This window comes from Neofelis nebulosa, chromosome X (assembly GCF_028018385.1).
Source record: "Neofelis nebulosa isolate mNeoNeb1 chromosome X, mNeoNeb1.pri, whole genome shotgun sequence".
Taxonomy (NCBI): Eukaryota; Metazoa; Chordata; class Mammalia; order Carnivora; family Felidae; genus Neofelis; species Neofelis nebulosa.
Window position 1 is genome coordinate 19,681,213 of NC_080800.1, and position 72,089 is coordinate 19,753,301.

A 72,089-nucleotide genomic window follows, 5' to 3' on the forward strand; every position below is an offset into this window, starting at 1 on the left:
ATAACATTATTAACACGTAGATATCTAGAACATTAGATAACAAAGATGCTCAAAAAAATCAAGATACTAATTCTAGGCTAAAGGTATTCTAAAACTAGAGACCAACTAGATATCAACTATGCCTTTTTTGAGACCCCCACACCATTACTGTGACCTCTTCTCTGGCGTTTCCCTTATTCAGGTTCATATTTTTTTAAGTTTATTTTGAAAGAGAGAGGGAGAGAGCACGAGTGGAAGAGAGGCAGAGAGAGAGGGAGAGAGAGAGGGAGAGAGAGGGAATCCCAAGCAGGCTCTGCATTGTCAGCGTGAAGCCCGACGTGGGCTTGAACCCACGAATCATGAGATCATGACCTGAGGCGAAATGAAAAGTCAGATGCTTAACCGACTGAGCCACCCAGGTGCCCCATCAGGTTCATTTTAATGCTCAGTATACTTATACAAACCTATTCAACTAAAAATTCCTTGAGAGCAGGGAATCCTTTGTTCCATTTCTCCTAGTTGTTGACTAAAGTAGGAACTTAGTGATAATTCAAATATAATTACTTAATCGACTTAAATTAATCAATGTTGGTGTGCCAGTCAGAGAAAGCTTATTAGATATGTGAGCTAGGATTTTCAGAGAACACTGAAGGATAGAAGGATTTTGGAAGGTAAAGAGAAGGTAAGGCCATGCTTTCTGTTAGAAGAAAAAAGCAAAGCACAGACTTGGACCTGGGTGAACACAGACACCCAAAATGGTGTGTTCCAAAATGTCCCTCCCTGAACCGATGCATGAAATATCCCTCACTTAGCCATTGAGTCCTAGGTTTATTCAGGAAAATGATTCTGCAGGACTTTTTTCCTTATGTCATTAAAGATCACTTTTTTTAATGTTTTGTTTTTGAGAGAGAGATAGAGTGTGAGCAGTGGAGGGGCAGAGAGAGAGGGAGACACAGAATCTGAAGCAGGTTCCAGGCTGGGAGCCCGACAAAGGGCTCAAACTCACAAACTGCGAGATTGTGACCTGACCTGAAGTCAGACACTTAACCAACTGAGCCACACAGGCACCCAGATAGATCACTTTTTTAAAAGGCTCAGGATGATATTGAAATCATAGTGAGTTGGAAAATCCTGAAAAATACAGATATCCAACTAGCACACTTTTTTTTTAAATTTTTTTTTTTCCAACGTTTTTTATTTATTTTTGGGACAGAGAGAGACAGAGCATGAACGGGGGAGGTGCAGAGAGAGGGAGACACAGAATCGGAAACAGGCTCCAGGCTCCGAGCCATCAGCCCAGAGCCTGACGCGGGGCTCGAACTCACAGACCGCGAGATCGTGACCTGGCTGAAGTCGGACGCTTAACCGACTGCGCCACCCAGGCGCCCCGAACTAGCACACTTTTTAATGGGGATCATCTACTATTAGGACTTGCCACACGTGTTCTCTCTTCAACTGCAAGTTTAAACTATCTTCAGACGACTGTCTTTGGGGAAAATATCAGGGAGTACAGTGTTGCTATGTATAAAACAGCTTCTTGGTCCAAACAGGGCTGAGTCCCAGCAGATATTTCATGGAGACATCCCCATTGCAGGGAACACTGATGTTTGCCAGGGGGGCTTCCCCACTCTAAAGGAAAACCCTTGTCATCCTTTGGTCTGCCACGCATGTGTTTCCATTCTCCAAGAAATCTTACCTAGATCTTTTAGGATGACAGAAACGTCGACCACTGACAAAAATATCAGTGTTACCGAGATTGGAATAGTATAAAGTAATGATAAGCACACTGTCCTAAGTGCCACCCTAAATTGCAGCTGCCCAAATATTCTTTGCATGATCTCACTATGCATGGTGATCTCGTAGTTGATATTGCACTGTTTAGATTTAATATTATATGCATGGAAATATTGTGTTTCTCAGGCAAAAACCGGTGGTGTGATGATTGAAAGCTAATGCTTGACACACTTGCTACACAAGAGTAGCCCCTCGTTGCTAACCTTATCAAGCCAAATAAGCTTTGGTTTTGGGTCCACACTCCCTCCACGCCATGATTAATCCCTCTGGCATCTGTGAGCAAGACTGAGCCGAGGCTTACTCCAAACGTAACAGATGATAGGAATCCCCTCCCAAGTGACAAAGCTTCATGTATTTTATCAAGAAATTTAATCCCTGTGAAGGAATGCCCTTGTCCCTTCCAATTCAACAATAGTTGCCGAGTCATCTGTTAGGAGCAGTCTACTTAAAATGTAGTGGTGAATACTTGACCCTAAGAAAATAGAGAAGTAGGTGGGAGATTTATGCAAAGGATGTTCATCTCAGTATTACTTAGGACAGTAAAAAAATTTTTTAAAGCCCCAAATTTCCAACAACAGAGTATAAGTTAAAGAAATTAAGTTTTAGCCATTTGATGGACTTCTATGCAGCCATTAAAATGTCCTATGGCGATATTAATCAACATGAGAAAATGGTTACAATTTAATGGAAAAAAAATGTTTACCAAACAGAATGTTTATTATAACTTACAATTTTAGAAAAAAAAAGTGTATAAGCATTTTATATACATTGCCTAAGCCCTCCTGCCAAAGACCACCAAGAACACACCAGCAGTTGAATAAATTGGGTTTATTTTTCACTTCAGTGAGGAGAACATGTACCATGGGGAACTGAGGAGCATCTCAATAAGGATTTGGGCTTGTGTTAAGTAATATGGGGAAAGATTTAAGGCAATGGGGCTTGCTGTGGAATGGATGCTGTCAGGAAGCAGGGGTAGTTTTATGACTGGGTGTTTTAATAAATCTTTATCTAGGAGAGAAGACCAGACCAAAACTAAAGCTCCAATTTCTTTAAAAATAAAAAAACATGATACTCCTATTATCCAGGATAGGGGCACAGTTGATCATTTTGGGGATCTGGACAAGGTTCATGCTTCACCTATGTTCAGACATGATTATGGGGTGGTCCTAATTTTGTCTGGATCCATCACAGCTACAGAATGACCTTACCTGACATTAGTGTTTTAGAGAATGGTTTTTATTCAGAAGAAGAACACTGGAACTTAGTTGTGAGTAACAGGGCAGCTCCTAGCGACACCAAGTCCCAAATGGTAATACCAGGCCAACTTCTGGATGGCAGGGACTGATGTTCATTTTCACACATACACATATTCAAGAACGACCAGAATCATGAAAAATATCATTAACTAGGTGTTTGTGATATACCAGGCACTGTTTTAAGTGCCTTGCATCTTTTGGCCAATTTATTCCTTACAGCGACTCTATGAGGTAGGTATTATTAATCATTCCCATTTTCCAGAACAGGAAAGTATGGCATAAGGAGGTGATGTTACTCACCCAACGTATCATAGTAAGTAGTGGGGCATGGATTCAACTTAGTGGCTATGGAACCAACGGCCTGAATGTCTGTATTGTATTGTCTATGTGTACAATAAATTATCAACAGAGGCTACCCCTGAAAGGTGGTGGGCGCAACAGGGATAGGGGTGTCGTTTTGTTTCCTTCTTTTTCTAGTTCTTATTTTCTAAATTTTCTACAATTAATATGTATTAATTCTTCATCAGAAAAAGGAATAATTTATGAACGTACTGATGGAAACTCTATTCCCAAGGTCATTGCCCCAAATGCAAACCTAGGTCTTTGGTGGTGGCAAGGCTCCTGTGAACATCTGAATCAAAAGAAGAAAAATCAAATCGGGAGGAGGCAAAGCCTCCCCCCCCCACCCCGTCCTTGCTCCAACTCAATTTAGATAATACTAACTGAATTTCCTGCAGTAAAAAGTGGCAGCAAGATTCGCTCTCAGGCCATTGGGGGTTTCTGAATTAAATCGGGGACTGTGGAAGTTGCCCCCACATATACACAAAGACGATTAGGAACAGAGCAGAAAGGACTAGAAGCAAATGCCAGGGTCTCAAAGGAAGGGCCCTTTCCGAGTGGGAGGACAACACTCCCACCGCCGCCAACTGAGCAACGCTGGGTTTCTGCCCGCTCAAAGATTCAGCCCAGGCGTTGAGAAAGGGGGCACCTGCTCCTCGGCCTTCGTGGGGGCTAACATTAAAAGGCCAAATTCCAGGGACGAGGGCGAGCCAAGGTTAGGAGGGAACCATTTGGAGGGACAAAGACTTCAGAATGAAAAGAGCTTCGCCAAAATGTTAAAGGCTCCCAAGGAGACCTGTCGGCTGGTTTCCCTTCTCCCGATTCTGTCGCTGCGCTGGCATCAGGGCACATGAAACATCTCTGTTCGCTCCCCGCGCCAAAGACCGACTTTAGGCCTCCTGAGAGGTGCCCACCCACCAGCTGCCGCCAGCTCAGCGGCAAAGAACTGGGCTCACAGTATTTCCCATTGCCACCGCACGCGCACCCCCCGCCCTTTCCGCCTTTCCTTCTGCCCCGGCTGAGAGCCACGCAGGGCATCCACCCTGCCATTTAGCACCTCGGCGGCGCAGTGGTGGGTGGTTTCCCGAAGCGAGTGCCCTCGCAGCCACTTGCGCTTGCCTTGCCAGTTGCAGGGGCACAAGTCAAAGAGGCTTTTCCCTCCTCGATCATCGTGAATCAGCAAAGCGCTGCAGAGCAGCGGCGTCTCCTCGAGCAGGAATTACGATGTTGGGGGAAGGGCACAAGTGGAGTGTTGCAAGGGAATTTCTAGCCCCCTCCCAACGTGTCCCTCCCAGGGACCGCGGTACTGGAGTGGGGATGGGGGAGGTGTTGGCTGGAAGCCTTTGGTTGAACCTAGGCGCCCGGGGGAGCCTTCGGAAAAAGAGATCGGTGTGGGGAATGAGCGAGGGTGGGCCGAGAAAGTGGACCAGAGTATAGATGGGTAGAAGGACCTAGGGAGCAGTCAGAGCTGAGCGGGTGCGCCCCAGGGGTGGGCACCGCAGCAGTTGCAGGTGTTGCTGAGGGAATGTAGGAAGGAGGGTCTGGTGTGGGGGAAGGGAGGAGAGAAACCAAAAAAGGAGGGTTTCCCAGCCCAAGACTTTCTGATTCTAACATGCAAGTTCCCAAGTTCAGTTTGAGAAGTGGAGGGCCGCTTAGCATTGGGGAGTCTGGAATAGGAATATTAGGGGAACACCTCCCTGAATCGCGTTCTCCCACCCATTTCTCTCTCCCTGTCCTCTTCTCCGCTCTTCCTCCTCCTCCTCCCCGTACTTCTCTTTCTCTCCCTATTCCGCCTTTCTTCAGCTTCAGTATGCAAGTCCATGCTCAGTAGTGCGGGCTACACTCCAGGGACCGCGCCTCCAGTCGCCACCGCCTCTCCTTTGACCCTTGGCATTAGGAGGCCAAGCGGCAGCGACTGGAGGCGTGGAATGGGAAAACCCAACACTCGAAGCGCAAAACCTTGGGACCCCTCCACCGCGCACCGGTCCCCACCCCCTTGGCCGGACTGAGCGCCTCAGTAGCCCAGGCTCTGAGATCCGGCTCGGTTTGAGTTGCAATGCATGGACCCCGGGGCTTAGAGCGCACAACGAAACGCGCTAAATTGTACCTGTGCGTGGCCGTTCCCGCCGCCGCCGCAGGTCTATCCCGGGCCCGAAGCCGGCGCCCGCCTTCTCGGGAAATTCTCTGGAGGGGGAGTGCGAGGGGAACCACAGTGGCTGCCTGCTAGCTCAAGGCTGGCGCGCACACGCACACGCCCAACTTTGCCGAGACGTCGGCGCCCCCCGGGCTCCCCCGCGCCCCCTGCGGCTCGGCATGCTCGGAGACCAGTATCTCTCCAGGTCTGAGATAAGGTGTCCCCCACTCCCACACTTGCGCCTTTGAGAATGAGAGGGCGGGGTGTTGGAGAGAAGGGGAGTAACGCTACAGACTCCCGGTTCACGAACACTCTACGCCCGCCCGCAGGGGCGCCCGCTCCAGCCCCGCCGCACCAGGTCCCCCAGACCCGCCTGTGACGACAGAGGGAGGAGGAGGAGGCAAGGCGGAGAGCCCGGAGTCCGGGAGCTCCACCGACTGATCATCAGTACCAGCACTTTTATTACTGGGGGACGGGTGGGCGCGCAGGTTGAGGGGCGCGCAGCAGAACTACCCAACCCCAATACACTCTGGAGCGACGCTGAGGGCGAGAAGAACGATCCTCTACAGACGCCTTTTGGGTGGCCGTGCCCCAGACGCACACTCGGACCCCGCGGTCCCGCGGCAGCTGCAGTGTTGGGGATAATTTAAATGGCTCTTACTTGAGAGGAGGCGTGATTTCCACGTTCGAGCGTCTTCGCTCCCCACCCCCTCTCCGCACCAGCCAGTGCGCGCCACCACCTGAGCCTGGCGAGAGCCGGGGCGCACGCAGTCTTCAGCCTCCTCCTTTCCGCCTCTGGGGGTACTTGGCTCTGAGCGGGTCCACCCGACGCCCCCCCGGGAGAACTCTTTACTTTTTGTTTGGAAAATCAGGGCCATTTCTTTATTCATCTCTGGGTCTCCCCGAAGGAGGACAGGGGAGGGGAGGGCGTGCGCGGCGGCCGGGCCGGGGGAGGGGAGCGCGTGGAGGGGAGGGGACTGGGTGTAGCCTGGAATTCTCCGTCCTCGTGTTCCTAGGCTGGCGCGCAGAGTCTCCCCGAGATAGCGCCGCCGCCGCTCCCCGCGCCACCCCGTCGTTGGCCTTGGGGGTCGGGTGAGTGGGGTCATGACGCGCCGCGGGGGCTGCTCCGGGCCCCTCCCGCGCTGAGCCGGGACGCGGCCCCGCCGCGCGGAGCCCCTCGGGCTGGGAGGCGGCGGGGGGTGGGGAGGGCGCACGGGGTAGGGCGGGGTGGGGGCGGCGCGGAGGCCGCCAGGCTGGGGGGCTCTCTGGGCCGGCGCGGCCGCGGGCAGGAGGGCGTGTCTCCGGCCCGAGGGGACCCTCCCGAGGCGCGGCGCGGGACTCCCCGATGGTGGTGCCGCGGCTCCGGGAGAGCTCCGGGTCTCGCCTCCGCCGCCGCCGCCGCCGCCGCCGCCGTCGCCGCCGCGGGCGCCACCACCGCCGCCGCCGCCGCCGCCGCCGCCCGAGCCCGCGCCGAGCGTGCGCCTCGCCCTCCTCCCGCGCCCGCTCTGCTCTAGGATGCTGCGGCAGGTTCTGCACAGGGGCTTGAGGACGTGTTTCTCCCGGCTCGGCCACTTCATTGCCAGTCACCCGGTCTTCTTCGCCTCGGCGCCCGTGCTCATCTCCATCCTGCTCGGCGCCAGCTTCAGCCGCTACCAGGTCGAGGAGAGCGTGGAGCACCTGCTGGCGCCCCAGCACAGCCTCGCCAAGATCGAGCGCAACCTCGTCAACAGCCTCTTCCCGGTCAACCGCTCCAAACACCGACTCTACTCGGACCTGCAGACCCCCGGGCGCTACGGCCGGGTCATCGTCACCTCCTTCCAGAAAGCCAACATGCTGGACCAGCATCACACTGACCTGATCTTAAAGGTGAGAGAGGGGCGGGCGCGGGCAGCCTCCCGCCCGTGCCGCTGGCGCGGCTGGGCTGGCTCTGCGCGGGGGTCCGGGCTGAGAGCGCCGCCTCTACCATCCCAGGCGGCTGCCGCAGGGGCTCCCCTGCACCGCGTGCCCCTCGGAGGCCGCCCGGAGCCTCCTAGCCTCCTGGGCGGGGAGCGTCCGGGTCCGGGTCCGGGCCCGGCCCTGCCCTCGCCACTGTCGCCGCCACCCCGGCAGCTGCTGCAACAGTTGGGGCGGCGGCAGCCACGGTGCTGTGGTCGGTGCGCTTGTTTTGGTTGCAGTGGTCTTGGGGGTGGGGAGGCTTGGGGGTAACGGCCAGGAAGGAACAGAACAAGAGGAGACATTCTGGAAAGTCCTGCTACTTGAAAACAAAGTATTATGCTTGGAGGCGATTCAGAGTCCCCTCTCCCATTCTTTTCTCCCTTCCTCTGGCCTTCGGAATGGTGTGGGAAAGGCTGCTTGCAGGGGCCGGGAGGGGGCAAAGGAATGTGAGGCGGGATGCTGATGAAAATGCCTCGTACCCACCCAGAAGGAAGTATGCTCCCTGGCGAGGACATGGGGCTGCCCTTCCGCCCTCTTCCCCAGAGCGAGGTGGCCATCCCTGTCTTCTGGGGTAGGAAATGATGTCTGTAATTCGCAGTTATTTCGTCTTTCACAGTAGCTCCCCTCTTTCGAAAAGCAGGAACTTCTTTGGGAAAATAGAGATTCGATTAATCCACTTTTATTTGGGTGCATTTGGGCCTGAGGATGAGGGGCAGAGGCAGAAGGGGGAGGACAGAAGCCAGGCTGTGTGGCTCTAAGAAGAGCACAGGAAACTCAGCGGCTGGGTAGAGGGTGACACTGGTGGAAACAGGTTGTGCCGTCAGCCCGAGGTGGGAATTTGATGTGAAAAGTGAGGTTAATGGTGGTAACTTTCAGGAAGTTCCTAAGAAAAGCAGAGGAGTGAGGACTAGAGATGGAAAAGTGGAGACCTTCCCAGAGAAAAGCAAAAAAGAGGTGAGAAGGTTCCATACAAGCCCCTGGTGGGGATTATGGGGCTTGTTTACTTAAGATGCCCCTCTGCAGAGGGCCAGCAGGAACCGGTCGCAGCCAGAGCCCTGGGGCAGAGGCAGGAAAGGTGCTGGTTTTGTGAGGGGCTCGGGTCCAGATTTGGGATTATCGGCCGGTTAGATTTCTAATCTATTTATGCCAAGGGGAGTCAACCAGTGAACCTGGGGAACTCTCTCTTTTCCTCTATAGGTAACCCTTTATCCCTGGAGACCAGCTAATTTTTCTATGTTATTTTCCTTCCTCCATCTGTTGATGTGTTATCAATCAGCAATTAGTAACGAGGGGAATGCGACTAGGGACTCAATGGAATCAGGACCTTCCCACGTTGGGTGGCTTGTGACATTTTTAATGGCACACACATCATCACAGAACCTTAGTAACAGTAGTCCGGAAATATTTGCTTTTCTTATGATCATGCTTCCAACATTGAAGTGTTTTTTGTGTGTGTGCCAGTACTTCAGTGAACATAATATGACACACAGAACAATACTGCTCCAAATGCTTGCCCAAGAAAACGCGTAATAGTTTCATTGCAGGTTTAAAGAAACTATAACTTAGCCAGTCCCGACAGTTGGAAAGCTGCCCCATGTTTTGATATATGATCTAGTAAAAGATGTTTCTCTCTGTATCCCCCCCCCAGATGATGTTTCCACTGGCTTCCCCCCCTCCCAACAAACCGTCACGCCACTGTGACGGGCAGTCACCAGTTACATTCACTCTCAAGGTTAATGAGACACCAACAGGCACATCAGATCTCTTTTCAACAGGATTGTTTCTCTCCTATTTGATTTTGATCTGTTCAGGACAGAAAACTGTATTGTCTGACAAAGTTGGGACTGGAGAGAGAGGGAGGCTGTCTTTGCCTCCGTGGCTAAAGGGCAACTTTAAAGGACAGTGGTCTTATCAGTGAATTGTTTTCAGATTCAAGATGGTTTTTTTAATGTGCTAGGTGTCTGGGGAAAATCAAAACCAAGTCAAATAGTGGTCAGAAGCCATTTCTAGCTGATGGCTGTCTGGTCAAATGAATTCACATAGTTTATAAAAACTCAAACCTAGGAAACTGAGGGAATTGCCTTCAATTGTATATATCCTTTTTTTTCTTTCTACATCCAACTCCTATAGCGGGTAGGTATGGAGCTGGGCACAGAAAAATGGACCTCCAGTAGTCATGGAAATAGTGTGGGAATGAGCACTTATCATTATTTTTTTTTCTTTCCATTAGAGACATGATGAAGATTTGTCCTTTACAAAAGGTGTTAAGAGTGAAAGTGTCACTGTTTCTGCCCATACTAGTGTTATCCTGATACTTTGCTGCTGGCATCAAGGACGGCCCTGACAGCTCACACTGCACACAACGCCATCCGGCTCCTGCCCATTGAATGGCATCACATTTGAAATGAAGTGGACAAAGCATAAGCAGGGCTTTATAAAGGCTTTCGCAGGCCCCATTATGAAACCGGAGGACGTATGTTGCAGGGCTGTGTCACTTACTCCTCATAGTACTCTGCGGTTGTACCCATGTAACGAAGGAGAGCCTTCTTCTCAGGCTATTAGTCCAGCTACTTTTGACCAAAAATAGAAGAGGGATGATGACAAAAAGTGAAAACCAGGTTGATTTTTTTTTTAAATATACTTCAGAGTATCACCAAAAAAAAAAAAAAAAACCCACATTTGAAAATCCAGCCTATCTCATTTGGAGGAGCTTTCTCAAATTTGTGCAAGTGACATGGTTGCCATACTCCGGGTCTGCAGCGTAGATTTCGACCCCAAACTATGACAAGGGTGACCATCCCTAGCAGTGGTTTCCTCTGAAGTCTCTGGGGCCAAGATGTAGTTTGGGGTGTAGGTGGGTGGGGCCTGATGGTGCTGGTAAAGGATCAACCATTAATTTCTGAATGTCTTTAAATGTCTTCGTTTCACTAGAAGATTAAATTTAGCTCATTATTATATTTTAACAGAAAATTCATGATGTTCATCTCAGAGCAAATTTCAGAGGAGTGCCTCATGAGCTTTCATAAATATGTTTCTTCTTGATCGCTGAAAATGAAGTGTAAAGTCTTGTTGGTAATTGACCTGGGGTGTGACCAAGACAGTGCTTGATTTATTCCAGAATCATCCATGTAGAAGGAAGAACCTGTTTAACCCAGTGCTTATAATAGTGACATGACCTTTATAGCACTCTATAACTTATAAATGTATATGTATCAACATATATAACTTATAATGTATATGTATAAACATATAAATACAGTAAACACCTTAGGGTATAAGTGCTATGATCCCATTTTACAGATGAGAAATCGCCATAGAAATTAACTCACTTATCCATGGAAGAAGACAAGGACAGAATCAGGGCAGGACAGGGCTTTGACTCCCAGACCAGTACTCCTCACTATAATGTACTGCCTTGCATATGATAAACTACTTGAATGATTTAAATGTACATTTTTAAAACCCAAATGAACTATACTTGACTAAAGTCTCACGCCCATCTCATAGTGTTGTCGTAACAGTAGTAACTGGATAATAAGGACATTTTCTTAACTGATTCTGTCTGGTGTCAGTGAAAATCCACATATAGAAACTCTAAATGCCCAAAGTAAAGCATAAGATACTTGGAATTAGCAATGCACAAAGACAGAAATCTAAAATGTTTTACTGGAAAAATCCCTGGATGATTGGATGAAGCTATTTCCTATGTGCGCACCGTTCAACTGTCCAGGTGGATTCAAATCCAATGCCTCACACAGTTCCTGGCACATAGTAAACCCTCAAGAAACAACTTGTCAAATGCACTTGCCCTAGTTTACTCAGACACTTATGTGATGGGTAAAGAAAATTCCATAGAAACTACTTTGACATGCATTTTCACAATGACATTTTTAAAATGTTTACGGCTCTACAAGCAGTTTCTAGTCCTTTCTTTTTCCAGGATTCTTCCTTCCTGGATAACCTCTGTAGTCCTATTAAAACGTATTTCAGTTTGGGAATTGTGTGGGGGCATTTCCTTTGTACACCGTCCTCTTCGAAGGACCCTTACAGGATAGTTTATTCCAAACCAATGGAAGGACACATCCTCACCATGCAGACATTCTTCCACTTATTGGGGAATCTCACTTTGTTCAAATGTTGACTTTCTATTTCATTTAAACTTCTCACGTTTGAATACATTAAATAGAACTAGGTTGCAAAACAAGATTCAGAGAATTTAATTTGGGATTAATTACTTCAGGCTTCCCAAGAAGGGCAGCATAACTGCTAGGTTAGGGTCATGAACACATTGTAGCAGTATCCAGACCCCAGTGTTTCCAAATACTGCCTCAGCACTTGCAATCATTGTGGGAACTGCCATCATCACTCTCTGTATATAGGCTAAGGATCGGCAAATTCCAACCTAGCTTTGAGGTCAGAAGGAGTTTTTATGTTTTTAAAAGATTGTAACAGAACAAGATAAAAACAAAGAATATGAGGCAGAGATGGCATGAGGCTCTCAAAGCCTACAAATATTTACTCTTTGGTCTTTTACGTGAAGAAGTTCCCGTACTGTATTCCAAGCCCCTTTACTGGGACAATTACAGGAAGTTAACACTATTAAATAGCCTGGAAGGCAGTGGGTCTCACCCCTTCCCCCAGGGGACACTTGGCAATGGCTGGAGACATTTTTAACTGTCACATCTGGGGGTGAGTTGCTGCTGGCATCTAGTGGGTGGAGGTCACAGATGCTGTTAAACATCCCGTACGTACAGGACAGCACCCCTCAGCTAAGAATTAATCTGGCCCCAGCCCTGCGTGAAGAGGTTCATTTGTGTTTCTCTTGCTTTCTTAGGGTTTTATTTTTTCCCCAGCTGCACTGAGTACACAGAATAAAAGAATGCCAACAAGAAGTTCATATGTCACAGAACTTGGGCCGGGGACAAATACTACCACCTCTGAGGAGATGCTCTTTTTGTGCAGTTGGGCACAGATCAGATTGTGCAGGGTAACCTTCCTCAAGATGTGGTTCTCCTGCTCTGTCTCACACCTCTGTCCTTTATGGTCTAAATCTCGCCGTAGCAGGACCCGAGGAACTGAATGCAGTCCGACTGCTGGGATGGCAAAGCTGAGGCTTGTCAGCGTGGCCGTCGATGTCGGCAGGCCTGACCCGCCGTCAGCAGCAGTCACCCACGAGGCCGGCCTCCTCCTGACAGTGTGTGAGACCTCCCTGTGAGCGGTGGCCTGCTGAGGAGGCACAAGGCAATGCCTTGTTGCCTGGTCCATCTGCCTGGCTTTGCTGAACATTAAATGAAAAAAGAAAGAGCTCGCCCCCGAGGAACAGTGGACCAAAGAGCCTTGGGTTTGGAGGCCACCTTCAAGGGCGTCTGTGCAGATGCTGGTGCTGGTATCTGCTCTTGCATCTCAGGGCGCTTTTCCTGGTGACAGGTGCTCTGACGACTCGAGCAGCCCGGGTCCTCCAGTGAGTTATTCTATTGGCAGATAGTCTTAGAAAAGATTGAGCACAAGCCTGAAAGGGCAACATGCGTGCATCTGCTGGGCCAGCCAATTGCCTTTTGCATTTTATCTTTGCACTAGGGGAAAATTCGGGAGAGAGAGAGATCACTATTCATTCTCCTTTCACTTCATAGGTGTGCATCCCAATCATCCAGGCACAGTATTCTTCTCAGGTTGTCTGCCTCCTGAGCACATTTCCGTGGCGCAAATAGTATTCTCAAATGCCTACCCGGCTTGTCTCTTCGAGATTTGGGGAGCAATCTCTTACTTCCCCGTGTGGATAAGCACTTGGGACAAATCTGGGTAAAGTGTTCATTTAAACTGAAATGTAAAACTAAAGCAGTAGTGTGAGAGGAAGGCCACCTTTTTAGTGACTCCTAGTATCTTAACAGATGCTCTATTAGAGTAAGAGAAGCATGATTTTCAAATCTTAACACCAAAACCAAACCGCTCAAGACTCAGCACACTTCTGAACCTCACAGAACAGCTGAGCATCTAACTGGTGATTCCTTACAAAGCCCGAGGGAAGGAGAAGCAAGCTGAAAGAAATTCGTTCTTCCATGCCTGAGAGGGGGCAGCACCCCTTGGCACAGGAGCTAGGGAGGTACACGGTGCTAGGGATCTGGTCAACTCTGACTCAGTGAGATGGTGAGATGCGCCATCTGGTACCTGACTTTGGGGCTCAGTGTGAGCCCCAAGTGATACTCAAGAGAGGCTTGACGCAGACCTTTGAAGTCACCTGCTTGGTAGCACATCACAGCAAGCAGGCCTGTCTGCCGCCACATGCCCGGAAGGCCACAGAACTTCCGAGGAGTCCTGCCAGACTGATTTAATGACCAGCAGGGGAGGTGAGTAATCTCTAACCTTTAAGAGACCAAAAAAAAAAAAAAAGGGGGGGGGGGGGAATCAACACCAGTTATTATTTTATATGGGAAGCCCTGAATAATGTGTCATGCCTTCAACTTCAGAATTCATATTTTGAACCAAAGGAGGCAATGAGGGAACTGGGAGGCTATTTTTATCTTCTTGCTCTCTAAGAAATCCTCTTGAGAATATTGTTTCTGGTATTTTCAAAGATCCCCACTGTTAGGTCTTCCACTTAAAGTTGAACTTGTGGGCTCCGAGTATGGTCGAGATGAGGATTTTAATGCAAGCAGGTACCTGGGAAGGTGATACCCAAAAATCTCGGCAAGAAAGTGGGGACAGGAAATGGAGAAGCAGGCAGCCAGTCACAGGAGCCAAGTGTCCACTGTGGGCATCTGGGGCCCCATGTCACTGGGGAACTCTGGGGGACACTGTAGAGCACATGTCCAAACTATCCCACCCGTGGAAGAAGAAGCCGGATATTCATTCCCCAATATCCGGGGGCACTAAATAAGGGTTTGACAATTCCAGATTCCATATGTGTCCCTGTAACAGAATTGTTGTTTTATAAAAGCCTCAGGCAAAGAGTCGTAGGTGTTCAGAGTGAGAGGACTTGGCATGTAGAGAGGAGCGTGAGCTGAGAGGGTAGGGATGGGGCCCTAAGAGCATCTGCCCGAAGATGTCTCACACCCATCTAGAGTTATACATCTCAGGGCTTAGGGCTCACATTCCTCAGGAATGTTCATCCCTTCACTCAACAAAATGGCCATGACCCCATCTCCATGAAGCTTACAGACAAGAATGATCCAGCGTAGACGTTTCATTATTCTTGAATTCGATTTGATCCACTGCCATTTTAAGGATTTCAGTTCTGCCACTGGATGGCAATAAAGATGATTCCCAACAGGGCCGGGACACCACGAGGACTTGGGGTTTTCTGTGCTAAACCCCCAGGTCTGAGTGGCCTGGATCCAGCCCCCCTTCCCTCCGTGAGTCCTAGAGAAGTCCGCAGCCTGCTTCTCATACCTCCACCTCCACACATGGGCCTGTTGCTCTCCTCCCTAGAAATGCATTCATTCCTTACTTTGGGTCCAACTCACCTGCCTCCTACTTTATGAGACCTTCCCACATTCGTGGCTCCTTCCCTTCCTTAAATCTATCTGGCTTTCGGCCATATCCACATTCCTTAATGCTTAACTATACATTATTATATAATTTGCTCTATTGTCACGTGATACTTTCTCTTGAACAAGATTGGAAGCTCTTCAAGGGCAGGAACAAGGTCTCCTACTCCTAAATTTCTCCCAGAGCCTACCACAATGTGGAGTATGTGGCAGGTAGTTGATAAATTATTGCTGGTTGATGGCTTGTAGAATGGAAAATGTGCTCTTCCTTCCCTATTGATTTATTTTGGTCACACTAGAACTGCTAATTTCTCAGCATTGAAGGTGAGATTCCTTTGCCCATTTTCCCACAGGCTCCATGACTTTGCCAAATACCACAGCTGTGCCAACTCTGCCTAATTGTCTCAAGGGGGAAAAATGCATCTCTGCTAGAGAACTATCACTAGAAGTGCCCCCCAAAATCTTTGTGATACTCAGTACCTTAGTTTTGTGAGGCCTGCATTATTGCCTTTTGTTTTGGTTCTTGCTTTGGTTCGGCATCTAGGCAGGTGCTTGTACTGAGTAAAAGATTACTGGCTCTTGGACTCTTTCATGTGCCCACACATCACCTGGACATCCTGTGAAAATACAGATTCTGATTCAGCCTGGGGAGGTCCCCCCCCCCCGCCAAATTCTGGATCTCTAACGAGCTCTCAGGTGATGCTGGGGGTCAGTAGAGCGCACTTTGAGCAGCAAGGCTCAAACTTCACTGTTGTGAACAGAATACTGGATTTGGGGTCAGAAAAGCCAAGCTCAAGTCCCAGTTTTCCTAAGTATGTGACTTTGAGTTAGTTGCCTAACTCCCTGAGAAGCAGGTTCCTCCTGTGCATTGACTGTAACATCACCCACCTATGTAAGGATGCACCGAGACAAGGTATGTGATGGCACTGCGTGACCACACCCTTCCGCTGGGTGGATTAACATTTCTGCTCTTGGCCTTGAAAATGACTGTTATCCCTTCATGTGTGCCAGCGCTTCCAGAGCCATCACTGCCTGTTGAGTACATACACATGTAAGCATTTTCGTCTTTGATCCGCCAGGCAATAATGGGTGCTCAGTCTACGTTCTTAATACCAGAATTGGCAATGTGTTGGTCTCTAATGACTCTGAGTCTCAACAGATGACTGGCGTCGTCCTACTGCTGAACATGCAGCTCTTAAGTTCCTAGGCAGGCAGAGCTGTTGGCAGGGGTGGAGGGGGGGGGAGGGTCGGGGGACGGACGGCTGGATTGCATTTTGCCTCATCAAGATGCTTCCTCAGAGTTCAGAACCTCATCTTCCCGCTCGACAGGGCTTCACACACAAAGGAAGCCTTCACTTGCTGCCCAGGGAAGTGTCTTTGGAATTAAAAGCTCTGGGAGGCCACGGGCCCCTGTTGGAAGGTTTCCTTCACCACTCCTCACAGCAAGCCAGACAGGGATTCTCCAGCAATTTCGGTGAGAGTTAATTTACATGACTAGAGCGTTTCCCTGAGAAATCTCACCGACATAAGGAGATCTGCAAGCACTTCAAAGGGAAAGTGTGTCCGGAATTGTCAGAGATCAGGAGAACCAGGCAGAGTGATCATCGTAAAGCCCTTTGAAACTGTGAAATGTAAAATTTTGCTGACTGGGGGTTTTAATCATTTAGGTCAATACATTTCCCCCACCTTCTCCTTTCTAAAATTTCTTTTTATGGGTTTATAAAAGAAATCTATAATTATTTAGGATCAAAATCAAATCCAGCAAAGAAAATTCCCCTGCCTCCCTGGTTCTCTATGCCTGAACTCTTCAAATGGAACGAACCTCAGTGTAAGTGACAATTAGCAGTCCTTCTCAAATTTGAATATGCTTTCGGATTTCCTGGGAATTTTATGAACACGCATATTTTCATCCGGTGTAGGTCTGGGACAGCAGCCCTGAGTTCCACACTTCTAACAAGCTCCCAGGGCCGCTGCAGCTGCTGGTCTGAGGACCACACTGACAAGAGCGGTGGCTTGGGAGAAACCTTTGTGTATTCTGACTAATTACTCAGGGCCATTTAATTGCCTCCATTCTGTAAAACAGTGCTTCTCCAGCTTGAGCGGATCTCCCCTGGAGGGCTTGTCCAAACACAGATTTTGGGTCTCACCCCCAGAGTTTCTGATTCTATAGGTCTGAGGTGGGGCCTGAGGATTTGCATTTCTAACAGGTTCCCAAGATGATGCTGTTCCTGCCGGTCCAGGGAACACACTTTGAGAGCCGCTTCTATAATGCATCTTAGTAATTAGCTGCCAGGTCTAATTCCAAAACTACAGTCTCCCTCTGTGTAGAACTTGGTCCACATATATAGGCAGGGTGCAAAATATATTTGCCCAGCAGTTAATTCTGAACGAGAGTGTAACAGCTGTTGTGCAAAGGGAACTACGTAAGTCCAACCCTTTTAAGTCTGCAGTTCAAGGCGAGCATATTGGGCAGAGGGGCCGGCTCTACTGCCTGTCTCCGGGGGCTGGAGGCTAGAAGAAGATGGCTGAACAGAAGAAAGGACGATCTAAGATGGAATGGGGGAGAGATAAGCTCCCTACCCACACACACATCTACACTGTGGATGTTGTTGCTACCATCACTGTGCAATTGCCAAGGCTTCCAGAATTTCTCCCAGAGACTTCCCACACAGGGTGACCTGCCATTTGCCTTTGTAGAAAGTCTCTTTACATCAAACCAGAAGGTGCAGTGGGTACACAGAGGAGCTGCACGTTGCATTTTTGAGACCAGGACCCAGCTCTGTGGTTGCCAGAGGTGAGGTGTCCGCAGCGAGGGCCCTGGCAGCTAATGTTCAGTTTCAACTACTGTCTGACGTCAGTGATGTTAAAGAGAGGTAAAGTAGAACTGGAGTGAAGTTCAGTAAGTGCTGGTTTGGGCAGAGTGGAAATAAGTATTTCAGAGCCCCGAAGTTCTGGGTTTGAGGCTGTGAACCATTAATGTGTCCTTGATCGAGTCACTTAACCTATCTGGGGTCTCGATTTCCTCCCCCATAAAAGGGGACCAGCAATATCATCACGGGGTAAGAAGATAAAAGGAGATACATATGTAAACAAAATTCATAAAGTGCAAAGTGCCTAAAGCCACACAAATTGCAGAGTATCTGCAATGAATGCCTGTTTGTCCAGAGCAAGAGAACAAGCCTCTGAGGATTCCCAAGGGAAAAGAACAAGCACCAGAATCAATTCACATGTTTCACATCACCATCTCCTTTTGTAAAAAGTGCCCGTAGGGTCCGTGACTACCTTTCATTAACCAAAAGCTTTGCTGACATGGCCTTAGACTCCCAGATAGTGTAATATTACATCTGTCTCTATTTTCACTTTGAATGACCCAAGGAAAATTAAAAAATAGCATATCTGTTCATCCACTGTTTATACTTCTAAAGCCTTAAACCCGCACTGTCCAATTCAGAAGCCACTAGCCATGTGTAGCTATTTGATTTAAATTTAAATTAACAAAATTAAAAATTCATTCCCTCAGTTGCAATAGCCACTTTTCAAATGCTCAATAGCCACACGTGCCTGTAATGGACAGAACAGGTAAAGAATATTTTCATCATCAGAGAAAGTTCTAGTCAACAGTACTGCTTTTCACAGATAAATAACTGATACATCAGAGGGCTTAATTAATAAGCAGTGGAATAAAGATTCAAACACAGGACCGGCTTCTAAATCATCATTTAAAAACAACTACACCAGACTGCCGCCATGAAATACAGAAATACATGAGTGAGGCGTGGCCCCCGTGTCTGATGGCCTTGAGGCAGTATTTCTATCAGTATCAGAGTAAGGGCGGGGTGGGGGAAAATCCTGCAGTATCAGCTTCAACATGTAAAGAGTTTGGAAGTGGTCCCTCCCACCCTTACACAAAGAAAAACATAGACAAACTGAAAATCAATGACTTCTCTTGGACATATCAAAGAACTGAGGTCACAAGGAAACTGTCATCCCAAAATCTGTAGAGGCAGACACATCCATAGAGACATAGACATAATCTGCTTACCTGAAGCAGAAGGCTCTGGTAGAAACACTTAAATGGTAATTTTGACAAATCGATGGAACCATGAGTGTAGAGTGGCATGAGACTCCCGGGAGCTGCGGTCACTGTCTTTAAAGGGAGAGGAATTGGGAGGCCCACACTTTCTTGGGCTTCACCTCCAGAAACCCCACCAGATTCCAAGGTGAAGGTCTATCAGGGAGAGGTGGAAGAGTAATCATTGTGATGAAAACCACCCAGTTTCCTCCATAAGAAAGGCCTACTGTCTAGAGAAGATTTTGCTAGAGAGCAATTCTGAAACTTTGTCCTAGGTTCCTGCCCACTGAAGCCCCCTTCAGCCTTTCTGTCTCACCTAAGTGGGGGAAAAGAGTTCACAGGTGTCAGGACGTCAAGGAAACAGACCAGGGAAGGAAGTAGGGGATGGGGAAAAAACTTTACCCCTGGAGAAATATTTGTGAGAGTCACAGCCCCAAAACACACAGGCCCACTTAAAGACTGAGATTTCATCAGGAGATTATATAGCATTTGCTGTCCCTAAATCTTACCATATCAACAAGGTTCCAGTATAATAGTGGGTTATAGCTGCAAGACACAAACTCTCTCTGTGAAGGAGTACACAGGGAAGCCCGAAGTCAAGAGAATAAACAAAAACAATGACGATGGGGGAGTTTGAAGCTTTTGGTACATATACTCACAGCAAACATGAAATACATCCCAACTCCTCTAGAGTAACATAAGTCCTCACTATAAAGGCCTGTTTACCTCAGGTGATATTAACTGAGACATGTCCAGATTTGGAAAAGAAAATTGTGTGGCATGCCAAAAGAAAAAAATATATCGTCCAAAGAGACAAAGGAAGCATCAGTACCACACTCAGATATGACACAGATGTTAGAATTATCAGACAGGAAGTTTAAAATAACTATGATTAATATGTTATGGGCTTTCATGGAAAAAGCAGACATTAAGAACAAATAAGTGATATAAGTAGAGAGATGGAAACTCTCAGGATGAATCACAAGGAAATGCTAGAAACTGAAACTGTAGCAGAAATGAAGAATGGTTTTGATGGACTCACAGTAGGCTCAACACTGCCCAGGAAGGAATCAGCTTGAGTACAAGGTAACAGAAACTTCACAAACTGAAGCACAAAGAGATACAAGAGTGAAAACATCTCAGAACATACATGAATTGTAGGATAATATCAAAATATACACACAATTAGAATGTCAAAAGGACAAGAGAAAATGCAGCAGAGGAAATATTCAAAGTAATAATGGCCAAGAACTTTCCAAAATTAATGATGGACACAAAACTACAGATCCAGGTAGCTCAGCACCAAGGGGATAAGTACCCATAAAACCACACTTAGGCATATCATATTCAAACCACAGAAAACCAAAAACAAAGAGGAAATCTTGAACGAGCCAGGCCGGAGTGGGGTTGGGGGGAAACACGGTGCACATAGAGAAACAAGGATAAGAATTCCATCAGACTTCTCATCAGAAACCGCACAAGCAGGAAGACAGTGGAATGAAATATTTATAAAGAGTTGAAAGGAAAAAATCTCACCAGCCTAAAATTCTATATCCAGCAAAACTATGCTTCAAAGTGCAGGAGATATAAAAAAAAAATTTCTCAGACAAAAAGTGAAAGAATTCACTGCCTGCAGACTTGTCCCGTAAGAATGTTGTTCAAGCAAAAGAAAAATTATATGGGTCAAAAACTCAGATCTATTATATGAATGTTAAAAAAGGAATAAAAGGTAAAATAAAATCTTTTTAGTTTTCTTATTCTTTTTTAGTTTTCTTATTCTTAATTGATCTAAAAGATAACTGTTTAAAGCAATAAAAGTAACAATGTATTATGTGATTATAACATACAGATTAAGTGGAATAAATGTCAGCCATGTCACCAGGGACAGGAGGGAGGAATTGAAAATACTCTCTTATAACCCAACTATACTACACATGCAGCATTACAGTGTTATTTGAAGGTGCACTTAGATTAGGTGTAAATAGATGTTGTAAGTACTAGGGCAACCACTAAACATTTTTTTTGAAAGAAGTAAAATTGGGGCGCCTGGGTGGCGCAGTCGGTTGAGCGTCCGACTTCAGCCTGGTCACAGTCTCGCGGTCCGTGAGTTCGAGCCCCGCGTCAGGCTCTGGGCTGATGGCTCGGAGCCTGGAGCCTGTTTCCGATTCTGTGTCTCCCTCTCTCTGCCCCTCCCCCGTTCATGCTCTGTCTCTCTCTGTCCCAAAAATAAATAAAAAACGTTGAAAAAAAAATTAAAAAAAAAAAGAAGTAAAATTGACATGTCAAGGGAAGAGATAAAAAGAAAACACTTAATTATCAAAACCAGATAAGACAGAAAAAGAAGGGGGAAAAGAAAGAACAAAGGAAACAAATAGAGAGCAGTTACAACCACAGTACATATTAATCCAATTGTATCAATAATTACTTTAAATGTGAATGCTATCAATATACTGATTAAAAGACAGTGACTGTCAGAGTGGACTAAGAAAAAACAAGACCCAACTCTATGTTGTCTATAAGAAACCCACTTTAAATATAAAGACTTAGAGAGGTTAAAACTAAATGGATAGAGGAAGCTATACCATGTTAACACTAATCAACATACAGAAGTAACTATATTAATTTCAGATATGGCTGACTTCAGAACAAGGAAAATTATCAAGAATTAAGAGAGCATTATATAATGATAAAGGGATTGATTCTCCAAAAGGACATTAGATGCTAAACATGTCTGCACCTAACAACAGAGCATTAAAGTACATGATAGAACAGATAGAACTGAAAGGAGAAAGAGACAAACTCACTATTCTAGTTGGAGACTTCAACATTTCCTCTGTCATTGACAGGGCAAGCGGGCAGAAAATCGGTGAGGATACAGATGACTTAGAAGGAAGGGGCAGGATGTCTTATATTCTGAGGAGAGTCATGATCCAATTTTTATAAGGATTGCTCATAGAAGTGTAGGGGTTAAGTTGCAGCGGCAAGATATTGGCGACAGAGAAATCCCCTCCTCCACCCAGGGAAATGTTTTATGTAAGCAGGAGGCTTTTAGTAGGATAGCTATAGAAGAAAAGAGGAGATAGATTAGACCACCATTTTCCAAAACGTGTTTTAGGAAAGTTTCCCTTGATGTTGCAAAAAAAAAAAAAAAAGGGGGGGGGGGTTCTGTGACTAAATACCTTTGGGAAACAATGTTTATGGTATCTCAGTATCAGATCCCCTGTATTGAATGCACATTAGCTGCACATTAGCATATCAAAGGTTTTTAAAAGTTACTCTTAAAGAAATCTATTTAACTCTGTCCAGTTCAGCATTTCTCAAGTTTATTTGGTCATGGATACTTTTTACCTTTTTTGTGACACCTAATAACATCCCAAGGAACTAATATGCTTCAGAACATACTGAAAATATTATCCCTAAAATAAGGAGGTAGAATCAACAGGACGCCAGGTTCATTGGATCTGTGAGTAAACAAAGGGAAAAGGGTGATACTGGCCTAGAGGTTTCCCAACTGGGTAAAGAGAAAGAGGAGGATGCTGTTAAGGATAATAAGAAACAGGTGGAAGAACAAATCTGGAGGAAAAGATTCTGCTGTTGGATATACACCAGTTGAAATATTGCCATAATATGGATTTGCAAATCTTTAGGAGGAAGATGGAAATACAGACCTGGAGTCTGGAAGAGAGGTGAGGTATTGATGTGAACCAGTGATAGGACGGCATAAAGGTGACAAGCCAAACCATGGCAATGGAATTCACTGCCCAAGATGAGTTCATTTGAATGTGAAAAGATCAGAAGTGCCAGAGACAGAATCTTGACTAATATCGGATTTACAAGGTAAGCAAAGGTAGGAGGAGTCAGTTAGATGGACACAGGAAAGCCAGGTTTTAAGGTAGGAGGAGAGGAGAAGTCGTGTCATGGAATTCATCATGGCAGAGGAAGAATTTAGGTCAAATCACACATATTTATTGACCACCTTTGTTTGCCAGGCACGTAGTAGAGGATGCAGCAGTGAAGAAAGCACACCCATGCTTCAATGGAGCCTACTGGATTCCCTTTGAAGAGCTCAACATGCTTAACCATCTTACATATTTTTAAAGTACTGCTTTGACCCCACATTATTGACTTAACTGTGAGTATCTGCTAGGAGTTTAGGAAAGTGAGGACTAAAAAGTAGCCATTGGATCTGCATGCTTAGAAGTCATTGTTGAGTTTTGGTTGAGTGCTGGGATAGAGTCTAGTCTGGAGTGGTTTGAGGAGTGAGTGGGAGGTGAGGAAATGAAGTTAGCAAGCATGAATCACTCTCTGAAGTGTGGTTGGAGACAGAAAATATAAAGAGCTCCTTAAAGAAGGGGAGATGTGGCAGAAGCTGGAAGTGAAGTAGGGTCAATGAGGCCTGTTTTTTAACATGGGAGAGACATCAGCGTATTTCAAAGCTCATGGTAAGGAACTAGTAGAAACAGAGATATGTTGGAGGAGATAAACAAGACTAGGAAGAAGGAAAGGAAAGCCAGAATCTAATGGAAGAAATGGATCTTAGAGTAGGGGTCATGACCTTGATTTCCACAGGAGGAGAGGACAGAAACATATAGATGTGAATATTTTTATAGATATGGTGGCAGGAAGTTGAAGGTAATTTCCATCTGATGGCTTAGGTTTTTCTCTGCAAGACAGAAAACAAGGTCAGTAGCTGAAAGTGAATCTTGTCAAGTGCTAAAGAAAGTGAGCATTGGTCTAATACCTATGGGCGTGGAGGGCAAGTGACAAGTGAGTGAAGAGAGACTAGGTAGCAAATCAGAAGCCATCTCTTTAGCAAAATTCTGGTTTGAGAGTCTCATCTTCCCTTTTGTCTCAAGATGGGCAACAGCACAGAGAAGAAACTGAAGTGGAACTTAAAGGCAAATTGAGAGAGTTCGCACCTGATAGTTTTAAATCTCAGAAAACCAGTGTGGGTTATGTAGAAAGGAGGATTCCTTAATTCCAAGGGTTGCTTGGCATTTGGATGGCTCATCAGAGGAGAAGAAAATGACCCAGAATGGTTCAAATAGAAGTTGGAACTATGTGACCTCCAAGGGTGACCCATCATTCAAATTCCATCACATGGCTCAGTGGTTCTCAACCCTGGCTACATGGCAGAATCATTGGAAGAACTCAAACCCACCATGCCTAGGTCTCACACCCATAGATTCTCATTCTCTGGGTCTGGCAACAGGGTGGCCTACTCCAAATGTGGTCCACAGACTCGCAGCAGCAGCAACAGCAGTGGCATCCCTTGGCGCCCTGTTAGAACTGCAGAATCCCAGGCTCCACCCAGACCCACTAGATCGGAGTCTGCATTTTTACGAGATCCCTGACTGATTTGTGTGCACATGAAAATCTGAGAAATGCTGGACCGAAAGCATGGTCTACAGTGGGGTCTGAGATGGGTACTTTTTTAAAGCTCCCCCTTGACTTCTTTTTTTTTTATGTTTATTTATTTTTGAGAAAGAGAAAGAACACAGGGAAGTGGCAGAAACAGGGGAAGAGAGGATCTGAAGCGGGCTCAGCACTGGCAGTGCAGAGCCTGATGGGAGGCTCAAACTCATGAACCACGAGATCATGACCTGAACTGACGGTGTATGCTTCACTGACCGAGCCACCCAGGCATCCCATCCCCCAGGAACTTCTAATGTGCGACTACAGTTGAGAACCACTACTACACAGAAAAAGAGATACTTCTTAAACTGTATTTAGCTTGTGATAAAATGTCACAGTATTCTATGTGCACATGCACACAGACACATACAAACAGTATGTGTAAAAACTGGAGAAATCCAAATAAGACCTGTGGTTGAGTTAATAATGTTGTACCAAAGTCAGTTTCATGGTTTTTTAATTTGTTTACTGTTTATTTATTTTTGAGAGAGAGAGAAAGAGGGAGAGAGTGAGAGCATGAGTTGGGGAGGGGCAGAGAGAGAGGGAGACAGGGAATCCGAAGCAGGCTGCAGGCTCTGAGCTGTCAGCACGGAACCCAATGCGGGGCTCAACCCTACGGACCATGAGATCATGACCTGAGCCCAAGTTGGCCGCTTAACCGACTGAGCCACCTGGGCGCCCCCCCTTAGTTGCATCATTTTAATCATGTACTATGGCTATGTAAGAAGTTATTAGGGGAAGCTGGGTGATGGATATACAGGAACTCTGATCTACATTTACATCTTCTTGCAAGTCTTAAGTTATTTTCAAAGAAAAGCTTAAAAAGAAAGCATTTTAAGCCGAGACAGATCCTGCCTAGGATGAGGATCAGCTGTTCTCCATCATCATCTAAGAAATAAACAGGCTCCATCATTCATTCGGAGGGGAACCATTGGAGGATTTAAAGCAGAGGGACGACAGGTTTGAATCTGTGTTTTAGAAAAATAAATCTGGTGGCAGTTGGAGGATTGACTAAAAGCAAAAAAGATGAGTTGGGAAGCGGTCTCTGTCGTCCAGATATATTATCAGGGCTATCCCCAAATTTGGGGCAATGGAAATGGAACACGAGGGATGGATTGGAGAGACTGGGGAGGTGGAATCGGCAGGACTGGAGGAATGATTCCAGGATTGTCGGTGGCTGTGTGTATAGGCCCCCGGGAAGCTTTTTAAAATACAGATGCCCGAGTCTTCGCCACAAGATTCCAATTCCAAGGGGCGAAGCTGGGCCCAGGCCTCTGAGTTTGTAGCGTTCCACAGGTGGTTCAAATGAGCAGGGTTGAGAGCAGCTGGCTGAGGCTGAGGAGGCGGGAAGTGCAGGGTAAACCTCACAGGTTTGCAATCCAGTCGTGCCGCTAACCGGTAGAGGAGGAGGAGGCAGCAAAGAGACAGCCAGGATAAATTAGGGAGGTAGCCCTTCCTCTTCCCCTTGTTTTATGTTGAGGAAAATTGTGAAACTTGGGAGTTCCAGCGCAGAAATCCATAATGCTTGCAACCTAGCTATCTTCCCATGGCTTATCTGAACAAATACATCTTTTAATGAAAATAAAACCTGAGTCCGATTATTTGTGCCATCTGAGCACAACCTCAGCTTATTGAAAGCAACAACTTTCCGTTAAACTCAAAGTGTGAAATATTTACACAAACAAAGAAATCGCCAGGAGGCTGAGCTAAAAGCTTCCAGAAAAGATGAAATTCCTTGTTTTTAGTGCTGCTAGCCCGACCTTTCTCCTAAATCCACCTAGATACTGTATCCATCTTCCTCCACCCAAGACTTGCATGTTGGGTTGGTTGGTTTTTGCTCCCGTGAGGCTGTGTTTTGGAACCCTTCCAAACTCTGCAACAGGTGCCGAGTGTGGTCACTGACTCTGCTCTGCTGGAGCAGCAGGAGAGCAGGCGCACGTAGCCTGTGATGTCAGCCCTCACTGCTAATAAACCCCTAGGTTCCATCCATGGAAGGTGTTCTGGGAGAATGCACGGAGCCTTCAGAGCCGCAAGGGGGAAGCGGCCGATGGCTAATGGATTGTCTTTTACAGGGTGACCTGACAAAGCCACCAGTCTCCCGTCACAAAAACAATCTGGGGATTCCCTACTGAGAGTTGCTTGCTGCCCATTGGGGGCTGTCTTTACAAAGTTGTGTGCAAAGCACCGTGAAAATGTTCCCATTTCAAAATGGTCTGCTCTTTAGCATTCCGGTTTTCCCCTTTAAGGACATTTTTGCCCGCTTTTTAACTTAAAAAGAGAAGTTACAAAACCCTCTCATATCCATTATAATAATGTATAAGCACATGGCAGAGTTTAACGATTATTTTAAATGGTTAATGTGAAAAAATGTTCAGGTGGCATTTGCAAGGATACTTCTGTGTTCCAGGTTCTATTACAGCTCAGCTTTCTACTAGCTATGTTATTTACAAGGTAACAGAGCAACACGTAAGCTCATCCATTTTTTGAAATGAACCGAAACTTCGTTTGAAATCTGTAGGCTTGTTTCTATCAATTCTGATAAAGCTACTAAAGCTTGGAAAAAGAGAGAGGAAATGATAGACTGAGAATTTAAAAATCTCTTTATTCCTAATTCTAATCTCTTGTTCTTTCAGGAGCTGCACATATTAATACCTGCCTGTGTATTCCCTTGAGGGCTGGGCTGGAAAAACATTGCTGTACTGTTTAGTTTTGTGTGTAAATTGCCACAGCATCTTTACCTTTAGACATGAAAGTACATATACTCACTGCAATAGTCACCTTTCCCCACATGTTCTGGTTCCCCTTGTTTGCTTTTTTTGTTTGTTCTGCTTTTTTTCCCTCTGAGTTTTTGTGAAGTAGCTAGTACTTTTGCTCAGTCACTCATTTGCAGTATCTAACTAGGTTTCAGGACATGAAAGAGGAAACTGCTTAATGCACACCGGTGATGCTGAGGCGATCGGACAGGAGTCTGCTGGCTTGTCCAGAACATTTGTGTCTTGAGTATTGTGTGCCTGCACTGTGCTGGGAGTAGGGACATAACAAAGAACAAGGCTCAAAGAGCTGAAAGAAGATGTCCTTCTCATATGACAAGAGAGGAGACAGATGTGTCCCCATGCAGGGGACCCGGGAGGATCTCAGGGCAGACTTCCTGGAGGAGGTGATGCATGAGCCAGGCACATCACTCCTTGCAAGGCCTAACCCCCAAAAGGGAGGGTTGGGGACTGGGACTTGACTGCTCACTGGGCAGCCCTTTCCAAAGCAGCCCGTTCCTCGTGGCTGCCGGCCCACAGCAGCTTCGCCCTCAGACAGAGGACGGGGCTCTAAAAAGTGCCCTGCACATCCTCCTGCCTCACATCAAATACGGCACTGCAGAATATGATCGCAAACCTTGCCATCGTGCCTCCGCAAAAAAGACACGTGCTGCTTCTCACAGAGAATGAAACCCTCACATCAAGAGACGGGCAGTTGCTCTATGACAAGAACACCACCGGTCAGCCAGGAAGACTATGGGATTTCCAGGCGTTACGTTAAAACCATCATGTGCTTCGGGAAACTATGGGTGAAGATGCCAGCGACACTTTCTGATGGCAGTGGGGAGAGGTGCCAACACTTATGAAGAACCCATGATGTGCTCTTCTGCCAGGCACACCATCTGCATCATCTCATTCAGAATGAACAACGCTTCTAGACCATCATCCCATTGTGATGATGAAGACGGTGAGGCTCAAGAAGGGGAATTTGCTCCATGTTATCAGGTGGTCACTTCGTGAGCTAGGAACACAAGTCTCCGTGACCCCTCTGTCAGGTTCTTTCTAGCATGCCAGGCTGCGTCCAGCGCTCCTCTTTCTTTCAATCTCTATAGTCAGTCTCAGTTATCTTGAATTAGATAGTCTCCTGCAAATCGGTAAGGAAAAGACGAAACAAGACAATATGCCCAGCAGGGCAAAAGGCTGGAATAGGCCCTTTGGAAAAGATGACAGCTGCATGGCTAATGTGCACGTGCAAAGGCGCTTAGTTAGCTTCAGGCAGCGTGGAAGTGCAAACCGAAACCAAAATGAGATACCAGTACACACTCACCAGAACGGTAACAGTTTCAAAGACCGACAATGCTAAGTGCTGTGGAGGATATGGGGCAACGAGAACTTTAACACGTTGCTGGTGGGAATGTAAAATGGTACAATCCCTTTGGAAAACTTTAAATATATGCTTACCCTCTGATCCCCAAATTCCACTTGCGGGTGGTGTCCTGAGGCTGGCTCTTCCTGGCTCCTGAGAGCTGATTTGGCGTATCCCTTTCTAACTCACATTCCCTGGGTAGCTTGAAATTGGCGACAGTGGGATATTTACAAACGCTTTTGAGTCAAAGCTGCTTTCGTTGGTGAGCTTCCTGTTAAACACGTAGCCACACCACACTGTATATACCTGAAAGACACGACTGCATGTGGCCACCAAAGGATTTGCACAAGAATGTTCATCGCACTTTTATTTCCTCCTAAAAAAAATTTTTTTAATCTTTATTTATTTTTGAGAGAGAGAGAGACAGAGTGCGAGCAGGGGACGAACAGAGAGGGAGACAGAGAATCTGAAGCAGACTCCAGGCCCCGAGCTGTCAGCACAGGGCCCGACGCTGGGCTCGAACTCAGGAACCGTGAGATCATGACCAGAGCCAAAGTCGGCCGCTTAACCAACTCAGCCACCCAGGCGCCCCGCACTTTTATTTCTAATAACCCCAAACTGGAAATAACCCAAAAGGTCCACCAACAGGAGAAGAAAAATAAACTGTGGTATCTTCATGCGATGAAATCCTACACAGCAAAACTAGGTAAGAAACTACTGCTAAAGACAACATGGGTGAAGCTCACAAGCTGTGGGTTGAGTAGAAGAAGGCGGACACACATCAGTGCAGACAGCACCGTTGCATTTATCAGAAGTTCAGAATAAGCAAGCGAATCAATGTTGACAGAAATCAGAAGCACTTTGCTCTGGAGGTTGTGGGGAGACTGACTGGGAAGGAAGATGAGGGAGCCTTCTGGATGCTGCAGTTGTTCTATCGTGATCTGAGTGATACTCATATAGGTATGTACATCTAAAATTCACTGAGCGGTACACTTAAGATCTGTACATGTTCCCGTAGAGACATCATACCTCAAAAATGAAGAGCACACACACATACATTCTACTCGGCCGTTCTGTTCATAAGGTAGAAGAGTCACTCCCATCCCAGCAGTGCAGAGCATGCAACGACAGTGAGTAATGACAAGAAGGCAGCCTGAGTCTTGGCAGACAGATGATCTTAGTTTTACTGACGTCCGACACACTGCCATCATGGACACTTTCAACACCTGTACCGGCAGCAGGGCCGGTGCATGAAGACTGCCTCCACCGGCACATACTCCCCAGGCACATCACCGCCTGGGAAGGAATCCAGTGAACACATCAGCTGTCTCTCCCACACACCTACCACCACCATAACAGCAGAAATCTAGAAGTGTAAAGATAGGAACTCTCATCCAACTTGGGCAATATGCCAGCCTTTGCCGTCAACAGAGAACACCGAAGCCTCAGACCTTACCTGCTGAGTTATTCCAGAAGGATGCAAAGAGGCTGCTGTGTCTCTGAGTATTTTTTTTCAAAGCCGAAGAAATGCCTGCTTCCTTTATCGTCAGCAAGAAGAAAGACGAGCGATCATGTCATCTCACAGTTCTCTGTTCCTGGCAGGAGGTAGGCCTAAGCCCTTCTGCACGAGTTATGGAGCGTTCTTGTCATGAGTATACCCTAGACCCACCGTGCTATTAGCTTTAGACTTTAATGAAAAGACTGGACAATATCCCACACGAGGGAGAAGTGCAGCTGACAGCACCGGCCATCTGCACTCATGAACTTATCAGAGCCGCATGAGAAATATTTGTTGCATCATCCCAAAAAATCTGTCCACCGTCAAAAGATTGAGGATGAATAGAAGCTCGAAAGATTCCTCCCTCAGGGTTGCGTTTTATTCTATTTTGAAATAACCATATTTGGGTTTGGGGGGTGTTGAGGGAGGAGCGCTAAGTACTCTATTTTTTTAAGTTCTTATTTAAATACCAGTTAACATACAGTGTCATATTAGTTTCAGGTGTACAATAATAGTGATTCAACACTTCCGTACATCACCCAGCACTCATCATGACAACTGGACTCCTTAATCCCCATCCCCTCTTTCACCTCTCCCCCCTCCCACCTCCCCTCCAGTAACCATCAGTTTGTTCTCTACGGCTAAGAGTCTGTTTCTTTTGACATAACCGCATTTTAATACATAGGAAACTGAGAGTTGGTTTTAGAATGCTTTAGTGTTTTGGGAACAGCAGGAAACTAATTCCGGAGACTTTGACCATTGTTAGACATTCTCTTAGTTGGGGTTCCCCCAGAAACGGACCTTGAAACAAGAAATCAAGTACAGATTTGGGAGGTGAAAGGCAACCAGAGGGGAGCAGGGCAGCAAGCGGAAGGAGACCGAAAGGGGAAGGAGCCTGAACTGGTGTGTGACAGGCAGGCCACGGCTGGAAGGAAATGGAGCACAGCCCCACCAGGGAAGCTCTGGGAACCAATTTAAAACACACTCACCCATGAATAGTCCCACCCATGGGGAGGGAAACAGGGTATTTCCATGCCAAGTCCCATCTGTCATTGGTTGAAGTCTGCTCCCAGGGGGTGTTAATGCCCCAGAACTTCTGGTCTGCCAAGCAGATGGTGGAGTGGGCTCTCTGACAAAGAAGCATGGGCGCTGGCATTTGCAGTCAGGCAGGTGTGCTCTCAAGAGGTGAGCACTAGAGGATCTGAGCAGGGTGCCAAGTGCATCTGCGACAGAGGAACTTGAAGCGATTGGCCAAGAACTTCTGTATTTGTGCAGTCTGTGGTTGCACTTGGGAGGCATACGCACAGAAGAGTGAGAGGCCACACATCAGCTAGATCTGTACCTTTATAAATCTACAATCCATTGATGTAGCAGCTCAAATGTTTATTCGGTACCATGGGTCTAAGAATTGTCATCACATTGGACTACCGGGCTTATTCCCTGGGCTAAGCTGTACAGATCTTTAAGAAAGTAGAGACATCAGTGTTCTGCCTTCTTCATGCCAGTATGTCCACCGTGGCTCAGACCTTCATTTGCATCTCCCTGCCTCTGCTCTCCAGCCTTCGCAGTCTGTCTACCACACTGCACACAGAGTAATCTGCCCACGGTTCTGATCTCCTCATCCTCTGCTTGAAACTCTCCATTGGCACCCAGTTGCCAGCAGGACAAAGTCTGTCTCCCAAGTTCAGCAGACAAGGCCCTGTGTGATTTGGACGACTTTGTTTGCCTCAAGCTCTACATAAAATATAAAAACTCTCATGTACCTACATCCAATGTCATGTCTATTTGAAGATGCTGCTCCCCACCCTGTATTAATGCTGTCCGTGGGGGGGGGGGGTGATCATATAATTTATCATCCAGACTGGAATACTTTTGAGAGTGCAGGAGGGCATGTTAATTTCAGAGAAACACCAGGCATAACGTGGGACCATCACAAGCAAAGCAGGATGCTCTCCTTATCTATGGGTGTCTCAGAGATGTGAGCACTAATGCGACTTCATCCATTTATGCCTCACAGCAGGCATGAGATGGCAATCCTTTGGTTTTCAGACCCATCACTGCTGATGGAACCTACACTTTTATTACAGGTGACACTATCCTGTCATCAGGCCTCCAGGAAAGGAATCTGGGAAAACCCCTTACACCTCTAACTACTTCCTACCCTCCCACCATTGCAACTTCCTTCCATGGCAAGGCTCGGATGTTTTGTGGAATTCGGCTCTTGTATAGCCCAGTTCAGCTCACTACTGCAGAGGTGGAGCGCATCTATAGTGTCCTCAGAACATTCCATCTACTTGCCCTAAGCACACCAGCCTTGCTGGCATTGACAGATGGCTTCCGCTTGGTTGTCTGAGTGACGTGGCTTCACCCAGCCAGGAGCAAAGACTGCTTTCATGTCCAAAGATGTCACTCTGGGTGATTCTATCTTGCTTTTAATGCTGGCAATGGCTCACAGATTTGGGTGATTAAATTTTGCAAGGCTCGCACATGTAAAACCTGTGATGGGTCTCAGATAGGCAGCAGGTGGGAGGCCACAGCATTTTTGCTTTGCTGGGAGAAAGTCATCTCCATTTCATCACCAATTATAGCAATGAACCATTTACTGAACATGTATTAAGTGTCTACACTATGCCGGATATTAACATAAGCGCTGGGGAGATAAGAAACATTAAGACATAGTTTTACCTCAAGAAACTTAAGTAAGAGTCTAGCAGAAGGACTTCAGGCAGAATCTCAGAATTGGTTAGTGCATGCCACCAGCTCTATATCTCTCAACTTTTCTGTATTTAAAAAGAATCCTCCAAAAATAGAAATCCAACAAGTACACAACAAAAATTCAAGCTACTCTGTAATTAAGTATAATACATAATTATTTCAGTATCCAATCTCCTACCGAAATTGTTTCTCCGCTCTTATATTTTTTAGATTATAGTCTAACCATATCCATTTATCTAATGAGATCAGCCATTTGTCTGCAGCATAAGCAACAGGACTAAATTCAATGTCATCTGTTTACTTAAGATGGAAATGATATGCATGTAGCAGAGTAGCCTTTGGGTACAAGTGAATTATCATTCAATGTCATCAGAGAAAATATAAATCAGCGAGAAGGAACAAACATGGAAGGTTCAGTCAGTACATTGTTGTTGGACTTCCCGTATGTGCCAGGGCTACAGGATGGAGTGGAACAGAGTCCTTGCCCTCAGGGCACATATATATTCTGGTCTTGAACAGCCTTTGGGGAGGACCGATACATGCATCCCGCAGGATCCCCAACTTCAATCCAGTGTTTTGCAATAAATTCCCAAATTGCGAGACCCATTTGCCAGTATGTTCTGTAAAGTGTTTTTTCTCTTTTTCCTTCTGTGTGTGCATGGGGCAAGAGGCCGGTAGTCACACAGGAAACATACAAGACAGAAAGGATGCTGTTTGGACTGATGAAAGTCTCATCTCTACACGTCTGTCTTCTTTCATCTCCAGCTGGCTGTGCATGCCTGTCATTGGTAATGGGCTGGCTGGTGGCTCCTCTCTGAGTTTTCTGTTGTAAATATCTTTGCGGGGTCCCAGTGTTCAGTACTTTGGTCTCGGCTGCTCTGTCACGTTTGGCTCCTTGACTTTGCTACGTCATCACCACTTTCAGTTCATAACTGCTGCTGAACATCTCATGCTGTGGCTTGACTGTGCTGAAGCCTAATCCCCAAACACAAATTTATCAACATCCAAATGGCCAGAGCATAGACATTGGGATATGAAGTCTTTACTTTGCCAAAGGAACTCCAGTTGGGGAACAATGTACCCAGCCCAGGATTTAAATGTGGGCTGATCCATATAGTAAATCTGTGACCATGGGCAAGTTATTTAAGCTCCCTGAGGCTCAGTTTCCCCACCTGTGAATGTGGATGTAACAGTCTACCTCCCTGAATTCCCATGAGGATGAAATGAGGTGAACACGGGCAGCATTCTCTGCACAAGGCCCAGCACAAAGTACGCACTTAATACCTTTCAGTTTTCTTCCTTTGCCCCCGCCACAGTTCCTGGCCTGCTCTGATGTGCACAGTAATGTAACTAGGCAGCGAACCTGGAAAAAGTGGGATGGTGTCAGGGTAGGAGCTGATCCTGGAATTGGGGAGTGCCAACTTTTAAACATATACTACCCAGCTACTCTCTTCAAATATTTGCATCGATGTATGCACTTATCCCCTAGTTTCTCAGCGAAGATGTGAGCAAAAATATGTCACCTTTCCATTTCACTGAATATACTTTTCAAGACCAACTGAGGAACTGTTGTTGAGTTAAAGAAAAAAAAAAACGTTATGGGGGACAAGGCAAGACAGAGGGTAGGAATGGAGTATTTTGTTTTTGCTCACAAACCTTTACTGGGAACCGCTTGTTTGTCAGAGACCATATCGACCAGTGCACATTCAACTTCTCATTTATCCTCCAGCAATCTCACTGAGGTGGGTACTATGATCGGCCCCATTTTACAGATGAGGAAAGTGAGGCACAGAGAGCTATTCCAGCTTAGTGTCGAGGATCACACAATCACTAAGTGCCAAAGCTGGCAGGTGAGCACAGGCAGCCTACGTCCACCGAGCCAGACTATGCCACCAACACGAGCACTTCCCGGAAGGGCCCAGGCCCAAGCAAGCTGAATCATGGAAACCATCACAGCCTTGACTATTTGCTCCATAAGGCCTCTTTCCAGATCCAGAAAAGGAGGGCAGTGGCTGGCATCACTACTCTGAGTTTTAAGGGCAGTAGTTTTGCTGGAGAACCTTGATAACAAAACGAAACAAAAACCCATTATTTCCAATGGAAAAATGCACCATCAGGTAACACACTCTTTTCTGAGTTGTATCACATGCTCGGTCTTGTAAAGCTCATGGACCATCCTTCAGGAGTGCCATTACCACATCATTATGTGTAATTTTTTTCTTTTTCCTTCTTATATCAGCCATAATTTACACTGTTCTCAAGCTCAGTACTCATTAGAACCTTAGTAAATCCTTGGAAGGAAATAAAAATTGCCGAAGAGTTCATCTGATAGAGACATTTTTTCATAATTTTGTAGATTTAATATTGTTATTAATTATTTGCCATTTCAAATATTTCAGGGATGTGGGTTATACTGTTTTACATTTTTTTCTTAAGCCAAAACTGCTGAATGTGTGAATTCTAGTTGTATGCAGGGACTCATCATGCCCACGGTATCTGCAGTCTTGTTTGTGGATATGTGAGAACTTTCCTAGCCCAGAACCGTTGTCTTTTTCCTAAAAGCCTGTCCCAGTACCACCAAACTGTACATTGGAAAGCAAATAAAACTCTCTGGTACTCCAACAAGGGAGGTGCGGGGTCTGTCAGGGCTCGTGGAAAGGAAGAGAGGCTAACGGGGGAAAGAACAGACCCTCACTGAAGGTCGATTAGGTGAACTACAAAAAATTGCCAATACCGAACCACTTTGTTACCTACAGAAATGGCAATTTCATATGGTTTAATGCAACAGTAAATGCCAGGGAAGACACCTTTTATATCTTTCCACACTTGATCCTCATAATGACACTATGAGGCCAGAGTGATCCCCATTTTACAGATAACGAAACTGAATTAAATGCTGAAGTCATCGTTTTAGTTTGGGTTCCTCCACAAGTTGGCCCAGAGTCAAAGACACAATACGAATAGTATGTTTGGAAGACAATCCCAGCAAGCACTGGTAAGAGAATGGCAATATGCAACACGGAAGGGAAGCAGTAAGTTACAGGGACCTTGTCAAGCTAGTTACCCTCTGGGCCACTGGAGCCTAATCCTGCTGGGGAACTCTGGGAAACAGGAAGGAACACGTGCTGCAGAGTCATCCCACCTTGGGGACAAGGGAGCTAGGGTATTTAGTCACAGGTCCAGGCTGCTTGGGACTAAGATAGCACATTAGTGCCCCAGTATTTCCACATCAGGCTGGAAGTAGGACCAGTGGGTAATGAAGTCATGAGACGAGAGGGCCAGGGTCCAGCTGTGTTTGCTATGGTCCCATAGGTAGAACTAGCAGAGGCCGGATTTGAACTTATGGCATTCTGACCTCATAACTCATGTCCTTCCCACTAAAGCACAAGATATTGTCGAAACCCAGGAAAGATCAGGGGCACCAGAACTATCAGGAATCAACTCTAGGGCTACATCTGGATAGCTGTGGGACATGTGCCAGAAGAAATACCACTCCATGCTTCCCTGCTGTGTAATAACTGCAGTCACATTTGTGGATCCCTCTAGAGTTTACAAAATGCTCGCACTCCATCACTTCACTTGGCCCTCCTCTTGCCCATGAGGCAGACTAAAATCCATTCACTCACAAGATTATTATATTTTCATAAGTTTACTCTATAACTATTGAGCAAATGTGGTAGGAATTGTTCTAGGTGGTGGAGATGTGGAAGTAGACCAAATAGACAAACACACCAGCATGGTAGAACTCCTACTCCAGTGGGGGCAGCAGAATAAAGAAACAAAAAGAGATGCATAACACAATGTCGTGTCACAGTCAGTGCCATGAAAAACTTTAAATGAGAAAAACTGACGGAGATAGCGAGGGATGCTGATGTTTCCAATTGGGGGTGGGGTCAGGGAAGACGATTACATCTGGGCAGGGAAGGGAAGGAAGCAAAGCTATCTGGAGGAAGGACATTCCTAGCAGAACTAAGAGAAAGATGAGCCATGTGACTAGGGCATGGTGAGAGAGGAGTTCCGAGATATCAGCAAGGACAATTTGCCATCTTGTTGGCTATAGTCAGGACTTAAGTGTTGGCTCTCAGTGCCATGGGGAACCACTGAGGGATTTAGAGCAGGGAAGTGGCATGATATATGTTCTAAAAGGCTCATTTTTTACTTATCTCTAACTCATGTGGTCAGCAAGACCCGACACCAGAATTTCAGTGGAAGTCTTGTGACTCCTGATCCAGTGCTCTTCCCACTCAGGTTCACGGTCATTTTCCAGACCTGGAAGTCCTTGGTACCATGTTTTTCCTATCCCTTGAAGAGTTATTTGTAGCCTCCTGGCCAAATATTAAAACTGCTGTTGCATATTCCTCAGGCATCTGGCTCTCTGGGACTTCTCTTTGCCTCTTGGCCAATCAGCTTTGACATTCTCCCATTTCTGAGAGCATCCTGTCCTCTTACCAGATATCCAGCAAAACTCGTGACCCACAAAGTGGCTCACCCAAAGCTTAAGCCTGACCATGAAAGTCAAGTGAGGACAATGGGATTCAAAGATAACCACTCTAATCATAGAGTTTAACATAACAGGTTTCCAGGGGTCTTCATGGTATCAAGGGATTTTTCTAAATTAAGACCAAATGAAAATTCCCCCAGGCTATGGAAACAGAGATTACTGGATCTCATTGTCTTTCTCCTCCAGACCAATATGGAATCTGGCAAAAGGTGCAAGGAGATATTGTAGTTGCCCTTTCCTTCATCATTACAATTTTTTGTTTCTAAAATCTCAGATTTATTTGCTTCAAATCGAAAGCTGCATTGCTTTTTCAGCCAAGGCTGCAAAGACAAACAGCCTGTTTTGGGAATTACAATGTGGGGCTTTCTTGCCTGCTTTTTAGTGTCAACATCTGCAATGAGAGCATTTACCCCCTGGTAAGGCAAGGAGAAGAACCGACACATCCCACTCTCCAGGACCTCCGGTGACACTACAGTATTGACAGAAGTCACCATTTGTCTTTTGTCACTGGAGCAGGTCAGCCTGACACCAGGCGCACATGTATAGAAGAAGCGTGTAGACAGATAGTCACTTGTTTGGCTACATCCACAGCTTAAATTTGGCGTCCTCCAAACATGTAATGTTTCAAAGGCAGAATGATATTTCTGTTCACTTATTAAGGGATGACTAACTTGCTTTTGGCTGCACTACAAATGAATCACGGTAACAATCCCCAACTTGCGACTTGTGGTGTTCTGATGTAATGCATTTCTATTAAAAGAAGAGGAAAGAGAGTGGGTGAGAGTGAGATCATGCAAAGACAGAACATAACACCAAGGGAGCTAGCGTAATTGATGAACTGCCGAGACCAGGTCTGTCCACTTCAAGGTGTTTTCCTGTGTCCTGGGTGGGGATCCCTTGCCAATCAGTTCCTACCCATTTACAGTTGCACAATATAGACCCAGATTACGACCTGGAATTTGGAGGGATTCAATGAAGAAAACATATCATTTGGGGTTGAAAACCAGATATTCCTTGAAAGCATTTTTAAAGCAGTTTTGATTTAGTGTCACTTTGTAGATAATTATTTGGGAGCAAATGATAGAAGTTAGAAAAGCAAACAGACAACCTCACCTTTTAAGGTGTTTTAATGGGGGTGCCTGGCTGGCTGGCTCAGTTTGTAGGGCATGCAACTCTTGATCTTGGGGTTGTAAGTTCAAGCCCCATGTTGGGTATAGAGATCACTTTAAAATAAATCTTTAAAAAGGTTTTAATGAATGCAGCTCCTTTGTGAGTGGCAGAAGGAGGGTGTGGGAAGGCGAGACAAGGAATGGAAGGCAGCTAATAAAGGTGGGTCATCAGACAGACTCCCCCTGGGGAGCTGGAGGACCCTCACCTCCTCCACATCTCCCCTCACAGGCAAGGTTGCCAAAGACAGCTTGAGGCCCCTCCCAGAGCCTGTTAATTGCCTGGCCTGGCTGAGTGGCTTTCAGGCCCTTTTCAACAAAAAACAAATACAAAAAGACCTGAAAGGTATCCTAAAAGATCCTGTGAACCCACAGGTATTTTTCCTGTGTTAATCACCATTCGGGAGCGGACACTTCCTTCCTCCCAGATCCCTTCTGTACTCTCTACAAGGTGCCCCTGCTGTCTTCTGAGCAAGATCTGAGTGTGCCAAGGAGAGGCAGAGAGGAAATTAGACTCTGGCCTGTCGTGACCGGCAGCCCACACTGGCTTTGTCCCAGGCTCTGGCAGAAGGGGATTATAAGAGCCAGTGCCTCCCCAGAACGGGAAATCACTCAGAGAAGGGAGTCTTTTTTTTTTTTTTTTTTTCAGTAAACCTATTTTCCCTACCCTGTGGTTTTCTTTCTGGGTTTCATCTACTATCAGATCTGTCATTGACCTAAAAAGGACTTCAATGTGTTAGAAAAGCATGCTACAAGCAGCTATAATAAATCTCAAATTGATATTTATGAAGTTAACTTTCTCTCACCCAGAATCTGATCGCATAGTATGTGGATGTCACTCATCTTAGAATTATGTCGTGTTAGAACCAAAAGGGTCTGTCTGTAAAGATTAGCTAAACCAACCTCCTGTTTTTTACTGATAAATCTGAGACCTGAAAAAGTGACATTCTGAGGGTCTCTGACACTCCTACGTAAGCAGCAGAAGCCAGACTTGAAGCCAAAACTTCTTTTGGCTGGGTTCCATTGTGTCCCACAGCCTTTCTTCTTGGTAAGCCTGTCTTTGAAAAGTTTTATTCGGCAACTACAGAGTCTGGATGGAGGATAAGAAAAGGCAGTAGGCTCAAGACCCATCCTCTTTGCTGCCTGTTAGTATCGCCACCTAATGCTGCCATCTACAGATGAGGTTTGGCCCTTGGGATTATTTCTGATCTCTCTTAGTGGACCCCAGATCTCCAACTACGGCCAGCCCACAGCTCTGTTACAGCGATGGCCCTTCCTCAAACCCTCTTCATCCTTGTGCAAACCGGTCTGTGCTGGGCTAGGGCCACACGTCCCGCTGCACCCAAGATCCTACCTCCACCCTTTACTCACTGGGTCCGCTTAGGTGAGCTACTGACATTCTTTAGGCCTCAACTGCTCCAGCTAGAAAATGAAGGTAATCATTTAATCATTTCCATAGGGTCTTGTACTGAATAAATTTTTTAAACCGTAAAGAAAGAACTTAGCAGACCAGTTACTATTACTGTTATCATTCTTCACCTGAAGGGTGATGAGAGCAGAGAAGCTAACAGCTTAAGTGGCATGTTCAGAGCCTGGGAATCAATCTCGATTTAACATTCAGTTCTGGCCTCTTTGGCAGCAAACACAGAACAGAAAATATTGTTATCAAGATTGACATTGGATTGGGCCTTACCAGTACAAAGTGCTTGGCACTGGCTCCTGTTAGAATATTGCCTTTGTTTTGAATGTTGTTATCTCTTCTGTGATTTTCCATGTGTGAGTGTGAGTGCACTAAACTCAGGGAAATTATCCTCTTGTTGACAACACGGTAGACTTGATGAGTACTTATTGAATGTGTGTTGAGTGAATAATCTAGAATCTATACATAGGTATGGAAACATGGATTATGTGTTGATTCACACGACAGACTCCGACTATATTAAGGGTCAAGACTATGACTTTGTGTCATTTCCCCCTGCTTTTTTCTGAAGATCTCTTACCTAGCTCAATAATAAGCCTGTGTAGCTTGAGGTTGTCCATTTTGCGGACTGAAGTGTCTCGGTCACCATTTCACTATTGTGCTCTGATGTTTTCCTGGCTTTCTTTACCCCTTCCAGACCCAAGAGAAGAGATTAATTTAAGGGCAAAGATAAAATCACTATAAACTAACCTGTCATCAGTTTCACCTTCCTTTTCCAGTGCAGAAACTAAAAGTAAGTATAAAGAAAAAAAAAAGAGCATAGCTTCAATCCCTGGCTTCCTTTTTCTCCTGTGAATATATCAAAGAACACCTACTAATGTCTCTACTGTCCTGAGTGGGGCTTCTTTAGGAAAGTAACATCCTATACAGGTTGATATCCGGGTAGCATGTGGACAGGCAAGAGTAGACAGTGCGTGTACTTGATATGCTTTCACAACAACCAAAAAGCAGAACTGAGAAGTTTCAGAAGTCACAGAAGGGAGTCTCAGTTCTTCCCCATGCCTCCATCATCCTCTCCCCTCTGATCCCACAGTAGAATCCCACAGACTCCTCCTGCCAGGTGGGTGGCCTCAGCCAACACCCCCTCTCGGGATGCTTTGTCACTCAGCATCTCCCTGCCACTCAGAAGGAAGAGTGACACATGTTCCACCCACCTTTCCATTGGAAATTCAAAGCAGCTGCGTCTCACAGCAGCTCACGTACTGAGAACTTAGAAACCTTCCTTCTTCACCTTCACGAAAGTCTCCCTGCCCAAGTCTCCATCCTGCGATCTGCTGGGACAGGACTTAACACAGTGGCTGCTTTCTTCGGTCTGTCATCCCAGGGGTCATGGCAGTAGATCTGCAGATCTGGCAGATCTCTAAATAGTTTTTACAATGCCCCACCCATCAGGGCATGGTCGCCTTAGAGAATGGATGGAAAATATCCCCTTGCTGTAATTGGGTTCAACCCTGTGGCTTAACACCATCTTATTTGGCAATCTTTTTCTCTTGACATATTTAGTAATCACTCTAAGGGAGATTTATTAGACTGCTCATAGGAACAAACAATGCACTAAATATTACACATATGCATGCTTTCAATACCACTCCTTTTCTAGCCTATTCTGGATCTTTCCGCAAAGTCTGTCTTTTAACAGTTATCAAAACTCTCTCTTGTCTTTAAATTCCTCTTGGTTCTTCCCTCCCCAAAATGACTTTATTGTTGGGATTTTTTGTAGCTGGAAGTTCTTTTAATCAAAATTCACCGGGCCATGCTTAGAGAAAGAAGAATGGATAAAAAAGACACACTCACAGTTGAAAATCATTGACGACATTTTGCTCCTCATTAATCTCCAAGCATCAAAACAAAAAGCTAGAGTTTTATGAAAATAATCTCTTAGGTATCTCTGGGAGATTGTGTGTGTGTGTGTGTGTGTGTGTGTGTGAAGGAAAGAACTCAAAATGTTTCAGCCAAATGTCGTACTATGAAGTGTTTCCCAACCTGAGGGGTGGCGCCCACGAGGAGATGTTGGGGAGGGTACACTGAGAATTAGGGTTAACAACTCATGCTCTGTGCTAACTAAAAGACTGACAGCTGGTGCCCCTCCGACATTTTCAAAGAGCATAATAAATATCCCACACACCCTGGCACATGCACAGCAGAATGTCTTCACAAATAATCCATCTAGAGCAGATTCAAGAGAAAATATATCAGGGTCATGGAGATGCTCAGGTTATGAGTTATAATGGCACAGTCACAGTGTGGTGACTGGATGTTAAACTTTATTCCCTTTACATACGAAATGTTTTTCTTTATCCATTAGATACACAGAGGCTATCTCTGCTCTAGAGAGAGCGCGCTCAGTTTTAGGCACAGGTCTACCTCGCCTACCTAGCACCCCACTACGTGTCCACCACCGGCCTCATGTTGCAGACCGGGCACATTTCACAGAGAACAGGCCTTGGACCGTAGAGTACACATACTCCTACCTATGTGAACTTGAGCACTTGTGATTTTTTAGGGCTGGGGCAGTGAAAGCACAAATGTGGCCATTAGTTGTGAGCAAGTACCTTGATTCAACTGCCGGCATTGTTAACCTAGAAGTGTGTGGCAAGGCACTGGGAGCACGGGTTCTGGAGCCAGACAGCCCGGGAGAGCCCAGCTTTCTCTCATACTAGGCGCGTGACCTCGGGCAAGGAACTGTGTCTCGGTTTCCTCATCTGTAAAATGAGGCTAGGACTTGTAGCGACTTCATAGTTTCCTGTAAGGGTTAAATGAGTTCATCTGTACAAAGGCCCTGGTACTGTGCCACGTAGAGGAGGAGCTGTTCAATGAGTGCTCGTATTCCCAGCGTCCACTTCGATCACAGGTGTAGAGGGCGTGACGTGGCCACTGTGACTTGGGGTGAGGTGTGCTGACTAAATCCCACTGTGCTCCTTTAGCACGACTGCCACGTGTCCCAGCCAGTGTCTTGCAGTTACGTCTCCCTTCCCATGTAAGCACGCAGGGAATGCCAGAGGATATGAAGTCCCTCGAGGTGAACCTCTTATCTTTGAAGGCACTCAGGGACTAAGTTGGAGGGGAAATCATTTGGCTGCCCTACCAATCGGCAGCAAGGGAGGGGCCCACGGCAGACCTCTGCACCTGAAGCTGCGCCTCAGTTCACACCATACCTTCCATCTTCAAGACGGTGGACGTACGTGAGACTTTCAGGCATTATAGACCAACTGAGTCACAAATAACAGAACGTGTGGAAAGAATGCTGGTGCAGTAGCCCAGCACATCTCAAACTGTACCTTTATCAGAATCCTCTGGAGAACTTGTGAAAACCCAGATTCCCAGGCCCCACCCCCAAGATTCTGATCTCCCAGGTGTGAGGTGGAGCCTGGCAGTTTTCACGTCTGGTAAGTTCCCAGGTTGTGCTGCTGCCGCTGGTGGTTTTGAATCCTTACTATGTATCTCTAACGCAAGGTTATACCATTTAATGTGAACTCTTTAGCTTAGAGATGACATGAGAAACTCCCCCACCCCACACAGACATACTTGACTCCACAGAGCCAATGCCATGCATGAATGTCTCGTTCTGGGTAATAAACACTGACTTTCATTTTTTCCCCCATAGTTGCATGCTGCTGTGACCAGGATCCAGGTTCCAAGGCCTGGTTTTAATTACACGTTCGCCCACATATGTATCCTGAATAATGATAAGACTTGCATCGTGGATGACATAGTGCATGTTCTGGAGGAGCTAAAGAATGCTCGGGCCACCAACCGGACCAATTTTGCTATCACATACCCAATCACTCACTTAAAGGACGGGAGGGCGGTGTACAACGGACATCAGCTTGGAGGCGTCACTGTGCACAGCAAGGACCGGGTCAAGTCCGCAGAGGCCGTCCAGCTCACCTACTACCTGCAGTCAATCAACAGTCTCAACGACATGGTGGCTGAGAGGTGGGAGTCCAGCTTCTGCGACACTGTCCGACTATTCCAGAAATCCAACAGCAAAGTCAAAATGTACCCTTACACGTCCTCCTCACTGAGGGAAGATTTCCAGAAGACCAGCCGTGTATCAGAACGTTACCTGGTCACCAGCCTGATCCTGGTGGTCACTATGGCCATCCTGTGCTGTTCTATGCAGGACTGCGTCCGCAGCAAACCCTGGCTAGGCCTGCTCGGGCTGGTGACTATAACCCTGGCCACTCTCACCGCGGCCGGGATCATCAATCTTACCGGTGGGAAATACAATTCCACCTTCCTGGGAGTCCCTTTCGTCATGCTAGGTAATTACTGCCCTTCATTTTTTTCTTTCCTCCTGCTGTGTGGTGGTGAGTACGCTCCTGAAAGGCAAGGAGTAGCCATGTGACAACTTTGTTTCATTTATAGGGTCTTGCTTTTGCCCAAATGTCCCGGGACCAATTCTGTAATGCACTGGCCATTGGCAAGGGGAAACCTTATTTGGTAAATGTGCCAGAAGTCCAAAGTCCCAGGTCCTAGCCCTAGTTCTCCATTAAGTAGCTGTGTGGCATTTAGCAGATACTAATCTTCTCTGGTGCCCCAGTGTCTGAGGTGGGGCCTCCCCCGAAGCAGAGCCTGAGACAAGGATTTAGATATAAGTAGCTTACTTGGGAAGTGAGCCCAGGAAGCCCCAGGAAGGAAAGAGGACATGAGCCAGGGAAGGAAGACCATTCAGGCTAATGGGCAGGTTACTTCTTTAGGCACCTGTGGCTCAATCCCACTGGGGACCTTTGGGAGACTTAACAGAACACACCTCAGAGAGGTCCTCCTTGAGGGCTGAGGAAGCTGCCAGCTGGGCTACATACCCAGAAACCCTGTGTCTGATTCACTGAGGGCTCTCCCCGAGAAAGACAGAGCACATTCCTGCAGCTGGAAAAATCCCTCAGGTGAATGGTATTTGTAGTAAGAAGCCTTGAGTGAGCTCAGGAATAGGGAATAGAAGGGCATGTGGGTTGGGCACTGACAGTGTCTGAAACCCTCAGTTTCTCCACCTTATGAATGGAGTGGATGTGAACATCATGCAAGGGGATATGATAAACGTGCAAGAACTTTGAAAGCAACAAGGGAGACCTAAGTAAGAAGGGTCTTTTTTTCTACTCTTGCTATAAACTCAGGAGAATGTCTGAAAATGGCGGCGTGAGAATCCCAGCATATTCTCTCTTGGGGCCTGTAAGAACTTCCTGATAGAGGTAATGGTCGAAACAAAGCCACAGTGGTTATAATATCACATCAGTTGCTCTGTTCATCTGGTACTGAAGATGGCTGATGGCAGGGTTCTTGTGGGCCAAGGGTTCCAATGGTTAACTTCCCCCTTTTCTGTGGCAACTTCTCATCCATTCCTTTAGCACAAGAAAGTGTCATTTGAATCAGATACTGACATGACACATGAAGTGGCATTTTTCACTGAATGAGAAAGAACTCTGCTTGAGTCCATTAGAATGCCTAACGCCCTGTGTGGGGGTGGCAGAAGGAAAGGGAAGAACTTACTTGGGACGTTTCAGCTGCATTAAGGTTAAATGACAAGGGGGGTGGCGGGGCTGCGAGGTCGTGGAATAACGTGAAGCCCTGGGGGCTCTGAGGCCTGTGGGAAGTCAGGCCTGGGCAGTCAAAACAGAAATGGTAGCTCCTGGGAAAGAGGGAGCTGCAGAGACCGAGCGAGCTGCAAAACTACCAGGTTGAAAGCCACAGAGAAGGAGGCTGCTGCACTTCCTCCTGAATTCAGTCTGTTAAAGAGGCAGCATAACTTGCCTCCTTAACCCCGAGTCAGTGAGCACAGATGCTGGGATCCATGGCGGTTTCATGAAGACAGTGTGAGTGGTTCTCAGCTTCCACGAAGGCCTGAGTCGAGGTTTCTTGAAATTAAGATGTTTTGCTCATAATTAGGCCCATGCTTGGATTTTAGTTTTTTAGCTTTTCATTTTTAAAAATGCAGTGTTTTGTGTTTTGATTGTTTTTGCGGGAGGAAGAAGAACAGAAATAAGAAAAGAGTGGGGAACTGAAGGAAGACGGTGGGTTTTTAAGGTAAAGACAAAAGGATGTCCGAGCTAGAAAGAGGACTATTGGGCTTGGTTTTATGGCACTCCAAGCTGTGACCAGTGAGCCCAGAGGATGACACAGTCAGTATTTAAAACTTCCTAAAAACTGACTGTGTTAAGTAAATTAAAATTTCAATATTTAGAGCTTCTTAAAATTAATTTTTAAGTAAAATAACATAGCAATAGGAGTGCCTGGGTGGCTCAGTTGGTTAAGCGTCTGACTCTTGATTTGGGCTCAGGTCATGATGTCACCGTTTGTGAGTTCGAGCCCCATGTCATGCTCTGCGCTGACAGCACGGAGCCTGCTTGGGATCCTCTCTCTCCCCCTCTCTCTACCCCTCCCCGCTCACACTGGCTCACTTGCTTTTGCTGTCTCTCTCAACATAAATAGACATTTATTTAATAACAGTCAAAACTCCATAAAATCAATTTCACCACGTGAAATGAAACTGAATATTCCACACTTCTAATACATTTTATTAAGTAAAAGAAATTACGATATTTAAGATTTCTTAAAACTAATTTCGGTACTTCCTAAAGAAGTTTTAAATATCGTAAGTAAAAGTCGGCACAAAAAGGAATACACCAGCTAGTCCTGGCGCAGGGAAGGATGTCAGAGATGGAAAGGTGCTGTGAGCCGAGAAGTGGCTTTTGAAAACAAATCCAGCAATCGTAGTGCCACAACTCCACAGAGACTGAGTATCAGCGAACTGTACGGCAGAGTTCAAGTCCCAGGAGTCTGGCATTTGCGATGAAAGAGACCAAACGCTGCAGGTACCCAATACTCCCTTGTTTGCAATTTGTGAGGAATGATACATGCATTGATTTGACGGCGGTTTCCCCTGCTGACAATCAGTATGCAACCTTTCTGTACATTTTCAGCCCAAAGACATCTCACATTACTGAGTCACAACATTAAAGGAAGCTATGCATTTTAGTAGCTAAGGCCCATTTGCAATAAATACTTTGCACCATGTAATGGGTGCTTCATATGCCCATAAAGCCAACAGTGCCTGGATTTAGGACGGTTACCCTTCTGTATTGCACAGATAAACTGTTTATTCTCAGAATTTGATTGTAAAATGAAATACAGGCAAGGGCATGTTCGTAAATGTCGCGTTTAGGGCCAGTGTTTAATTCTGGATTTTTGACGACCAGTCCTAAAATGCCAATAAATATTTCAAACGACCAAGGAGAAATACAGTGCTAAGGGGTTTGCACTAGGAGTCAATAAACTGTCCAGTTTTAAAAATCTGCCTGTCTATACCATAAAATGGCTATGCTTAAACTAAGATTCAAGCAAAACTTCTTGATTTTCTGTTGTATACATACAGTGTCAAAAATTTAAAACTATATGGCCTCATTTAAAAGGAAAAGTATCTTATACAAAGTCTCTAATATACAGACATTTCCTTGGCAACAACAGGTCTATAATGCGATAAACATTATATTTAAAATTCAGCAAACTAAACATTCTCAGTGTGATGCCGGTCACATAAGGCCAGATCCAGCCAAATGCCAAAATGGCAGAAGATTTAGAATGGAAAATTTTGAGACCACGTGTGTCAAGCAGTATTAACCTGACAAAATTCCAGAATAGGAAAGAATTTGGATAAACTCTGAGAGTTCACCATAATGGGATGTGACTGTGTGATTCTAGCCAAGCCGATACGTGACATCTCTGGCAATAAGAATATATCCTACACAGATGAATCATTTTGGCAATGATGTAAGCATAGATACATCATGATTTAGAATGTTTTTAATCAGTGTCATGCATATTAGACAATCCCACTTCTGCCAAAACCCTTGTCCATATGAGTCACATCAGTATATTTAGAGCTGAAATCCTTAACGGTCTACAGCATTATAAATGCCCATTGACATTTTTTGGTTACTATAAACTTGGAAAAGAGTTTATTTCATCCCTACCCCTTCTGCATAAAGTAATATCCTTTCTTTGCAAACTATATTAATGCCAGGTACTGAGGTACTTGAACTGCCATTTGTAAACATGTGACACTCATCATTTTAATCCGTTATAGAACTTCCTTTAAAGGATGAGAATTTACACCATTGTCCTACAGTTGGCTACGGTTTAAGAAACGGGCATAGATTTTGTGCATGCAAGCTCTCCTTACAGGCTTACTAGCTCCACGGCTTTCTTGGCCAGATGCAAATCAGGAAGGGAACGGAATGCTGGAGAATCTTTGGGATTTTGAGACAGTCAAATGCCACATCCAGGGTGCCCTCTTCCTTCTGACTTATCAAGCCAAGCCACTCGAATTCGAGGATGGGAAAGGAAGAAAGGATGTAATTAAGTGCTAGGAGGAGAATAATAGCAGAGATGTTTGGTTCCTTTCAGGTATATTCTAAGATTATCTGTATTTAGTAGAAACCAGAAGATCAGGTTCAATTCTCTAAGAATACGTTCTCATTTGATGCTAACTGGAATATGATGCAGTATTGCAGTACATGGAGCTCAGGACTATAAAGAGGTGAAAGTTCTTGGACAGGAAATTTAGTTCAGAGAAATGAGAACTCCTAATTATTTTTTCTCTGAACTCAAGCAAACCTGAAAGGTTTTGCTTTCCTACTGCGTATTCTGATATAGTTCCTTTTTTTTTTTTTTAAGTAATCTCTGTACCCAAGGTGGGGTTCAAAACTTATGTCACATGCTTTACTGACTAAGCCAGCCAGGTGCCCCATTCTGGTATATTTCTAAAGTCATGAGACAACGTGGGGGGACATCAGCCAAATAATAATAAAGCTCAAACCAAATGAAATTGCGACAATCAACTATTTTTTACCTCAAAATTGGTACCAATAAACAACCATTTTGGAACTCCAAAGCAATAACTTCTCATGGTTCAACCTAACACATTATTGTAGAAGTCCATTATTTCCAACAATATGACAGTCTACATGATGGAGTAGAATGCTGTGGAAATACTCTGCTTGGATATAAATCACTGGTTTCTAGGGCAAAAATTTCTAGGGGGAAAAACCTGGTTTATAATGGTTTAATTTTTCCCAGTTTTGTTTACATCTGATTAAGAGAGTAATTCCATACAATATTTTTGAAGATTTTTTCCCTGAGTATCTTTTTATAATGTATGATGGGTCATTTGGGGACTAATTTACAAGGAGATTGTGTAATCTAGTTTTGTGGGTAGTTTTCACCCTTTTATTATGCTTCACCAATCGTAGTACGGTAAGGGGTGGGTGAGGAGAAATAGGTTTGAGGATATGGAACAAAACATGCTTTATTGTTCTCTTCTTAACCATAAAGGAGGACGAGAACAGGACTGAGGGGGCAGGTGCAGGGAGGCATAGTATCCTGTCAGAGCTCAGTAAGGCAGAGGAGTATGATGACACTTCCTCTTTGACCCAAGCCTGCTGGTATACTCTGACAGGTCTGACCCCTAGTCTAAGGAATGGGGGAATGGCAGATTCTACAAAGGTCAGGCAGCAGGAGGCAACATCAGGACACTGAGCTGGTAAAAATGGACTATGAAGAAAAACACTTAGTTTACTGTTGCATTGGAACCAGCATCTCAGAAAGTCACTACTGAGGCCAGGTAGTACTGACCACATGGGTCTACAGAGCTCACAATCCAAGCAGATTCACAGTCATTGTCGAGGAAACCCTGCATTTCCCCTAGGCTACTTCAGCAACCAAGAACCAAAATGTAGACAGAACATAAGAGAGGGATTCTAGCCTCTTTTCTGCACTGATGGTATAGGAGCACTAGCATTTCTCTTCCTCATCAGTACCATAAATTTCAAATCAGCCTACTGATACACACATACACATCGTGTGTGTGTGTGTGTGTGTGTGTGCGTGTGTGTGCATGCGCATAATCTGGGTGCATAACATATATATCACATTGGGTATATTCTGTGTACTATGATATATTATGCAATCAGTTCATGTGCATATATATGTATTTCATGTGTTTATAACATTATATAGTACATATTGTTTGAATATTTGAATATAAATGTACTATATATTTCCCTATATATTACACAGTATATATTCACACATTTTATAAATACATAAAACACGTTTGAACAGGATATGACATATATGCATATATTTATATATTACATATGTCTTCTATATGAAAAGATATTACACAATTACCATAGCATATATAGTGGGCCCCATTTATACACACTGATTTTATATAGTGCATGCACATACACACACACACCCACACACACACACACACAGTATCTAAATACCTTTCTTTCAACAAGAAAGAGCTATTAGCATATTCCTTTCTTGGACTCTTATTTGCAGCCCTCTAATGAAGCAAAAAGCATTTTGCAGATTAAAATCCAATGCTGTGATTAGACCCGCCACACTGTGACGAGACTCTGGTAGAAAGCATGACATATGTGCATTTGCCCTGATGTGTGCCTCTGTCTTAACTTAAGCAGAGTACATCTTCCTTTACTCTCACTCTTAACTGTGACACAAAACAGGCTGTGATAAACCAAACAATTCAGCACAGAAAGTAAATGTTTATAACTGGCAAAGTGTAAATGTAACCCAATTAATGAACTTCTCCCTGAAAATAGATGTTACTTAACCCAGACATACATACACTTTAAATTTCTTCTCAAAGAAACAAAAATCATGAATTTATGTGGATGTCACTGAAAGAAAAGCATTTTATAAACATGAGCTACTTAGTGAACCTCGTCTAAGAATAAAATATGTTTTAAGCAGATTTTACTCATGCATTCATTATACTCTGGATTTTCTAGAAGAATGCAGTACTTTTATTTCCACATATGAAATTTGGCAATGCCCAGGCATGCTATAAATGGCTTCATTGTCTCCTGATATTAAATGTTTTCACACTGAAACTAAAAGATTATCCATTAGCAAGCCATCCCATTTCACCTCCTCATCTTCTCAGCTATACCTTGTTTCTGGGAACCCCCATGAGGAAATCCTGCTAGTATGGAGGGATGAAGACGTGAGCCATGCCCAAAGACATCAGCCTCTGTGCTGTGCGTGTGCCGGGGAAGGCATGAGAATCTGGGCCTAAAGAAAATCTGCCTTACAGAATTCAGATGTACAAAATAAATCAATTTGCTTGTGATTATTCATTGACAAAAAATTAATAAACAAACCACCCAGACTGCCTCCGATAGCAAAACCATGAAATACATTAAAAATAGGATTCATTGTATGAACAGCTCTCCAGAAGCACATCTACTGGATAGTTAGGTTAACTCTCAACTATTCATTGGTGGATTCCTACGTTAGTGGATTATAAACAACCCTGAAGGCTTTGGTCAGGCCCCAGAAAAGAGTCCGGGTGAAGGTGAGATTTAATCTGTGAGTTCCTGAGACTCCCTGCAAGAGACTGCAGGATTAGCCAGGTGAGGGTTTTCCACCATTAGTGCTATATATATCATTTGTACTGCTTTTTCTCGTCATTGGCCCCAAAGCCTAAAAGTCAAGTGCACATAAAGATATAAAATCACTTGGAAAAGAAGAAAAATTATTAGCCTAAATCCTCTAGTATTTGATTTTACTAGATGACAGTTCCAAAGCCTACTGCTAATAAAATATACATTGCACTCCTGGTACAAACTGTATCTGAACACTGGTGAAGAGCTCGGCTGTCCTCATCTCAGGACTTGGCTAAAAGCCCCCGTTGCGTCAAGGCCTTCACTCGTGAATAATGAGAACTTGGGCCTGGATGTATATCTTGACACATACTGATAGGCATGGAACTACACGGATATGCAATATACCAAAATAGAAACAAATACCTTGCGTGTGCTTTTGAAAAAGTGAATACTTTAAAAGCTTCTTTATCTTAACAATTTGACAGAATCAGTATGTGGTGTTTACCCGTGCCCTTTGGCAACTCTTCTGCCTTAAATACCGTGCCTGTAAGAGAGGGAATGCCCTGGGATACTGGTCGGTTCCTGGCGCACTCACCATCATACAGTCTTTACTTCCAGGTCTTGGGCTGTCGACCTGCCGTGGTGATGTCATGCCCGGGCTCCTATTACCACCATAGGGCCTCTGGTCACCAAAGGCCGAGTCTGTTTGGAACTTCATGTTTAGGTGGCTCCCTGTGTGAGTCCTGCCACCCGGGAGTGCTCATGAACAGGCGTGGAACGCCGGAGATGGATAATGGCCCCTTGCCGAAATGACATAGGCCCCTTGGTCAGATTGAACACAGAGGCTTGTAGACTTCCGACTTCATACGGAAAATGTAAAAACTAGAGTGCAAAGAAGACAGCAATATTTTTGCTTTTGAAGCACCTTTCAAAAATAGGGGAAATGACAGCCAAACCTCGAAAAGCATCTTCAGTCCACACGCACTGTTTGCCTGCCTCTGTAAGATCCGGCCTCAGAGTCCTGCTTGCTAGACCCCAGCCCCAGAGTGAGGAGAGTGGTGGATGATGGTGAGGCTAAAGAAGGGAGGCACATGCTGAGAGAGGAGAGTGAAGAGGAACAGAACCCACCAGAATCTTTCTTCCCTGCCTTTCCTTGAATTCCACTGGCCTGTTTCTGAAGTAGCGACAAAAGATATGGCCAGGGCTGGCTGTGAAGGAAGAACTGAAGGATTCGATCTCTGTCAAAGCCACCCACCTACAATTTCCTCTTCACTGCCTCCCCATCTCCAGCCTCTGTCCTACCCCTCAGACCTAAGGCAAACTGCTTCAGGAGACCACTGTCCGAGAGGGGTTTGCATTTCTAAGAACACCCTTGAAGGCCCAAACCAAAGGGAATGTGGCTATAATTATGGACAGAGCAGGCATTCTGAGGAGTTAGGGAAGCAGGCAATGTATTCCCCATATCAAGGGCTCCTGGAATAGGACTCCCCTGGAGTCCAGGCCAGAAAACAAGAGACCCCACAGTTCAGCTTTCCTTTAGGGTAACAGACTGACCTCTTCAACAGAACTACCCAGCTGTGAATCGGGTCTAGTGCCAGCTGCACGCTCCACGCTGTCACTCCCTGGGAAGCGCCTAGAGCCATGTGGGCACCCATCCTTCTCTTGACTGACTGCGCTTCAGGAAGGGGGCCCAGTTATGGCGTCAGCACTTGTCCCTGAAATCCAGAGAGCTCTTCGAAGACACTGTACAACTCCAATTTGGAATTTGGGAAAACATGCATCCACCAGAGAGGTGTGGCTTGAGAAACGAGAATCTGCCTTATCAGGAATGATGGTGGGGGGCTTTGGAAGCAAGACCAACAAGGACTAGCAACAAATTCTGAGTGACCAGGTAGAAAAGATTCTTTGTCAGGGCCTCTTCTTCTTGCCTCTGTGAGTGTCTGCATGCACACCCCTGTCACAAGAGGAATGAAGGAAAGACATAGTTTCCAAAAGCCCCTAAGAATAAAATTAAAATTCTCTCTGGAGCTGCCCCCAAAACCAAGAACCTATGCAAAGAGAGTCAGGACTCAATAAAAATGATCAAACCATAGAAGGACAAGGCATTTAAAATCCAACAACAGAACTCAGGAGACAAGCTAACAGCCTCTTTCTGCCTTTCCTTGAGTTTATTTTCATTCTGGACCCTCGAGCCTCACTCTCTTCACCTAATAGCTCAGTTCATTCCAATTCCTTTCCTCAGTTAGCCTCTAAGATTACTCAACAGCATGGTAAGAAATGGAATCTTATGGTATTTTCCAACAAGAGTTAGGGTCAGATAATGTCCAATAACATCACATCAACCTAAAAAAAAAAAAAAACAGCAACAACAAAGGACTGCAGAACAGATTTCACTTAAATTCTACTATATGACTAATTCTAATCTTGCTCTATGCTTCCTTATATTCTTCCCATATTTAATGACTCAGGACTAAAGCCCTGTTTTAAAACATTTTTCTTGTTTCTAGCAAGTAAATACTACAAAAAAAATTGTCATTTGCCATTTTCAGTGAAACTCCAAAGTGTGTCTTACCCATGAAAACTTAGTCTACATGGCCCCGGGTGAGACGGTCAGCACTGTTTCCCCAGGCCACAGATGCCTCGGAGGTATTAATCCTTTTTACTCTCATTGTCCTAGAATGGCTTACTTTTAATTGAAGGTCGGTCAGTCCTCTCTGAGAACAGTGTGGAAACAAGACTTAATAAATATTTTTCCCTCCTGAGACTAGACGTTAGCTTTCTGAAACATAATTAGCGGGACGCCAGTCAAAGAGTGCATGTTTTACCGTACGTCTGGGGAGTTTCGGTGCCTCCAATTTAATAGGGGCCACGGTGCTAGTTATCAAATTGACAGTCTCGACCTGACCTCTAAAAGGGGCTGTAGGATGATGCCTAGTAAATTAAGATAAATGCCAAATCCTTCGGAGGAAACGGGCCTACGTCACGACTATGAAATGGGTATTCGGGTTTGAGACCAAGCAAGACTTCACAGTAAGGATATAAACACGGGCCTGAGCACGAAAGAAGATGTTCACCCAGTTATTGTGCACACAAGATAACAGTGACTCTCTTCACTCAGCATTACACTTGGCCAGAGATTTTAAATTCCTTTTTAAAAACAAGACTATCGCACCACCAAGTAAAAATTTTATTATCCTCAATAATGGGATTGAATATGCCAAGGCAAAGAAGCAGAAAATTAGATCTGCTGTTCCCAGTGCCGAGATAGGGGTTACTGAAAGCCACAACAGGTCACTTTTGCTGGGCTTTCTGATGTTGTAGTGGCCTAGAAACCCAGGGAGAGCCATCGGCGCAAGTGTCCGCCTCCAGACAGGAGAGGTGGGAGAAGTCAAGCTAGATCAAGCCTCAAGCAGTAGAATGGAGTCAAAACACGAGCACTTACCGTGCCTCTGCTACTCCAGTGTTACTGGAATACTAACCAACGAGGCAGAGGCACTGAGTAGTTAGGGAAAGAGGTGACGGATCAGCCTCTCTCCCTCAGAGGCCATTGCCACATAGTGCAGAGAAGCCAGCACAGTTACCCCCTACTTGATATGTCATCTATGAACAAGTAAAATTGGTCAAACAGGTCCCCGAAGACAAAATGCAAGCCCTACACCTACAAGCTGAATTTTAATTTTGATCAACTGCAGGGAGAGTTCATGTGAATCGTGTTCCATCTTCCGTCTTTCCTACTCACTCCAACTCGTTCCTACTTATTGTGCTTCCCTGTGTGTCTCAGATTTATTGCTTCCTGAACTGATGCTTGGGGGGAAAAGGGAGGCTGTGGTTTAGGTTCCCGTCAAAGCTCAAATTAAACACAGTGCCTCTTTCTCCCTAAAGCCCTCCACCTGGCCAAACTCAAATGAGGTGATGAGACATTCAGAAACCTCTGCCCACTCGCTGCCTTCCTCCATGCTAACCTCCAGCCAGACTTGTGGGGATGACAAGCCAAGTGATGAGTGGCCAAGAGCCCTCTCTGGAGTGTTGCACCAACCAAGGGGAAACAAAAACTCTGCAAGCTGCACCAACAACCCTAAACTAGCACTGTGTATAGTCCCCAAGAGACAGGTGCAAGTCTACTCGGCTTTCTGTGGGCAAAAGTCCACCCAGCATTCTTCAGGCAGAAGGGAGCATGAAGGTCTTGGCTCCTGTCTCTCCCCTTTCACTAGCCATTCACATTTAAGATTCACCAAAACACAGGTCTCGCTTCGACAGGAGAAATTAGTGGCATTTACCTGTCACCACCAGGGCTGGTTAGATTTCCCGTGACCCCATAAGCAAGTTGGTTCCCCTCTTGAAAGATGGTGGCAGTCTCTGCAACTTTTGATTTGGTCTTTTTCTGTCCCCTCAGGTCATGGATTATATGGGACTTTTGAAATGTTATCCTCCTGGAGGAAAACTAGAGAAGACCAACATGTTAAAGAGAGAACTGCAGCAGTCTATGCAGACTCCATGCTCTCCTTTTCTCTCACCACTGCCATGTACCTGGTCACCTTTGGCATAGGGGCCAGCCCTTTCACGAACATTGAGGCAGCCAGGATTTTCTGCTGCAATTCCTGTATCGCAATCTTCTTCAACTACCTCTATGTACTCTCGTTTTATGGTTCCAGCCTGGTATTCACTGGCTACATAGAAAACAATTACCAGCATAGTATCTTCTGTAGAAAAGTCCCAAAGCCCGAGGCATTGCAGGAGAAGCCGGCATGGTACAGGTTTCTCCTGACAGCCAGATTCAGCGAGGATACAACTGACGGCGAGGAAGCGAACACTTACGAGAGTCACCTATTGGTATGTTTCCTCAAACGCTATTACTGTGACTGGATAACCAACACCTATGTCAAGCCTTTTGTAGTTCTCTTTTACCTTATTTATATTTCCTTTGCCTTAATGGGCTATCTGCAGGTCAGTGAAGGGTCAGACCTTAGTAACATCGTAGCAACCGCGACGCAAACCATTGAGTACACTACTGCCCAGCAAAAGTACTTTAGTAACTACAGTCCGGTGATTGGGTTTTACATATATGAGTCCATAGAGTACTGGAACACTAGCGTCCAAGAAGATGTGCTAGAATACACCAAGGGGTTTGTGCGGATATCCTGGTTTGAGAGCTATTTAAATTACCTTCGGAAACTCAATGTGTCCACTGGCTTGCCTAAGAAAAATTTCACAGACATGTTGAGAAATTCCTTCCTGAAAGCTCCCCAATTTTCACATTTTCAAGAGGACATCATCTTCTCTAAAAAGTACAATGATGAGGTTGATGTAGTGGCCTCCAGAATGTTTTTGGTGGCCAAGACCATGGAAACTAACAGAGAAGAACTCTACGATCTCCTGGAGACCCTCAGGAGACTTTCTGTCACCTCCAAGGTGAAGTTCATTGTCTTCAACCCGTCCTTCGTGTATATGGATCGATATGCCTCCTCTCTGGGAGCCCCCCTGCACAACTCCTGCATCAGTGCTTTGTTCCTGCTCTTCTTCTCGGCATTCCTGGTGGCAGATTCTCTGATTAACGTCTGGCTCACTCTCACGGTTGTGTCCGTGGAGTTTGGAGTTATAGGTTTCATGACTTTATGGAAAGTAGAACTGGACTGCATTTCTGTGCTATGCTTAATTTATGGAATTAACTACACAATTGACAACTGTGCTCCACTGTTATCCACATTCGTTCTGGGCAAGGATTTCACAAGAACTAAATGGGTAAAAAACGCCCTGGAAGTGCATGGGGTAGCTATTTTACAGAGTTACCTCTGCTATCTTGTTGGTCTGATTCCTCTCGCAGCTGTGCCTTCAAATCTGACCTGTACACTGTTCAGGTGCTTGTTTTTAATAGCATTTGTCACCTTCTTTCACTGCTTTGCCATTTTACCTGTGATACTGACTTTCCTGCCACCCTCGAAGAAAAAAAGGAAAGAGAAGAAAAACCCTGAAAACCGGGAGGAAATTGAATGTGTGGAAATGGTGGATATTGACAGTACCCGAGTGGTTGACCAAATTACAACAGTGTGATAGAGTCTCTGCTTGTTATATTTTCACCCTAGGTCTTATCGAGAGCAAAGAGATTATGTTACTGAAACAAATTCAAAGTTGTTCTTTCTTTTTTAAGTATAAGAAACAGACATTGCCAAAGTAAAGGACAAGGGGGGAAATGGGCATTGCACATTTTCAGTCTTTAACACAAAAGGACTGTTACCAGAAAGAATGTACACACACACACACACACACACACACACACACACACACACGGAGACAGTCTTAAACTAAAATCAAATAGAAGAAAGCTTATTAGCAAGCAGAATCCTATTTTATTCACACTGCAGATGTTGCTGGTATTGTGACAAAAACCTACTGATTGAAAGGTCAGCTGCCAAGGCAGAAATAGCTTTAAGCATTGTTCACACAATAAAGCTTCCAGAACTTCTGCAGAGCAGTAGCTCCAGGCAGGGTCTGTGGTTTGAGGTCTTAGCTGTCTCATCTAGCTCCGCAGCACCACAAGGAGATGCTTTCAAAAGTTCTGGCCAGCAGAAACAAGCCAGAACTTTGGAAGTGACACACAGTAGAGTGGCCATCACCCATGGAGTGAAATTGAGTGATGTCTAAATTCACCCAGGTGAGGCAGTTTTGTTTTGTAGAATGAATTGATCATATCCCCCCATCAGTATACTTTCAACGTTTGTATGATTTGGTTAATACACCTTTAAACCAATGACAGCTCCAGCATCGCGGAGTTGGGGCGATTCTATTTTGGAATATCTTGTCGCTTGTCACCAAATGGATCTGCTTTATTAGTTACAGCTCTTGGCAGGAGGCTCTGAGTACCCAAAACGACAGAGCCAAACCCAAATACCTGGCATGATGGAGAAGCAGGAGTCTACTTGAACCCAGAGACAGCGTCTCCATTTTAACAAAACAATATGGCCAGCTGGTACAGCTGTTTGCAGTTTGACCCTACATGCAGTTTTTGCGTGGATGCCCAGAAACAACATCTGCCTACGCACAGCTGAGGAAGGAGAAATGAACACTGACATGGTTGTTTGCCATAGCTTTCAACTAGTAGAGCCGGTCTGCCTTCACGATGAGACCGGCTGCTCAAAGACACAGAGGAGAAAAGAAAGTTCTTTGGTGAGTGTAATCCCGAAATGAAGAAAATTTTCAGAAGTGCAGGCAGGGAGATGAAGGACTGAAGGGGAGACAGATGGAAATGACCGGAAGATGTAATCACCGATACTAGCGTATCACTGGTGACAGTCAAACGTTCCTGCTAAGCCGGCTGCACTTTCATCTCCCTGGTTCCCTCCCCCTGCCCCCGCACACACATACCTTTGCTGGTGTCCCTCTAATGCATTGCACGGCCCTTCTGTACATTAATGAGCCTAGTTTATACTGTTTATACTGTTGATTGCCATATCCACAGGCTCTAAAAAGAAACAGCTTGATTGGAAGAGGCTGTGTATGCTGTCCCAGACCCCTGCATTTCTTTATGTCTATAAAAATGAAGCTAACTCCTGGTCACATTTGAGGCAAACGTCTACAGTATTTTTCCCTTTTAGAGACGTAGCTTATTTAGACATCTATAGTGGTAAGCATTTCCCAAAAGCACCTTTGCTCTCTGGACCTTAGCGGATGTACCGTGCAACTTCCCCATCCTCCACAGAGGAGGAAACCAAGACCTAGGAGGAAAAAGCGACTCAGCCAGGGTCACACCACTAGAGGGTTTCCATCATTTTAGCATGCCTAAGACGGGGCAGGCCACTTTTAGATTTTCCCTTAAGAGGGCTATTACTCCCTTCAAGGTACATTTCCAAGGAAAGAACATAGGACTTTACTGGCCACAAGGCAGACTTTTTTTTTTTTTTTTTTTTGTAATGTCTGGGTAATGTTTGGGATTTAGCTTTGCCATTGTCTTTCCAAACAGCAAAAATGCCCAAATGATTCAGATGTAACTGCACCAAGTGCAAACCTGTGCTTTCTATTTCATGTACTGTTGTTCACAGAGTTCAAAATACACGTGCAGGGGGTCGTAGCTAGTGCATTACGCACTTGTGCAGTCTCTCCTGCAGACACACTAAGTGATCATACCAACGTGTTATGCACTCAACTAGAAGATAATGAGCTTTAATCTGAGGACAAGTATAAGTCCTCAAAAAAGGGCAAGTTCGCATAATAGATCTGCGATCAATTCTCTCTCCAAGGGGCCTGCAACTACGCTATTATTTATAAAACACAGATGAAGAGGAGATTGGTTTTATTCTTGAGTCATATGTTGCTAAATCATTTTCTGAACAGTGTGTTCTAAATCAGCCATTGATTTAGTGTCGGCCACGTGGAGTACCTCGGGTGAAAGCTACTCCACAAAACTGATAAAACACACACGCCAATTAAACAGATTTTGTTGAGAATTTCATCATTCAATTTGGTCAACCAGAATGACTTGCTGTGGAACTTTGTTTTATGACAGATGGTAGTTTTCCAACTTGATTGAGTCTCTGTATACCTTGGAATATTGTATTTTTAAATGAAGGGCATTTTCAACCTTGTCAACTTCCCTTTTCAGCACTTGAAATCAAGGCTTATGGAATTCTGACTGTGGAATGATTTTTTTTTTTTACTAGGGGACTCTGCATGTCAAGATTTATTATTTATTGTTACATCATTATTTATTTGTTAATGATTATTGCTCTGACAGCATTGGTTTAGCCCCACCATGGAGAAGCCACTTTAGAAGCAACTCAGAATCACATCCCCATAAAATTTAAGTCTTTATTTGGTGAAGTTTTACTTTTGCAATTGCTATAAAGAGGGAGGGAAGAATCCTGGAAAACACTTGCACAAGTTTCATTTTTCAATTAATTCCAATCAAGACGTTAATTTTCACTTTACCAAAGAAACTTTTTTGGTTGGTTTTCAGTTGGTGTTCGTTTACCAAAGAAAAATATTCCATTCATCAAAAATATGTCTCCTGGTCAACTAAAAAACTGTGATATTTGGGCGTTCTTGGCCAGTTGTAAGGAAAAAAAGAAAAGTCAGGGTCAGGGTGGCAATTCTTCCATTGAAGAGAACTCAGCAGAAAATGTAAATTCATAAGACACTCGGGGTTTGCAAGCCAGAAAATGATACTTGAAATAGGGCACTGTTGTTGAGCCCTATACCAACGGTCCACCACGAAGCATGCGGGCTCTTCAGGCTAAAAGGAGTACATTTTTTCCCACAGGAAAAAAAAAAAAAATAAGACAAACCCTCATGAAGCTCCCTCTTCATCGTTGCAGTGCCTAAGTTTTGTCTGGGTTTGGTTTGAGGTTCTGGGGTTTTGTTCTGCTTTGGTTTGGTTTGCAGTGTTTGTTTGCATTTGCTTGTCTTGCTCCCATCTTTCCTACCATTTTTACCTCCTCAGTTTTCACTCAGAAGGGAGATAATCAGATGCCATCCTCCATCGCAATGGTTATTTAGGCAACATACTGCTGTAAATGAGGCCCATGATAACCCAATTGTTTTAAACTTATTTAACCACCACTCAATTGTTCTAAATGGCATTCCAGGACCATGGCACCATGGCCCCCCAGTCCCAGCAGTGGTTGGCTGTGTCTGTCTCACGAACAGGTGGGCTGGGCAGCCACCTGGGTAGGGCTGGCCGTGGGGCGGGGGGGGGGGGGGGGGGTAGGCAGAGGCAGAGACTCTTGGACACAAATGGTACCCTCCTCATGATGGCTTTATTCCTTTGGATTCTATTAAAGTAGCCCTGCAGCTTGTAGCAGTGTCCGAACTCTGTGAATCTCTGTTTTCTCATCTGTAAAATGGGGATAATAACAGTAAGTATCTTTAAATTCAGCGAATACTTACTGAGGGCCTACTATCACCCAGATACTGTTCTACAGACTGGGGACAGAGCAGTGAGCCAATGAGATGAAATATACCTGCCCTTGGAGAGTATACATCTGCATGATGCTGTGGATATACTGGGAGGATCAAGGGAGATGATGTTCAGAAAGCACTCATGGCAAGGGCTGGTGTAGAGAAGAAATTCAAGACATTGTAATTCCTCTGTCCCACACAGTAGCACTAGGGCCCAGGACGTAAAGCTACGGAGAAGTATGTTTTTCAGATTTGGGCACAGAATTAGGGCTATATAAAGATGCAATGAGTTCTCCTGGTCATTTCAGGGCACTCAAAATGCAGCCAGATCACCATTCGGCAGGGCAAACTGTCAAGAGGGCACAAGCTCCGGATGTGGGGGTTGGATTGCAATCCTTGAAAAAAATGGGATATAGGCACTTGGGGATCAGAGTTGGGAGGCAAGGGCACTTGCTATTTAATTACTGTGCCTGACTTGATTGAAGGTATTTGAACATTCCTGCTGGGTAATTTGCTTTTGAGTCCGGGCTACACAAAAAGCACCAGGTATTTGAAGACAAAGTTCCCACTTTTTAAAAGCACGGTAAAGCGGCAACATGGAGGAAAACATTAAATTAGTACCACCAGGTTCTCTGGCGAAGAACTGAGGATGGCTGCAGCCAGCACATGGCAGCGTTCCTCCCCGTGGTGGCTACAACTGTTTCTGTTTCAGGCCAGTCCAGGAGAAAGCAAAGAGGAGAGTGAATGAGCTAGAAGCCGTTCACCTGAACAGGCGGTGTCAGGAGGTCTTCCCCAGCCCTGCCTCTCACCTGCCCCCCTTCTGCCCACGACATCTGTGTGAAGTCCTCTTTGAGATCTACGAGGGTACCGTGCAAGGAAGAGGAAGTGAGGCGACCAGAGTGCTACGGCCTCTGTGCAGATTTCCAAGTTAGAGTACAACTAGCGCCATAAGGGTCCAGAGGAGTCTACCTCATAAGGAAAGAAGGCTTCTCGTTTCAAAGTACAAAGAAAGCAATATATACCAAGGAGGCAACCCACAGAGGATCCCTGGTGGAAGAAATGCTGTTCGTGTGGAATGTGCCAGCCTCTTCTCCCTCCAGAATGTTGGCACCAGATGAATCTTTGGATAGAATTAAGCTTACTCCCTCATTTTTCACGTGAGAAAACTGAAACCTGGAGAAGTGAAATTACATGCACAGAGCTAGTTAAAAGCAGATACAGGACTATAATTCAAGTCTCCTAGCTCCTAGCCTCAGTCCTTTCTCCATTCTACCACTTTACTGCCAAATTCTATGTATCTAAATTATGGGGTCTTAACGTAGGGGCCGCGGATGAGTTGGTGGGAGGGCGGGGCTCTGAACTCCCGAAAATTAAATCATATGCAAAAATGTGTGTATATGTTCAATATGTGCATTTTCCTAAAAAGAGAGTTCATACTTGTCATCAGATTCCAAAAGAGGTCTGTGACCCAAAAAGGGTGAAGAACCACTGTCCTAAATTAATAAAGACCTCACCGGGAGTGTGATTCTGGTGTCCTCATTTTGGCTAATGGGCAATCAAGAGTTTCTCCACCATCTTTTCTTCAAGGAGCCCAAAGTGCTTCCAAACGTTGGTCTCTTCATGCCCAGCCAAGTGCCTACTTCCACTCATTTATTCCTCAATCAGCAATCTGTTTATTTATTCTGCGTATTCATGTTCCAGCACCAGCTACACATAGTCTCCAGGGCAGAACAGGGGAAGGGACCCCTGCACTGTGCTCTTCTTAGCAGAAAGAATACCAGGTTGCTACCACATTCTCACTGTCGCAACAAAGTATATGCAGCCTCAAAATTACAGTAAGCACACCCGGCACACACATGCACAGAGGGGGCAGTCAGCAAAGCCAACATCGAAAAGTGGGCCCTGTTCAAGAACCTATGTCCAAGTTCTGCAGGGACACCCTGTGCGGCAGCAGTACGCCCTGGGCTTAGAAGGGCTGCTCCCAGGTGAGCCCTCTTCTGAGATGTCTACGCGAGGCCTGCGTGCACACGGTTGCAGCAGCCGACTCGCCAACAAACAGGAAGAGGATGTGTCTCATTCATCTTGATAATATTTGTAGTAGGCAAATAGGAAATCGTGGCTATGGACATATGGTTACATTTACGGACAGGTGTGTCTTGGACACAGAGATGCAAACAGAAGCCCAGTTTTCTTGACTCGTAGCCATAAGCTAGATATAGTGTGCACACTGATGGAGGAAGTTGGAAAAGAAATGACTCTATTTGTACCTGGTGGTTCTGCTTCTTCTGGTGTAACTTTAGGCAAAATGGAATGCACCCGGGTTGTCCTAATAGCGATACTGGGGGAATCACCGCTTGGTCTTCCCTGAAGCACAAAGAAGACAGTGGCAGCCCAACACTGCCCTTTACATGACACTCTACCCAGCCACAACAGGGAGGCCTTCTATTGAGAGGGAGGAATATTAGTTCCACTTAGTAGCATCTGATGTGAAGTTACAAGACTTGGTTCATTGAGATATATAAAGTGCTTTGTTTACTTTCTACAAAATGGCAAAGACTCTACTCATTCCAGGCTCGTCACTGGGAAAACCCATGTAAGTCTCCTTGGAAAAACAATGTACTTAATTTCCAGGGAGAACCTTCAATGTGTTTAACTCAGACTTTCAGATCTTCATTTTTTAAATTAACATCCTGCCAAAATTGACTATGCCCCCTATCCAAAAACACCAAGTCAAATTCCATGATGCCTCCCAGGACCAAGGATGACTGGCCAAAACCTGGTAATGACCCATTGGCTCTGCTTCTCTCTCTCTCTCTCTCTCTCTCTCTCTCTCTCTCTCTCTCTCTCTCTCACACACACACACACACACACACACACACACACACCCTGCGTACACATAATGTACATATATTCAACACACCCGTGTGTGTAACAGTGTAACACATGTACAACACATAAACACACATACATCCCCATATACACATAACATACGCACACGCACATATACACATTGCCATTTACAACATAGCTGACACATCTAAAGCACATTAAAATACTTTAGCAGGCCCAGCCCTGTGGTTCTGTGGGGTTTGGCAGGCCATGGTCTTCAGCTATCTGCAGGGAACCACAAAACATATGATCTTCCCATTCTAAATGTTTTCTTTGCATGAGCATGTTTGAGGCCAGACCAACAGTACACTTAAAAAAAAAAACAAAGAAAACCAGGGATGTAAATGTTTCTTGAAATTTGTAAATTGGTAACAGTTCTACAACAGGAAACTGCATTTGATGCAATTCTCTAAGTTATAGGTGAGAACAGCAGAGACCCCAAACCACCGAGACCTCTCCCAATGTACAGAATTGTGGATATTATCTAAAATTTTGCTTTGTGACCAAGACAAAGGGAAAAGGAGTGGGGAGAAGGAGGAAGGATATACCAGGTGGTCTCCAAGTTGCCAATTTCCAGTCCTCCATGTTTCCAATTCCCAGTCTTAAGAAGGAGTGGACATTTTCCATTTATCCCTAACATTAGTTTGATAGAAAAACCAGTACCTTTCATTCACCTCAAGGAAAGAAAGTGCCAGCCAAGGAAGCCTGATAATAGGAAACATCAGTTTGGGAGAAAAGTCACACAAGTAACAGAAAGAACTCTCCAAGACCAGAAACTTATAGCTAACACACACACACACACACACACACACACACCATTTGAGGAGTGGACATTAGGACATTAAGAAGAGTGGGGAGAGAAACTTAGCAGAGTTCCTAACATTTAGACGAGTATAGAAGGAAAAAAGTAATTATTGGGAAGATGAAACAACTCAAATTTGAGCAGAAGGGCTAAAAATATGAGCTGCAAATATGGGAGTCATTCAGGAATCTCTAGAAGATAAAAATACGGAGCCTGAATTTGTACTTTTTTTAAATAAAGTCAAAGGACTGAACATTTTCTTTTGAATTCTCAGCCCAGAATTCCTCTTTAGTAATTTGGTAAGAACACATTCGGGTTCTATTTCTATTGTCTATGATCCCATGTTCAACCACCCACTCTTGGTTGTGTGTTCAACATTCTGACTTAGAACCTGTAAGCAGAATTATTGAATGTCAGGCCCAAACAAGGAAAGTTTCAGCTTGGGTTTAATAACTCCCTGGTCAATCTCTCTCATTCCTCTGGATGTGCAAATGTTTCAAAGCTGTAAAAAGTGTGTCTAGATAGGCAACGAACATAATTTTTTTAACATCAAAGATATCCCCTGCCAATAATAACAATGACATACTCATAACAGTTAAAAGTGCCTTTAGCAGTCCAATTTTGGTGAGGGACAAAAGGGAAGAGAGTCCATACCAAATATTTAATGATGTTAGAAAAGATTCTCACCTTAGACATAAAATGGTTTAAAGAGCAAAATGTGGTCCCTCTCTTGTTGCCATCACTAGTGAAAGAAGTTTCTAAAATCGTATATTATTTTGTACAGTTTTGAGCTAAACCACAATGGATTTCTAAGTTATATCCATGGCAATTAGTCATAAGATCACATCTAGTCAATCAGATTAATCACTAATGCAGCATTGGGTAATCTTTTCCTCCAAAAGCAACCCCAGCATTCTGTTGTGTTTCTTCACACTTGGCAAGTAAATGACTCTGGGAGTAATAAACTGTTTTTAAACTATGAAAGAATATCCAAATCCTAGAGTACATAATTAGTTCAGTTTGGTCACTTTTGAGACAGGTGCAAGGATTAGACCCTGTTGGGAAAAATAGCACAGTTGCATCCCAATCTTGACAACGTGTGGGTCATTACACCTATGATCTGTGACAGGCAGCACCTGCTTGGGTGGGATCAGTTGAAAACTTGCCTGGAAAAATTTCCCACAAAGAGTTAAAACATGTGTCTATCAAGCAGCATTAATAAACTATACTTTTTACTTAGAGTCCTGACATTTTAAAGATGCTTAAGGAAAGTCAATGTAACGAGTGAACGGCTCCTTCAGGAAAAATGATGTCCTATATCTTAAAGCACTTGAGTTTCTCTGACACCTAAAATATGTATTTACCTCATCCCACGGCTACAAAAAAAAACAAAAAAAAAACCCCAAAAAACCAAAATCAGCAGGGAAAACCATTCCACTGACGACTGGGCCTCCCCCAGCTCCCCACCATGTGACCAGCTTTCAGCAGAGGGCAATGTTTCAGGCCTGCGCCAGGAAATGATAGACTGCAGAAGTCCCTGAGGAGCTCAGCATATTAAACCTGGGAAACGGCTCATGACAAATACATTGAGTTGTTAGTTGACTATCCTTTCATATTTCAATCCCACCTTCCAATGAAGCATCCTGTTTCTAGTCCTGATATCAAATTTCAAGTGTAAAGAAGATTTTGCATTTATCGCTTTCACTTTTTCATACATGTATCTAATTCTCTGATAGGCACACACCGAAGAGTGAAATGGCAACGAGCCAGAGGAATGTCTTCACTTTTACTTTTTTCCCTTTTCTTTCATTTTCACATCCAGATCATTTCAGGGCTCTTTAATAGCAAGTAGTACGTGTTCTTTTTTGTTGTGTTGTTTTTTTCCCAACTGAGCAGTCAAAAAGTTTATATGACTTACTGTCTTAAAGTTTGGGTTATTTGTTTAGCCAGGAGGTGTCTTTACAGAACTTCGCATATATATAGTACCTTCATTGGCTTAAGGGTCGCAATGTTACACCTCGGTCTCTGGAGAAAGAAAAATCCATTTCCTGGCCTTAGTTGAATACAGGATCACAAACAGGGCACAAAAATCATAGCAGGAAGCATCCAATATACCTACATGCCAGAGCTTAAAAGAAGCCAGTAGACGCCTAAGAAAATAAGTTTAGCCTTGCTCATCTGTAGCATTCTGATCTCCTACAGGTATTCAGGGTTGAGGAGAGAGGAAATACTGGATGTAATAGTTACAGGTCAACACCTGTCCAGAGAAAGAAGAGAAAAGCCTGAGACAGGAATAACAAAGCAGCATATACGAACAGGGTGTTAAATCAGTTGTGGAGGAGTAGTGGGTCAGTTTTCATTTTTAGTTTATTTCACAGGGCTAACTGAACAGATGCATGATTATCACTGTGGCAAACAAAGTTTAAATCCAAAATTACATGTCACAGGTACCAAATTATACTATTGATCTCCTGATGTAAAGGACTGGAATGATGTCAGATTTTGTCTCAATAGTTCTGAGCTGGGAATAGCAAAGAAGTTGCACTCGTACTCCTGTCTGTTAAAATCCTTATTTAGCCCATTTCCATGGAAACTGAAATCAGCTCGCTCGCTCTCTCTCTCTCTCACGTTCACACACACACATACACAGAGGACAAAAAGTGTACAGAGTTTGGCATGTGCACATGTATGCGTGCACGTGTGCACGTGTCTGTGTGTGCGTGTGTAACCATCCACAGGATAATTTCTGTGGGGACACTCTCTCATCAGTGGTAACTCTCCCACAAATGGAAGAAAGGCCAGGCTGACTTCCTTTTTCAGAAGCCAATTGGTAATGTGGATAAAAATCCCCGGTCAGAAAAATAAGCACATCACACCAGGCCTTTGTTACCGATTCCTTGGAGAATTCCATTTCAGAAGTGCATGTTCATTTAATCTAGTTAACTAACTTGAAATATTTTATGGTGGAAAGTCATCCACAAGAACTAAATTTAATCCCTTGGACTTGTGCCCACTTTGCTTTACACTCAAGCATCGACATTTCCCTAAATAGCCCAGAAAAGTAAGGGCCAAGGGAAAAGAGAAATGAATGAGCTCATTTGAATATTTCAACATATACTTGGTTAAGTTTCCATCCTAATGGCAAAATAATATGTGCACATTCCCGATTTATGGAGACATTTAGTCAATTATTGCATCGTTGTCCACATCTCCCTTGAAGTTAGACCAACATTCAAATTGTCTATAAAAGGGCACTGCTAAAACCCAGAGTAGGTTTGGAAAAAGAATGAGTACTCCCCCCCTCCTTATTTCTTGAATGATGTCATCGGGCAACCAGGATTATCTTCTATACATGGACAATTTGTGATGGGGGAAATATTTTACTTGCTATTTTTGTTCCTTTTTTCTGTAAGAAAAGAGAAAATGGGATATCTTTTAAAAGAATTTCATCTTAAAACGGATTGTAGATGATGATTTTGAATCTTAATTTAGACTCTCTTATCATTCCCTTCAGCAATCTTGGGGAGTTTTACAACCCATGAAAGATCTGGCTTTTGCCAGAATCCAAAACAGAATGAAGAGCTGTACAGTTCCGCTGGCAAAGATCAACAGGGCAACAGGACAAAACTCATGTTTGCTCTCAAACATGAGATTTTTGTTTTAAACCTCACTGCAGCGTGTTCTCATCCGTGCTTCACGCTTGGACGGGTGGGCTTACACAGGAATGAGGGTGCATACAGTCTGTATTCGAAACCTGGGGGTGGGCAATGACGTTCTCAAATGGAAAAGTCATTTCTTAGCATCAAAAAAATAATCAGGAATGAAGAGCAAGGGGTGGAAAACCCAAAAGCTCTTAGGACCAGGGCAGGGCATGAGAGGACAGGTTCTCCTCCTCAGGTGTAAGTGCTCACCTTCCCAAGGGTGTCACGCGGACAAGGCGTTTCATCATCGACATGAAAATCTGCATTTCTGCGAAGAGCATCACTTATTCATGAGAATATAAACAACAGAAAATCCCTCGAGTCACTGACTTAAGTCACCAAATTGAAAACATCCGTTGAGGAGAGGGAGCCCTAAAAATGTGTAATAAATACTCATCACAACAGCTTGAACAGGAATCCAGATATTGAATCTGTAAGAATGGCGAGTCCCATGAACAGGAGGCCGTCAAACAAAAGATCCCATCCTGCCTGTATTTATATGAATTCACAAATGTAATGCTATTAGCAAAAGGCCCACTTAAGTTTTCACTTCAGTTGACCTTGTATGGTAGAAAATGATTTGAAAAACACCCCCAAACCCTGGAAGTAGTACTGAATGTTGTCAGGCCGCAGCAATTGAACTTCCATGGTTAAAAAGTAAATTTTAGAATCAGTGCTACTGAATAATCTCTGTAAGTATATATACTGAGTCCAACGCTGAAACTTGAAATAACTATAGTTAGGGTATTCTGAGATTTGTATCCCTGCATGCCTTTTACGAATGTGAAAAAGAAAATCCTCTTCATCCTTCATACTTTTACTGTTTTAGAGGTTTCCAAAAATATCCCGAGACTTCAGCCACTGTGGCTCAGAAGCTCTCCAAACAAACTTTTGCAAGTGTAAGCAGGCAGGTGTTCCACAAAAGGGTGGCTGATACAGCTTCCAGATGAATTGTATCTTAAGAGGTACAGAATTATGTTCCAACATCTAAAGGACACAATTACAAGCTGAAATACTGTGACACATTGTGTAATGTCATATTCAGCGTTTAGTAAGCATACACTTTTTGTCATTTTGTATCTATTTTATACAGAATTAAAAATAAAGCACACCACTAAAAACAAATATATATGTGTCCCTGCTGCATTGCTTTTACGATGGTAAAAAGAAAACACAACGAGCACCACTGCAAAATGTTTGGCCATCACACAGCATTAAAAATAAAGTTAGATGCCAAGCTGAACATTTATTAGTTTGTGATCTGCCAACCAAGAATCTTCTTGCTCCAGGGGCGCCTGGGTGGTTCAGTCAGTTAAGCGACCGACTTCGGCTCAGGTCACGTTCTCACAGTTTGTGGGTTCGAGCCCCGCATCGGACTCTGTGCTGACAGCTCAGAGCCTGGAGCCTGCTTCGGGTTCTGGGTCCCCTTCTCTCTCTGTTCCTCCCCTGCTCATGCTCTGTCTCTGTCTGTCTGTCTCTCTCAAAAATAAAGATTTTAAAAATTTTTGTTTTTACAAAAGAATCTTCTTGTTCCAGTGTTAGAACTCAAGTATTTTTCAGAATGTGGTTCATAAGTGCCTTTCAGTTTGGTACTGGCATAAAAATGAGGGTGATGAATATCTTAGATTGGGTCTCCCCCAGAATCATACCCAGAGACAAGGATTATATGTATAAGCAGTTTATTGAGGAGGTGATCCCAGGAGCACCCTCAGGGGAGAGCAAAAGTGAACATGGACAGGAAGGAAGACAATAGGGGGTGTGTTAATAAACAGGTTACCTCTGGACAACCAGGGCCCGATCCCACAGGAGACTCCTGGGAGATGATGGTGGGAAATGCATCCCAGTTGGTCCACATGAGGAATGAGGAATCTGGGATTTTTAACTTCCAACGGCCATCACACAATGGCCAAGGGCTTCTCATGGGGCATTAATTTGCTAGCCCCTCCGGCCTGTCCCATCTGTGACCTGAAGGGCAGCCTTCAGGGAGAGAACTGCAGGTGTTCTGTAGATGTTGCTGCCATATGCTAAAATGGTGAGTGCCAAAGGATGTGGACAGAGCACCAGCAGTGTCTGCCGCAATTAGGAATAGTCTTCAAGATACGTACAGACAACGAACAGAATCTTGTTTAATTCTCTGAGAGATCAAAGGTGTAGGGGCTTCAGGGCCATAAGCCAAGACTGAAGGTAATTAAGGTTAAGGTCCTAGTAGAGTAACACCACCAGCAGAAAACTAAAACTGATTAAGGATACAGAATACCTAAGGCTATAGTTGTGGTCAGCACAGATAAAGATGATGGCCCATCCGGTGCTCTGGAAGCTCGGTCATTCTGAGGTATGAATAGGATTAAGAGACTGAATGAGTTTGGTGAGCTCTTTATAGATTTTGGATACTAGCCCTTTGTCCGATATGTCATTTGCAAATATCTTTTCCCATTGGTTTCACTCTTATGTGGATCCTGAGAAACTTAATAGAAACCCATGGGGGAGGGGAAGGGAAAAAAAAAAGAGGTTAGAGTGGGAGAGAGCCAAAGCATAAAAGACTCTTAAAAACTGAGAACAAACTGAGGGTTGATGGGGGGTGGGAGGGAGGGGAGGGTGGGTGATGGGTATTGAGGAGGGCACCTGTTGGGATGAGCACTGGGTGTTGTATGGAAACCAATTTGACAATAAATTTCATATTTTGAAAAAAAAAAAAAAAGAGACTGAATGATTCGAGAAAAAGCACGTCGAGGTCTAGCGTTAGAACCAAAAAAGTTCCAATTCTAGGAATTGTATCCAGTGGTGTGCTTATAAACTTTAACAAGTGGCTTTCCGGGGAAGAGGAGACATAGCCAATTCCAAAGCCATTCACAGTTTAATGAGTGGCTCACAAAATTCCTAAAACTTTAACAATCGTCTCTCACAAGCCGGCATGGGCTGGCCCTAACACACCACTGCCAGCCGCTCTCCTCCCAATATCCAGCCTCTTTTTTGAGGTTTGAAGGGCTAATGGCCAACTATTCAAATATATCCAGTGCCTGATGTCAGAGGGTATGCCTGTAATGACCAGTACCTGGATGGGTGGATGATACTACTGATTTAGGTCTTGGGGATACTCAGTAGAGGCTGTGGCCTCTTCACACTCTCTGATTCTCTCCTTCATCGTATCTTTCCTGGAACCTTTGAAGCCCTTTGTGTCTGGACTTGAGCTTCTGACAGAAGTGCTTCTGGGTCAGACTTTGTCAGTCCTTCACTCCCACTTGCACACTGGCAGACATCTATAACGTGTCTACTCCATTCCATGTCTCTTCCAATAGCTTATGCCCTAAGAGTCATGTCACGTACATACAAGTAAAATCAAACTATACTCATATCCAAAAGCAGAAGAACCTGGAGCTGTCATGAGTACTTAAATTAATGAGCATTTATTGCACCAAAGCCCTGTGTTCAATGGATATTGCAGTTAATGTAGACTTTGTCCGCCCTAACCATGAACAAAAAGTTACACATGTGAGGCGCCTGGATGGCTCAGTCA

The 72,089-nt window shown here is 44.9% G+C and overlaps 1 protein-coding gene across 1 annotated transcript; it reads left to right on the forward strand.

The window, feature by feature from the left end:
* Positions 1-6,910: 6,910 nt before the first annotated feature.
* Positions 6,911-59,918, forward strand: PTCHD1 (patched domain containing 1). The gene is made up of 3 exons (XM_058713495.1): positions 6,911-7,368; positions 43,489-44,149; positions 55,689-59,918. The coding sequence occupies exons 1-3, from the start codon at positions 7,018-7,020 to the stop codon at positions 57,341-57,343; spliced, it is 2,667 nt and encodes an 888-aa protein (XP_058569478.1). The 5' UTR covers positions 6,911-7,017; the 3' UTR covers positions 57,344-59,918.
* The last annotated feature ends 12,171 nt before the right edge of the window (positions 59,919-72,089 follow it).

Coding starts and splice junctions, on each gene's coding strand:
- PTCHD1 (XM_058713495.1), top strand. CDS start 7,018: ATGCTGCGGCAGGTTCTGCACAGGGGCTTGAGGACGTGTTTCTCCCGG. Junction 7,369..43,488: donor ACACTGACCTGATCTTAAAG/GTGAGAGAGGGG, acceptor TTTCCCCCATAG/TTGCATGCTGCTGTGACCAG. Junction 44,150..55,688: donor AGTCCCTTTCGTCATGCTAG/GTAATTACTGCC, acceptor CTGTCCCCTCAG/GTCATGGATTATATGGGACT.